This window comes from Onychomys torridus, chromosome 8 (assembly GCF_903995425.1).
Source record: "Onychomys torridus chromosome 8, mOncTor1.1, whole genome shotgun sequence".
NCBI lineage: Eukaryota > Metazoa > Chordata > Mammalia > Rodentia > Cricetidae > Onychomys > Onychomys torridus.
This window is the reverse complement of record NC_050450.1, coordinates 32,847,261-32,917,854: the sequence shown is the minus strand read 5'-3', so window position 1 is coordinate 32,917,854 and position 70,594 is coordinate 32,847,261. Positions and strand designations below refer to the sequence as shown.

Below are 70,594 nucleotides of genomic sequence, written 5' to 3'. Positions count from 1 at the left end.
GCCCCACCTGGCTATAGAGAGGAGTGTCTAAGGGTGGGGGAGAATCCACGTGGCTAGTGTTAGGTCACAATGTCTTCAGGCAGAGGTACTACTTAAATCAAGGCTGTCGTAGCAAGCTCTAGTGTACATCTGCATGTCACCCAAAGGTCCATGTGCTTAAAGACTTAGTCCCCAGCCTGGTACAATTGGAAGAAGGTAGAAACCCTAAGAGGTGGGACCTGGTAGTGGGGAGTCTTCTGATCATTGGGAACACACTCTCAAAGGTAAGAACATGTTTCTTTATTTCCCTTCTTCACTCGGTGATATCATGTGACCCCCCCAAATGATAGGCTGTCACACTAAGGCAAGCACTGGGAGTAGCCATGGGCAGAAACCTCTAAAACAATGAGTCAAAATAGACCTTTTCTCTTTATAAGGTCATGATGACCTTAGACATTTGTTACAGTGCTGGACAGCTGACTGGACAGCATAAGAGGTAATTGCCGACGTGGGAAACTGGGTTCTGTTCCTCAAGGAAGGGGAAATGGCCAAAAACCATGGGAATGTGCCTCACAAAATACATTGGTTCCTTTTCTCGCTGCTCTACTATGTGTGACAACAGTGAGTTAGGATATGAAGGGTTGGTTTTGCCTGAGGGTTCAAGCCTACAGTTCAGCATGGAGAGCATGGTGGCAGGAGCAGAGGTGGCTGGTCACCCGATGTCCACTGTCATGGATCAGAGAGCGATGAATGCTGGTGTTTAGCTTGCCTTCTCACAGCTGCCCCCCTTTCACTCACCCCAGTCCATGGGATAATGCTGCCTGTAGTCAGGGTGGGGTGGAGCATGCTGGGAATATCCACACAGACACATACAGAAGCATGTCTCTTGGGTGAGTCCAAGACCAGTCACATGGACAGTAGAGATGAAGATGAGGTGGGTAACAACTCCGGTGACATGAACTCAGCTCACTAGTCAGGGCTTCTTGACAAGTTCTGATGGTTACAAAGCTATCTCTCCCTGAGGAGAAACTAGCTTCTGCTGTTTTTCATCTGCTGGTTGGTCTTTGCTCTACCTTCCTGAGGGCATTACAAGAGGATCCTTTGGAGGATGTCTGAGGTCAGCTTGCAGATTGCAGTTGCTCCAGGTTCTAATTCGCTGTTTCTCTCACTCAAATCTTTACATATGATGATTTGGGCATCTTGAGAGCAAGCTGGCTAGCCAAACTAGCAGAAACTAGAGCTCTGGGTTCAGAAGGAGACCCTGTCTCAATATACAAAGGGAAAACTATCAAGGAAGACACTATTAGTCTCTGACTTCTATATTTTATATGCCCCCTTATATGTATGAAAAAATTTAAGATAACCCACCTCCACCAAACTCACCCTTTACTTCTCAATCAAGTCTCATCACCTCAGATATGTGCTTTAGCAAACCTAGTTCAAGGTACCAACTGAGACCAGAATTTAGATCCCAAGAACTCACATGAAAACTGGGTGGCAGGTATGGTGGCCCACCCATAATTCCGGCATGTAGGAGGTAGAGACAGCTCAGGCATCTTCAGAGCAGGCTGGCTACTTAGATTAGCAGAAACTAGACCTCTGGATTCAGAACGTGACCTTAACTCAATATACAAAGGGAAAAGCTAGAAGTCTCTGGCCTTTATACCTCCATATGCCCTACACACATCTGAAAAAAATTAAAATAAAATAAAACTATGCTTTTATTGTAGGGTGCTTACTTTTTGGGTATCCCTCCATTAAGCTGTAAGTGAGAATGGAAACCTCTGACTTTTCCTTTCTTTTGACAATTGTCTGAATTGTGAACTTTGCTCTAGGGTCATTCAGTAAACATGTACTAAGAAAACAACTGAGTAGTATGCTTTACACAACATTTTTTTCAAAGATTATTTATTATGTATATAGTGTTCTGCCTGCTTGTATCCTTGCAGGCCAGAAGAGGGCACCAGATCTCATTACAGATGTTGTGAGACACCATGTGGTTGCTGGAAATTGAACTCAGGACCTTTGGAAGAGCAGTCAGTGCTCTTAACCCCTGAGCCATCTCTCCAGCTCTGTTCACATTTTTTTTTTTTTTTTTTTTTTTGCCAGAGCTGAGGACCGAACCCAGGGCCTTGTGCTTGCTAGGCAAGCGCTCTACCACTGAGCTAAATCCCCAACCCCCACATAACATTTTATTGCAATCTACAACATACATGCAGGGACATAAACATGTGTCATTGTTTGGGGAGTTGAGCTAGGGTCTCAGTCTATAGCCCAGATTTGCCTGAGACTCATCATGTAGGAAAGGCTGACTTCAACTTGTGGGTGATTCTCTTCCCTTAGCATCCACATTGCTGGGGTGATAGTCCTGAACCATCATGCCAGACCCAGCGATTGTGTCGTTTTTCTTCTTCAAGAGTCCTGGGGTGAACATTTGCTAATGGCCACCCCAGGCAAGAAATAGGATAGTGATGGAATTCCAGACCCTGACCTTGCCTTTTGTGCACTGGTTTCCAGACGTATCTCTTCCATAGCTGTGAATGCTGTCTTCCATTGTGGACTATTTACTAGCTTATTTGGCTCATATTACCATGGATTTACGCATCCTCAAACCACAGGCCTTAGTCTTTCCTGTTCTTAGAACCAGATACAAATGAGATTGTACAATATGTGTTTTTCTACACCTTAATTTTTTCACTTGAGATTGATTTTGATCAGAGGTTGTTTTTTTTTTTTTTTTTCTGCCAGCATGCTGCAATAAGAACACTGATAAATAATTTCCTCAAAAAGGAACAGACTAGTAAGGCAGGAATGGTGGTGCAGGCCACAGTCCTCATGCTTGGGATGTTGAAACAAGAGGATCATGAGTTCAAAGGTAGCGTGGGCTACACAGTTAAAACCCCTCAGGCTCAGCAACAAACTGCTAACAAACAGTACCACAGTAAAGTAATGAGTAAGTTGGTCAGAACTTGAAAACTAACTGTTTCAGTAGTTTGAAAACTGACTAAACTCATGGTAAAACTGGAAGAAATCTGCACTTCAAGTAAGAGCAACGTTGAGTCTGTGGTTCTTTTGTCTAGGCTCCTCCTACCCCTTCCTGACCACTGGTTTTGGGGTAGCAGTCAAGGAGGTGAGCAACCATTGTTGCTGCTGCCCAGATGAGATCCTTGACTCGGGATGTCACTGGGTAAGTGGAAATCTTGGTGACAAATGGATAGGGACAGCTAACAGTCCACGACCTTGAACTTAAGGTTCTGTTTGGTGGACGCAACAGACTAGCCAAGGGATGTTTGGACGTGAGACAGTGTGTGGCTTTGAACACTCCTTAGCACAGCTTGTGTTGACTGAAGGCTGGGTTCAAGGGCCATGGAGGTGAGATTGATCCTAAACTCCTCACCCATCTCCAGCTAAAGGACCCACGTGGAAGAAACCCAAGAAGTCCAGCAGGAATGGAAGTAGAGGCCAATTATACTGAACTTTGACGGTGGACCTCTGCCTGGTAAAGGGATAGCAACAGTAAACTGAATGGAAATTCTAAAGTTGAAAGAGGAACCAGGAAGACTCAGCAATGGCTTCAAGGTGACAGGAGAAAGAACTAGAAAGTAATGAGTATAAATCACCCAGTCTAAAGGATGAGAAGAAGAAAGATTAAAGAGGAACGGGCCATTCTGAGCAATCCATAGGGTCAAAGGAGAAGGACAAATGGACGTGTGATGGGAGCTGGGCACGAGGAAGTGGGATGGGAACTTCTGAAGAAGTAATGACTCTATCTTCCCCAAGCTTCTCAAAGTACATAATGAGGTCTTACTATCCATCCAGAGAGCTCCAAGGATCCACATCATTTAGATAAACATAACAAAGATCCTCTTATGGGGGTAGAGAGTCCTTGGTGGTTAAGGGCACTTGCTTGTCTTGCCTGATCTTTCAGCTTTAACCCCAATATCTGGCTCCAGGTTTTTTCTATTAATAAGACCATTTAGCAATTCATGTTACACAGGATGCTCAACTTCTATTTGTAACTCTAGCTCGCACTTCTAGCCTAGACACACACACACACACACACACACACACACACACACACACGCACACGCACACGCACACGCACATGCACACACACACACTTGCACGCGCTAGAGACAGAGAAGCACACAATTCAAAAGAAAAATCCACCTTAAAAATAACTTAAAATGTCCTATTTGTTGTATTTTAAAAATGGCACAAAGGAGTCACACTATACAGCAGGGCCAACTAGGAAGTTTATTAAGGGGAGGGGCGAGAAGGGGCAGAGAAGGGACAGAGACTGATCCCTGGGGATGAGAACAAAGGAAAAGGAAAAGGAAAAGGGAAGGAGGGGGAGAGGGGTAGGGGGAGAGAAGGGGAGGGAAGAGAGAGAGATACAAGGCTCGCCTTTTGTACAGAAATGTAGTGAATGCACACACTTAGTGGCTGCAGCTGAGGTATATCCTGTCAGGACCCTAAGGGCAGGCCAGTATAGATGCCTATTGGAACCAAACAACAAAGCAGAGCAGAATTCACCAGTTGATGCTGATCTCAAGTCTGACATGGGGTGTAGAAGCTGAAACCAGTTAAGACCATCAAAAATCATCCATAGAAACAAATTCATCCAGTTGGCGAGCAATAACATACTCTACTTCTAGAACAAGTAGGAAGAGTTTTTGTGCCACATGTTAAGTTCATTTGTTCACTCGGTTGCTTGTGCAGCGCCTAGGCCCTTAGATAATGTTTGACACAGCACATTAAAAATACAGGAAGCTCATGCGTTAATCACTGATGAAGATTTAAAATGCATGGGTAAAAGCTAAATGCTACCTCAGTGACTTTTTTCCTGGCAAGCTGAAGCCCAGAAAAACAAGCGCCAAAGACCACCCAGAGGGAGAGAGGTGAGGCTGGGCTCTTGCCTCTCTGCAGGTGCCTCAACCTGCCAGGGCTGTTCCCCACAGTCTGAGAGCAGTAATCACCATCAAAGGGAATCATTGGGGCTCACTGCCTGCCACTCAGCCCTGGAGCCACCTTCGGCTTGGCAAGTTTTCATCTGGAAAGTAACAGGATCTCGAACCATAACAGGTTCAGTGGGGATTATTTCCAGCTAATATAATCTAAAATATAATTCCAGCCCTCCCTTTTTTTAATCTTACCTGAGAATGTACAAGACAATAAAGAGGGAGGCAGGCATTGCTTCCATTAATTAACAATAGGAAAACAAGTGTATTGAAGGCAATGGGGAGGACAGGGGAGTCATTCCTGTGTTGCTGATTCTCCAAGTCTGACCGACCACAATGTCATGATGGTAGAGAGCAGATCCACAGCCAAAATTATCCCAGGCTATTTGTAGCCCCCTTGGTAGTCCTATTGCCTATTGAGTCTGACCTCGAATCCTTCTATCAGGTAAAATTTCCAGAAAGTCATCTTGGCGGACCACCCTCTTCCACCAACCTAGAAGTTAAGTATATCATCAGTCAATGTCTAAAACCTGTAGCAGGGGTCACCCTGCTTTGTCGAGAGCCACCTGCCTGATGTTCCTACCACTGCAGCTGGAAAATGGCTTGGCTATGCCTTCCCTTTGTTCTGGGTCTATAAAGAGCTCATGTGGCCACTTCCACGGTGGACATGTGACCTGAACCCACATTCCCAGGCTACCCTCTTCCTGTTTGGCTTTGTATAAACTCTGATTTTTAAAATTTTCACTAATGCTTTCAAAATTTTTCAATGTATTTGATCATATTCATATCCCCCCCTGCCCAAATCCACCCCCTACCCTTCTCCCAACTTCATGTCTTAAAAAAAAAAAAAAAAAAAATGAATAGTCCTTTGAATCCAATTTGTGCTGTCCATATATTCCAGGATGTGGGGTCATCTGCTGGAGCATGGTGACCTATTGGGACCACACTTCTAAAGCAAACTGACTCCCTACCATCCCTCAGAAGCTCCCAGCTTCCTGTAACACATTTTAGTTATGGGTCAGGGTTTGGGAACTTCTTCCCCTTCTATGCTGGAATGGTGACTGGCTTGATCTTGTGTATGTCATCACGAGAAGGAACTGTTTCCCTCTAATTCAGAATAAATTCATTTTCTTAGCATAAGAGCAGTGTTTTGCAGCTACACCCCAGGAGGGAAATAAACAGGACTCTGACATGTTGAAGTTAAAAACCTTCCTTTTAAATAGAAAGAAAAGAGGAAATGATGGGTGATGTTGCTCTGTATGCTGTGAATATGTTGCTCTGACTGATTGATAAATAAAATGCTGATTGGCCAGTAGCCAGGCAGGAAGTATATATAGGTGTGATAAGCAGACAAGGAGAATTCTGGGAAGAGGAAGGCTGAGTCAGGAGTTGCCAGCCAGACACAGAGGAAGCAAGATGTTAAGGCAGAACTGAGAAAAGGTACCAAGCCATGGGGCTAAACATAAATAAGAATTATGGGTTAATTTAAGTGTAAGAGCTAATCAGTAATAAGCCTGAGCTAATGGCCATACAGTTCATAAATAATGTAAGCCTCTGTGTGTTTACTTGGGTCCAAGTGGGTGCAGGACCAGTGGGTGAGAGAGATTTGTCCTGACCATGGGCCAGGTGGGACAAGGAAAACTTTAGCTACACTGAAACACTATGGTCACCAAGATCTACTGTCTTCACTAGAAGGCCAACTTCCTAAAACTCACACATTGTATAGCCAAATGCAGAATGTACTGTAGGAGAGAGAGAAAATGATGCTCTGAGTGGCCAGAGGGCTAAAAGTAGTTCCATAATTTACATTAAGTATTTATGGCTACTTCCTAACCAAGTATTACCCATAAACATGTAAACATGTTTTTGAAAGCTGTACCATTCTCTGTCTCCAAAGACAAAGCAGGAAGAAACAGGTTAACCTTAACTGATGCATCACAAAATTGTTTGACATATATTTCAATTCCAGAAGCCCACGACTGGTAGTATACTTTTTTAAAATAAGGATTTATTTATTTATTATGTATACGGCTTTTGTCTGCATGTATGCCTGCAGGTCAGAAGAGGGCGCCAGATCTCATCAGAGATGGTTATAAGCCACCAGGTGGTTGCTGGGAATTGAACTTAGGACCTCTAAAAGAACACCCAGTGTTCTTAACTGCTGAGCCATCTCTCCAGCCCAGTAGTAGACTTCTTAAAACATAGAAGATTACTCTTGGGTGGGGAGGTGCACATGTTGGTAGGATTGGATTCTGTTATCATCAAACATGAAACGGACTTGGAGAAGTCCTAAATGACATTATGTATGAGTTTTACTCTTTAATATGTTACTTTCAAACAATCAGTATGTAAAAGCAGGAAAATGTTTATATGTGTAACACATACTGTATCTTTAGCTTCAGTGGAAGACCACACATCCAACAATATATGAGTGGCACAAATTGATCTTGAAGGAATTTTTTATTTAAGACAAAAAGTTGAGTGGGTAAAGGAGAGTTGGATCTCGGAAGAGTTGGGAAAGAGGTACATATGATCAAAACACATTCTGAAACTGAAACTCTCAAGAGCTTATATGTATCTAAAACCATGTGGTAGGGATGTGGAGAAGAAATCCAAACTCAAACTAGGGACTTCAGAAGCTCCATATTCAGTCCAGTGGTTGGAAGCCAGACCCTAGAGTTTCTGTGCTAACTTTGTGACTTTAAAACAAGTTTTAGAAAATGAAAAATACCATAAAGTAGAAATCAATGCTGTTAACTAGCATAAGAATTTATAACAATGAGCAATGAATTTAAGGTCCAGGTTCATAACTTGATTAAAAAACTAAGTTTTTGAGCACACTGATCACAAGTGACATTTTAAGCACTACTTATAAAACAGAACACTGCATGATCAGGGAGAGTAGAATTCATTACTTTAAGTATAATTGAAGGTAAATTTTATTTTCTCATTTTTCTTTAAGTAGATGGTTAAACTTCAGAAGGTCTTCTTCCTAAGTCAAGTGTGCTGTGCTGTGGAAAGTACTACCAAAACTGATTAGAGGGCTGGCAAGATGGCTGTTGGGGTGGGGGTGGGGAGACACTTGCCGCCAAGTCTGACAACCGGAGATCAATTCCTGAGTCCCACTTGGTAAGAGAGAACTGACTCCGACAGGTTGTCCTCTGAAGCTGCACATTTGTCCTGAGCACGCACACATACACACTTGAAAAATGACAGTAAGATGGCCCCACAGGTGACGTCATTTGCAGCCACGCCTAACAACCTGAGTTCAATCCCCATTACCTATAAGGTGGAGAGAACTGACAGCATTGAGTTGTCCAATACACTATCCCAGTGTATCAGAACAAGGAACATTAGGTCAGAGATTCCCAGTAGTTTGAAAGAGTCAGAAGTAAACACCAAACTTTTGAAAAACCTGTACTAATAAAATTAGTTATTGCCCCACGAGAGTGCTGGCTAGTAAGAGCACCTCTGTCCAGACCTTGGAAGACAACTTCAGGATGTGACAGCCGCTGCAGCCAAGAGATGCTGAGTGGAGGCAATGGTATCTGTTCCTGGTCAGTGTTGTACTGCTGTGAAGAGACACCATGACCCCGGCAACTCTTACGAAGGGAAACATTTCATTGGGGCTGGCTTACAGGTTCAGAGGTTTAGTCCATTACCGCCATGGTGGGGAGCATAGCAGTGTGCAGGCAGACAAGATGCTGGTCGGGCAGGCAGCAGGAAGAGAAAGAGACACTGAACTTGACTTGAGCATTTGCAACCCCCAAGCCCACCCACAGTGACACACTTCCTCCAATAAGGCCACACCTCCCAATCTCATCAAGTGGCACTCCCTAAAGACCAAGCGTTCAAATACATGAGCCTATGGCGGTCATTCCTATTCAAACCACCAGCGCAAGCCTGCCTGGGAAAAGAGTGCAACGGTAAAACCTTTCAGTCCTCCCCTTGGTGGGACCATCAGGAAGGTTCAGGAGTTGCCATTCCAGCCAGCATCCTTGAGCTCTGCCAGTGACACAGATGCATGAGGGATAAGCAGTGTTTTATCCACTGAAATGCTCAAGTTCATCTTCCTGCAACTTGAAGCCAAGGATGCAGTTTTAATTACGTGCTCAAAGGCTGCTGAAAGGCTCATCGGACTTGGTACAGTGTGTTATATAATGTGAGCCTGACACTCAGGCCTTCCTTTAAGCAACAGGTTTCAGCAAGTTGTCATAAAGGTACTCTGTGCGCACAGATAAGCAAGGTAGGCAAGCCAGATAATGACTCCAACGTGGGGCACCAGTATATTCCTGAACATGTACCTTCCACAGCAACACTGAAACTCATTCAATTCCACACCAGCCTACCTACTTCAACAGTAACTTCACCACCACTAGGGGGAGCCATCTGCTTTGCTGTCTAACATGCTCTCTAAAAAGATGGGAGAAACTCTAAATGTAGTCGGATTGAATAACCTGGGAAATCTCCACTGCATCTTACATGCCTCCATGGCTGATTCAGTAGTTCTGAAGCAATTACAGCATTTGGGGGGGGGGGGGCAGAAGTTGTCAGATTGTTTTCTCGTTTTTTTCAAAAACTCCCAAGTGTTTCTGATACAGGTCTGAGTATGCCACCACCAGGGTTCAAGATTCACTGAAGAGGGAGCAGGAAACATGTCCGCAACAGAGGGAGAGGAGTGTGGTGAAATGCAGCCCCTAGACATGACACGGTGGCTGTACTCATGAACTTGGTAAGGGTGTGGTTACCTGCACAAGATGAAGCCAGCAAAACAGCCAACATTCCAACAGGCAGTGCTAACTACGCTCAGTGGGCTACAGGAAAAAATAGAGAACATGAAGGGGTGCGTGCTGGGAGTACCTGGGGGAGGAGGTGGGAGTTGGGATGCATGTGATCAAGATACACTGTTTGAATGTATGGGACTCACAGAATACTTAAAAGATGGGATATTAAAAAGACGAGAAAAAAAAAAAAGAAGATGGGATATTAAAACATGTCTTTAACCCCAGCAGAGGCAGGTGGATCTTTCTGAGTTCAAGGGTAAATAGATGTTCTACATCAAGTTCCAGGCCAGCCAAGGATACATAGCAAAAAGCTGTCTGAAATCAACCAACCAACCAACTGGGCCGGCCTTCTCAAAGGATTCTGCCATCCACAGAGCACTTGTGGTGAGGGAACACGTGAGTCCAGTGAGTTCAGAAGAGGGACCCCACGGAAGGGAATCTCACCAGAATGCTGCTTCACAAACAAACATATCACAGGGACACAGCACAGTTATCTTCAAATCTAAATTTATTAAGACATTCAGCTATGTCTGTCAGTCTACATCCAAATTTGCTACTTTAAAAAAAAAAAAAAAAAAAAAAAAAACAGAAACAAAAAAACCACATCCCACATTAGGAATACCAAGTCTGAAATACATTTTTTTTTTTTTTGAGCCAAGCTTATTGTATAAATAAATGACTAGTTTCTTTTCATATCAAAATCCCATAAAAAAATTACATCCCCCCCTCCCCAGTTCTACCTGTAGCCATGATGAATGTAAAAATTTAAATATGACACATCCTTGTCAAAGAAAGGGTGCAAAGTCTATTAAGAGCTTTAAAAGTGGCATTTGCAGGGTGGGATCATACAGTTCAGTACTCATTCCCAAAGTGCAAATGTTGCCATAATTGAACACTGTTTTTGATTCAGTTTTGAGACTTAAACATCACACAGGATTGAACAGTACACCCAGGCCTTCATCAGTGCCCTAAAGCCCCTCCCACTTTGGCCTCCTTTTTTAAAGTGGACTCCAAAGTGTTCATCAGAGTTTTAGTTTACTTCACACAGCCAACAAAGTATACGATATATTAACAAAAGTTCCATATACATCAAAATATGAAGAAGACTCCAGCATCAAGTTCAAGAGTCTCAGGTGACATGAATGCCCCCAAAAGGCCCAGTGCCCACCCACCCCTTCTCTGAAGCACGTGGTGTCGGATGTGGGCCTCCATCTTGAATACAGTCAATGCTTCTACATCTTTGATTTCATTGCAGTGTCGTAGAAAACGCCAGAATCACTTGGTGGTTCCACTCAACTGGGGGAAAGGGGAGCGGAGGCAGGGCTGCTCATTACCCACACTTGATAATCAGAGTGCTCCTGTCCCACAGGAAAGGAAAAGCCAGTTCCACCTCGGCTGCATCTTCCCACGCTGACCTCCAGATCTTTGTCCTCTTAACCCCTTTCAAACACTCAAGCCTGATTTCATTATACCTCGCAAATCAGGGGCCACTCCTGAAGTTGCTGAGGTTGAATTTTCTTGGCAAACCTCTACAAAACATCAGCATAGAACATATAAATACATTTTGATTAGTGTACATTGCAAAATTTCTCCTACAACACGAAGTGCGGTGGGAAGCAGGTGGTGTCCACTGAGTACCCCTGGAATAGATCCTTGGAATGTCAGGTCCCTGCCTGATCCTCTCCTACATTCACTCCTCAGATCTGAGCATGAACTCCACCTTGGGCTGCCTTCTCCACAGTGCAGAGCGCCAAGCTTGCTTCTTCCCCTCTAGGCAGACTCAACAGGACACATTTCACCTTCTGCACTCTGAGGATCCTCTCTAGGCTCAACAGGACCTTCCTGACTAACCGAGCTCCTGCTGATGTGTTCACTACTGTCCCCAGAACCTTCCTGCGTTCTGGTCCCTGGCGGACGCTCATGGTCAGGGGGTTCACGACCTTCCTGAAGTGCAATGTTCTGCTCAGCCCCTGCAGGAGGCTGTGGAGGCGGTTCTGTCCCCAATCCTGGAAGCTGGGAGGAGTTTTTGAGGTGGCAGTGACATAGAGGGCAGGTATCCTGGACATAGAGCCATTTCTTAAGACATCCTGCATGGAAGAAGTGACTGCAAGGCGTGATCACAGCAGATTTCATGTCCTAAAAGAGAGGTTGAGAGAGGTATCTCAGAAATGGCAACCATTTAACCAATATCTCTTTAATGCAACACAGAAGACCTGCAGCCAAGGTCTTAGAGTCATTGGCTTCACTAATAAAGCTGCAATCAGAGATGCCCTTCTACCGTAATAAGAGCCACTGTGGATACTAAAGCAAAAGGGAGTCAAAAACAAGTGAGGAAGAAACTGTCTTCTAAACAAGAAACACAAAGGTTGCACTATGCAGTAAGAAGATGTGAGCCACTGGTGTAAGACAAGAATAGTTATAACCTCAAAAAACTCTACCACAGACAGGACTTGTTCCACAATGCACCAATGCAGCTAGAGACTAGTCCACGGTGAGACTATATACAAGGAGACAGAGTTCAGCCACAGAACACCAGTGTTGGCAAGGAAGTGGTAATTGTTACCAGGACCAATGTACAGACATTTTTAAATTGCCCTGGGTAAAGTAGCACTCCTCGAGAGTTTCACCCTATTCTTGGGCTGTCCCAGACCTACTCAGTTAGGAACTCTGAACCAGGATCCATAAATCGATACTTAGAATAAGTCCCTCATATGACTTTGAGGTGCTCAAGTTTGAGAATCATAGGAACAGATGGTGACACCCTTTTTTGGTATTAATATTCCCTGGGGAGGGAGGGCCTAAGACAGCAATTTAAAATCTGAGGATTTTTTTTTCACTACTGTTTAATATCCACAAACAAGGAAGTGTGAACATCCCCCAAATTCCTTGCCAAGAACTGGTAACACCCGGGAGTCAACTTAGAAGCAGGGAGCCATCCACACAAAAGCAGCCAGCCAGGAAGCTAAGCATCTCCACTCTCATGTTCTATGTATGAGTGGCAGGTAGTTCCAGCACCTCAAAAAAAGTGATGTGACAACAGAGAATACAAAAAGAGGACTCTTGGACCCCAACACAGGAGCTTCAGACACTGGCTGCAGAAGCTGACTGTGCCAAACTTGGTTTTTCTGTGCTTTGCTCTGAGGACAGTGGGGCTACAAAAAACACAGAGGCCACTTCAGAAACAAAGAATTATAGACCACAACTGGGCTCAGGACCACGCTCCTTCCAGAGCACTCAAGTGCTGGCTAGTATACAAAAAGATGTTCTCAACACACTTTTAAAAAGTTGAAGCTTAACGTTATGATGAGAAAAATTCCTATCATTGGCAGACACACACACACACACACACACACACACACACACACACACACACACACAGACACCTACCCATAGCATCTGAACTATACGGCAGCCCTGGAGGACAATCATTCTGCACACACACTGCCACTATCTACAGCTGTCTGCCACCAGCCTAGACTCCCAGTGATTTTACACTAAGTTTGGCCACAGCTATTGCCAGGTAATTTTGTCCACACCTCCAGCAGTCCAGCTTAATACTAAATGCTGCTACTCAGTCCTCCCACAGGTGACTGGGGACCAAACTCTAGGCTTTATACATTTCCAAGATGACTTAAAATTATTTTTCATTTGTACTAAAGGGCAAGCATCATCTTGATATGAGGTAAGTGCTATGGATAGCAGGCCATCCATCCATCCATCCTCAACCATACTTTGACACTCTGCCTCTAGCAATGCTCCGCAAACCCCACAGGACTGCGATTGTTTGATGGAGAACAACACTCACTCTTGACCAGCATTGCATCCAGACACTTCTTCCCCACCCAGAAGATATTAGGAAAAGTCACAATTTTGGCACACCACTTTTCAGAAGTTGCTGACTCCTGGTTGCTAGAATATATTTAATCATACATATTTGTGAACACTGTCTCTGTGTGTATTCAGTAGTAAATATAAAATACACTTAACCTGTTTTTCCTTTATTTATGGGTGAGCAATAATGTTGAAAACAACAATAATTAGAACTCGGAAGGCTACATTAAAACTGAACTTAGAAGTAAAATGGATACATTTTATCAGGTCTTTAATAATCTAATCTATGAACCCCATTATTTTTTTCCAAATCTAGAAGTTAATTGTGCCTGGACATTTATGTTGAAAGTGGTTCATGCCGTAGTTCCCAATAGTCCCCAAGGGCTACCGACACGATCCACCCAGGCAGATTCCCACTGAGCAGGTCACCTGGTAACAGATGGCACAGATATCATTGTGCTTCTCAAGCTGCTCTTTCGTAGCGATGGGGAGAGACTTAATCTTATTCACAGCGTCCCTGCGGAGTAGGAAGCTCTTCCATCCCAGCTGGGCACGAAGCCACACATTGTAATAGGAATGGATGAAGATGATCATGGAGCCCATCACGGTCCACTCTCCAAAGATGGTCTCTGAGACACCGTAGGCCACCACACAAAGGGCCACAAGAAACTCCAGCAGGCGGTAAGTGCCATTCACATAGTAGATGACATCATCCATGTTTTCCACGGGCTCTTTGCGGAATTCCTCAACCATAAATAAGACATAAATAAAAAGTGTTCCTAGAACCTGGGAAAAAAATGAATGTTCTTGTTAGAATGTGGTCATAAGAAAACAATTCTTCCCAAGTCTTGGTTCTTTTGGGGAACCATATTTAAAATCTCAAGTGTACCCAGGGAAGAGTAAAACATAAAAACACAGTCCAAAGAGACAAAGGTGGTGCGTGTGGGTGATGGGCCTGGCACTGAGACAGCAGTCGGCACAGTCAGAGTGGCGTTCTTGGAATGATTCGAGGAGTAACCATCTCCTCAGGCCCCTCCATCAACCCTCCCTTGACCTTCCTTCCTCGTCTCTCTGCTCCTCTTCTCTCCAAACACTCCCCTTCTACAAGGAACAGCACCAAAAGCATCATTTCCAGGACATTTCCTTTTCCTTCTTACTGACTTGGGCAGCACAGTTCTCCATAAGTCACAATAAACTTGCCATGGCTGGGCAGTGCTGTTCACATGTATGAAATACAGGTCTCTGTATGGTACATATGTTAGCTATGAATGTTTACAGTATATATCATGTGTGTACACATGAGTTGCATAGATATAGATTATAAGGGTATTTTTGAATAGACATTTACTTTGAAAAGCCCATCCTAAACAAGCTCCAAAATCATTTAGTGATATGGTTTCTTATCAATTTAAGATTTGTACAACTCTGTATCACACCATTTTGAAAAGATAAACTGAAAGGCTTAATTACATTGGTTTAAAAAAAAAAAATGCAGTTTTGTCGAAATGGCACCAAAACCAAAGAAGAGACCTCCAGCCCCTCCCAAAGCCAAAAGAAAGGCCTGAAAGTCAAGAAAACAGACAGTGCTGGGCAGCCCCCACACCCTCACCAAGAGCTCACCGCCCAGGAGAAACAGGCTGACCACTGAGTCAGCCATGAGGAAGATGGAAGGCCAGGCATGGTGCACTGTGTTCACTGCGATGTCAAGGCTGCCAAGTGCCAGAGCACACGGGCTAGGTAAAACCTCCATGACTCTGATGTGGCCAAAGGCAACACCCTGCTCAGTCTGGACCGAGAGAAGGCCAGTGTTCAGGTGACTCATGATTATGATGATTTGGATATTGCCAACAAAATTGGGATCACCTAAACTCAGTGCAGATGGCTAATTCTAAAAATAATTTTATTTTCACCATGAAAAAAAGCAAAGCAAAACGTTTGTATCATTACCACAAATGGAAAACCACATGGTTCAGGTAACATGCAATAAAACAAGTATCTTCATGACATGTAAACTTCATGCCAGTAATCATAAAGAAATTTTTACCCCCTCCTCAAAAAAGACCCCAGCAGTATTCAGATGGGTCTATCTAGCATTTTCATAGCCAGCTTTGCCCATAAATGCAAAATGCTCTCATTAAGAGTTCGAGGTGATGGCCACCTGAACCCTCACTCATCTTGGAGAGGTCTGACTCCTTTGCTGGGAAGAGCAGCAGCCAGGTGGTGCAGTCAGTCTGAGTCTCACCTGCAGAGAGGTCAGGATGCTGCTGGAGATGATGATGAGGAGCCAAAAGTCCATGTGGAAGAACTGGCAGATCATGTAGGCCATGTATGCAGGGAACACGAGGAGGAACAGGCAGAGGCTCACAGCACGGAAGTGTTTCCACCAACTCCTGGACAAGACACAGATACTCTTACAGTCAGGGCAGTCACTAGCTGCCTCCTCAGCACAGCGCTGAGGGTACAAAGGGCCGCTCCTTACTTCTGCAGTCATTTCCAGTGTCTTACAGTTTACTCATGACTTTCCCATTCACTCTAGCTGCTGGCGTCCTCTGACTACCATGGAGCACTCTGTGTGTGTGGGGGGGGGGTGGGGGGCAGAGCACTAGGCAGGCTTCTCCTTTGCACTTGGTTCTGGTAGGGGAGGAAACAAGTGCAGGCCTGTGTCTTGAAGGGGACGGAACCACACCGGCTAGTCAGCTCCTGTTGCAGTGCAATTAGGGGTCTTTCATCTTTTCCAAACTTTCTACAGTATTCTAGCATTTCCATCAATATGCAAAATTAATGTAATCTTTAAAAGACACTGCAGAGACAACATAATATTGGCTGTAGTAGCTAAGTCAAAGCACCCTGATTTTTAGCTATGTGCAAAAAAAATTCATTTTAACCAAGCCCGTCCTTCAACACCTGACAGAGCTTTATGGAGAAACCTTGAACTTCAAGATCAAATCTCCAGTAGCTATAATTAACGACAATCACTAAGATGAACTGAGACACAGCTGAGAACTCAACAGTGGCAAAGTGCCTTTTCAGCCACAGTACCTTCTAAGAGAAGTTTACAAAATGTCTGTCTATCAACGATGGAGCGCTTGAACAAAGCTGATACACTGGAATGAAAATGCTAATTTGAATTGTTTTGTAAATCTGCTCTCACAGTTCTACCTCCCAAGAGACTGGTTCCTCCAAGCAATAGATCCAAATGTATGTAGTTCTAGAACCAATCATCAAACATGGATGGAAAAAATAGTGACCCTGAATTTTAACCAGTCTTTTATTATGAAGTTTCTTTGCATGAACCACAAACCATAATAGTATCTATTAGTTTTGTGGTGCCAGATATTGAATTAAAGTCTCCAAACATTCTAAGTGAGTCCTCTACCACTAACCCAGTAATACTCCCAGTATGCAGAATATGTCTTTGAAGAATGAACAGTTTGCGTTTTAGGTTTTAAATGTATTCATTGGCTGCAGCCACCGCTTCATCAGCTCAGTTGTTAGAGTGCTTGGCTAACACCTATGAAAGGGCGTGCTGGGGCCACATGTCTGCAGTCTCCTCGGAAGTGGAGACAAGAGGGGGCTGGACAGGCAGGCGGTCTAGCCAATCAGTGAGCTACAGGTTCAGTAAGAGAGCCTGTCCCAACATCAACCTGTCTCACTCACACACAAGCATACACACACACACACACACACGCACACACGCACGCACGCACACTTGCACGCACGCATGCACGCACATACACATGCAAGAAGAGACTCTGATCCGACATCAACCTCTGGCCTCTATACAAGTGAATGGTACCTGCATATACTCCACACGAGAATAAACAATAATTTTTTAAAAAATAATAAAAATAAATATAATTTAAATTTTTTCTTAATACCAGATATACACAGATCCAGCTACTAATTTTATTTGGTCCCATATGGCATCAAAATTCTCCATTAGACCATCCCTTCATATATTGCAACTTCTTAAAAGACCATCAAAGATGGCTACAATTCTGTAGTGACCTGTGTTTATAAACCTTATCCTTTCTTCTCCACTTGTATTCCCCCCTAATGCTTCGTCTCCTTTAACTAGCATCACATAGGATAAAATCACGTTATACATTTCCTGGGCACTCCTCTACACAGGCTGGGAGATGGTACAGGGGATAAGGCAGCAGCCTTGCAATGAGGACTCCAGTGCTGACTCCCAGAGAGGCAGCTGCCTGTAATCACAGTGCTCAGGAGATGGAGACTGGATTCCCCAAGGCAAGCTGGCTGATTATACTAACTCAATCACCCAACTCTCACTCCATCCTGTCAATTAGGTGGACAAGAACCTAGGAAGACACCCAGCATCCATCTCCGGCCTCAACATGTACAGGTGCACACACAGGCAAATACAACACATGGGAACAACATACAAAGACAGAGCCAAACCCTCCTATCGGGAAGTAAGCACCCAGGTGAACGGCACATTTCCATCCACATTCGCCCTGTAAACACTCCTTTGATCTGCAGGCAGTCTGTGGGAGGAGTATCGCATGGACAGAACCGAAAGGGGACAGGGTGGTCCTTACTTGTCCCTGGATGCTCCCAGCGCCAGAACAATGGGGTCCGCGATCTCCAACATGGACTGCAGGATAGAGGCAACCACGATGAAGAGGATGATGCTGAGCAGGAACGCTCGGTGAACCACCTGAAGTTCTATGAGCCCAGTCTGCACTGCCAGGATCAGCAGAGTAACTCCTTCTGTCATCCCCCTGACAGGCAGACACGTGCACAGGTCAATTCATAGTCCAACCACCATCTAACTCCAAGAAGACACTCGAAAGGCTGACTCCGTATTTTAAAATCTATTCTGACATTTCAGCCTAAAATCTTGTCCATATGCAATGTGACTACATGACCCATTGCATTAATGTGGCAGTACACACTGATGTACACTCATCCTTGCATGTTCAAAAGCATGCTGTGAGTTTACCATACAACAAAAGAAAGAAAAAAGAAATTTCTAAAATAAACAACTCCCAAGCAGACTGCCACTGAGACAGAGCCTTTTGCTACCAAGATAGCCAATGGAGTATGCATATTAACAGCATCAATTATATACTGACCTCTCTGTCTCTCTGTCTCTTACACACACTAAACGTAAAAGTATTTATTTAAAAAAAAAAACATATTTGCTTCTTGGAGAAGAAAATATCCCCTTTAAAAAGACAAGAAGCAGTAGAAAGCATAGATAAAGACTAATCTTTTTGCAATTAATTTTCATCTGGAATAATATATATACACACACACACACACACACACACACACACACACACACACCAAAAGTCTCACGACTTTATAATATTCTATTGTTTGGTTCATGAAAATGAAACAAAACAACCTCCTAGGAGAAATGATAGGCATCATTTTTAAAACTATGTGAGAAAATACTTCAAACTGTGACGGCAGTGCACAGTACAGTGGAATGTGTGGGAAGGCGAGCACACCAATTTTGACAATATACACAGGTAAAATCTTAATGGAGAAAACTTGCTAAGAAATCAATTCTTGAATACTGAAGTACAATATACAAAGCTGCCAACTCAACAATCCTACTGGTAATAATTGACTTTACAGATGGTCTACACAAAAAGGAAAACCTACGATAAAAGCAAACAGTGAACACTGGGATATGTTCTACTTCCACAGGAGCACCCAGCAAAACCAGGACTCTGAACCCATGAGCCAATGACCTGGTGTCTTCAACCAATAAAACATAGCAGGAAAATAACAACATCAGGAATCTAAACAGTAAGGAGGTTTAAAATATGGATCAGACAAGTGTAACATGGGTCTTATTTGGATCTTAACTGAGCAAAATATTAAAAAAAAAAATCCAGTAGAGGAATGTGAATAACTGGATATGATATCAAAGGCTCTCGTACTAGGAATGATGACTGGACCCTAGCCATACCTTTGTGAAGACATTTACAGATGGGGCTGGAGAGATGGCTCAGTGATTAGGAGCACTGGCTGCTCTTCCAGAGGACCTGGGTTCAACTCCCAGGACCCACATGGTAGCTCACAACTATCTATGCTTTTAGACCTAGGGAATCAGACCCTTCTTCTGCCCATTTTAGGGACCGGACATGTACATGGTACAGACATGCATGCAGGCAAAACACACACACCCCAAAAACAGAAAACTCTTGGGATAAAGTATCAAATGGAAATCAGATTTTAACAGGAGGATACATGCTTCAAATGGGAAAAAGCAAGCTTTCTGAATTCTCAAAATCTAAAGAAGTGAAATATCCAATAGTCATAATATACATACAATTAAAATATTTTACATTGGAATTTTGTTACTGTTTTTCATAGCACTCAATCCCAATATTGCAACTAACTAGTCAAGAAAAATAATCCTAAAAACTCTATTTTCTCTAAAACTCAAAAAAGACATTCTTGATTATCACTCCGCCTATGATTAAGATCATACGTCAACAGTTTACCTATTCATGGCAGGGTCGTTCATGAAGGCGCGATATCCCTGCAGGTAGAACTTGCAGAGTGTCAGAACACCCAAGGCGACAAAGGACACTGTGAAGACCAGGCCCAGGAGGGAGTACGGTGTACTGCAGCACTCCGCGATGCTGGAAAACAGGGAAGGGCAGGCTGAGTTCTCTATCTGCAGTACGGTCATCTTAAATCATCAGCAACCATCCAGGACCCAAATCTGAGGTAGTGTCATCCATCACTCCATTAAGAAGTCCGTTTTTTATTTTGCTTTTACTTATTTATTTATTGGGACAGGATCTCACTATGTAACCCTAGCTACCTGGCTGCTTGGAACTCACTATGTAGACAGGGGTGCCCTAAAACTCAGAGATCCACCCACCTCTGCCTACTGAGATTAAAGGAGTGTACCACCACACCTGGCTACCATAAGTAATTTAAGCCCTTTTATCACCTGCCATTCTAAACTATAAGTCTTCTACCTCTTCAGCAAACATCCAGTACACAGTAACAGATCTCAGCAAGGTCTTTACTTCTATTAGCTACCATCATCAAATGCAGTAAACATCAAAGAGTTTAAACTTTGTTCACACCTCCAGAACCATGTAATTCACATGATAGTAGCTATTCCAAAGTAACCTGTGCTACACGCACTTTGTTATGGCAACTGTTGGCTGTTCAAAAGCTCAGACTGTACCCATCACGGGGGTACTTGTCAGAACTCCCTATGTGAGCTCCTTACTACCCAGTAACCTCACCAAGTAAACAGCAGTATCAACCACACTACACTACCACTGCCTCAAATTTTAATTTTACTTGGGTAAATAAAATAATTTAACTTTAAACAGCTACTTTACAACCACACCCAGGAAAAGAGTTCATGATCATTTAAAGACTGTTACAATTTTACAAATTAAAAATCAAACTTTGATTAGCATAAAAAACCTTAAGCTAATTTAATACTGAACCAGTTATTAAAATATATGTTTATTTTATAGTACATGTTTACAGAAGCTACTTATTTTTTTCCTTTTTTTTTAAATTAAGAGATTTTCTATTCATTTTACATACCAACCAGAGATTCCCCTGTCCTCCCTCCTCCCACCCCCGACTTTTCCCCCCCAACCCACTCCCCATTCCCACCTCCTCCAAGGCAAGGTCTCCCTCCCATGGGGAGTCAGCAGAGTCTGGTACATTCAGTTGAGGCAGGTCCAAGCCCCTCCTCCCTGCACCAAGGCTGCACAAAGTCACCATAGGCCCAAGGCTCCAAAAAGCCAGCTCATGCACTAGGGACGGGTCCCAATCCTACTGCTTGGAGGCCCCCTAAACAGTTCAAGCTAAACAATTGTCTCACTTATCCAGAGGCCTAGTCTAGTACCATGGGGGCTTCTCAGCTATTGGTCCACAGTTCATGTGTTTCCACTAGATACCATCTTACACCTGTCAGAATGGCTAAGATCAAAAACACTGAAGAAAGCTTAAGTTGGAGAGGATATGGAGCAAGGGGAACACTCCTACACTGTTGGTGGGAATGCAAACTTGTACAGTCACTTTGGAAATCAGTATGGCAGTTTCTCAGAAAACTGGGAATCAATCTCCCTCAAGACCCAGCTATACCACTCTTGGGCTCAATCATACCACAAGGATATGTGCTCAACTATGTTCATAGCAGTATTATTTGTAATATCCAGAGACTGGAAAAAACCTAGATGCCCCTCAACTGAATAATGGATAAAGAAAATGTGGTACATATACACAATGGACTACTACTCAGCAGAGAAAAACAATGACAACATGAGGTTTGCAGGCAAATGGATGGATCTAGAAAAAATTATCCTGAGTAAAGTAACCCAGACTCAGAAAGACAGAAGCTACTTATAATTAAAACACTTTGTTTTTACAATGTACACCCAAGCACACATGTGAACACACCACACACACAAGAATAAGAGGGTAAACCTGGAACCCGTCCGTATGTATAGAGAGAACTGAGCATTTCAACTTCACTCTCAGTGGAAATGACAATGTGGACCCAGCATAAGCTTACAATAGACAATATAGTGTGAAAGGACTCAAATGACATGCAGGAATCAAAACAGAACAGAAACCCTAATGTAGGGCCAGAGCAAGCTCAGTAGACAGGAGTATTTGCTGCACACACAAGAACCCGAGTTCAGATCCCAGCACCCACCTAAAAAGCTGTGTGGCTGTGTGCACCTGTAACCCCAGCATTGAAGAGGGGGGCAGGCGGAGACAGGAGGATGATCACTACATCTAGCTCTAAGTTCAGCAAGAGATCCTGTCTCAAGGTAATAAGGAAGAGAATGAGACACAGAGAATGAGGCCAGTACCCTCCTCTGCACGTACACACTGGCACACGTGTGCACACACTCCCACACCTATACAAACAACCTTAAACCCTGAAAAACAAGTGTTTGAATTATGTGGGGCTAAACAGAGAAGTGTTAGGATATACCCATTTTACCAATTATTTTCTCAGCACTGAAGCAAACCAGGAAGAACGTGAGGATATGGTCCAAGTACACAGAACAGCCACAGGTACTGAGCTGAGCTCTGATTTGAGTGGCAGCCGTGCCTCTTGTCACAATGTCATCAGGGAGATGCTCTCCCAGATTCTCCCCACTATAAGTAGGAGATGGTGAAAAAGGTCTCTGTCTCTCAAGGTTGCTGGAAAGACTAAATGGGAGGAAGGTGCTTAGCATGTGGCAGGTAGGAGAGACTCAACATGACCATCATTTTAGTACCATATCCACAAATCACTTGCTATACCCTGGTCCCCAGGGCAGCCGACACCACCACAGTGTGCTTCAGTTCACACATCCCTTCACTGCCAGATCGGGCTCCTCCACGGAAAAGCCTAACTGGATTAAGTAGTCCTGTGACACTGCTAAGAGTACCGGGCACACCTGACTTCGCAGAGCCAAGTCCTCTCTTCCGAGGGGGATTACCTTGTCAGGAAGAGGAAGAGCAGCCTCTCTCGGGATGCGGGCTGATCGCGGGTGCTGAAGTACGAGTAGATCTGAAGAGCAAACAGAACAAGCCAGAAGACCATGAAGAGCACGGGGACCACCAGCTGGTTCCACAGGGACATCCCCAAGGCCAGGAGGCCGTACACCTCCACCACCTGCAGAGGAGAGAGAGAAAGCTGCCTCAGACTCAAGGACTTAAAAACTAACCAGGGTTGTTCTCACTAAACTTTGTCAAAGGTGGACAGACACAGTAAGCAGCACATTTTCCCATGTACTGAATTTCACATTCCTATTCACACATGACATGTGTGCACAGGCTGGCAATGGCATGTTGCCCCAGTAGTTCAGAGAGGTTGTATTCAAAACAGTGACCTCAATGGTGCTTTTGAAGACACCTGTTTTACATTCATGTCTAATGAAGACGATCAGAATGAGCCATATTGATTAAGGAAATGGGGGGGGGGCTGGAGAGATGGCTCCGATGTTAAAAGCACTAGCTGCTCTTCCAGAAGAACCAGGTTCAATTCCTGGAACCACATGACAGCTCACAAGTGTGTAACTCCAGTTCTGAGGGTCAGATGCCCTCTTCTGGTCTCCAAGGGCACTGCACAAACAGGCAGTGCAGGACATACATGTAGGCAAACACTCATATTCATAAAATAAAATTATTGGTATTTCGAGACAGGGTGTCTTGGTTGCATTGGAACTCATTCTGTAGGTCAGGATGGCCTCAAACTCACAGAGATCCACCTGCCTCAGCCTTCTGAGTGCTGGGTTTAAAGGCGTGCGCCACCACCTGGAAGTAAAAATCTGAAAAAAGGAATTGCTCATGATTGTCACACTTGCAACAGAGAATTTCATCTCCATTGTCCTCACTACTGAGAAGCAGAGAACTTAGTAGTATGTCTTTCCCACAGACAAAAAGATTTCTCTGGGTTTCCCAACAAGCACCATTCTCAATTTATTTGGGTTGCCAAATGCATTACCGCCAGGCAAAGGGTACACCTTTAAAAGCTACTAACCTCAGAACTCACGAAGTTTCTCAGTTTATAAACACCTCTCATAAACCTCATTAACTAACATGAATGATTAATGATTGATTATTAAATCTGAGATGACACACGTTACCCAGCTTCTAGAGCTCCTAAGTCAGGCACCAGACCCAGGTGGGCCAGCAGCACTCTAACAGGTGGCCTACAAACCCTCCACCTGGCAGCCAGAGGAATCTATCCATGTGAAGGCGGGGCATGAAATACAAATGAAATACAAAGAGCTTGAGGTATGATGTTAAACATTCATTTGCACTTATTCTTTTTTTCAGATTTTTTTTTCCCAAAAAATGTATGTGTATGTGTGAGCTTGCATGAGTAATATGTGCCATGTACATGTAGGTGCCCACAGAGGCCATTAAGAGGGCATCAGATTCCCTGAGCCACCATATGGGTGCTGGATTTGAACCTAGGTATCCTGCAAGGGCAGTAAGCTCTGTTAACCAGAGACATTGCTCCAGCCTCACATCTGTGATTTTTGTAAATTTAAATTTCTCATCAGTATAACAAATGCTTTTTCTACAACCCAGTCAAAATTAATTTCGATTTTTCCCATTTAGAAAATATTTAAGTAAGCTGAGCAGTGGTGGTGCAAGCCTTTGATCCTTTAAACTCAGGAGGCAGAGGCAGGTGGATCTCTCTGAGTTTGAGGCCAGCCAGATCTACAGGGAGAGATCCAGGGCAGAGACATCCTATCTTGAAAAACCGAAACAAAAAACAAAACAAAAAAATTATTTTCTGTTCGTAAGATGCCCTTGGAGACCAGAAGAGGGCGTCGTCGGATCCCCAGAACTGAGGCAGGAGGATCTGTGTTCCAGGCCAGCCTGGTCTACAGAGTGAGTTCCAGGTCAGCCAGGTCTATATAAAGAAATCCTCTTTCAAAAAAACAAAAAAGAAAGAAAGGATTTAAGAAAACTGTTTAACTAGCTGTAACACTACTATTAGAGGCAAACTAGTTATCAAAAGTAGACAGTAAGGTGCCTCTTTTCCACTTAAGGGCAGATGACTTGGACATTTTCCATTTTTTGCTTATGCAATTTTCAAGTCATAAATTTTATAACCTGTAATTTATGCTCACCAATCTCACCCTAGTGACTTGTGAACCACATAGCAACCAATAGGTGACCATGACCTTGAGAAAGAGACGCTGTCTTCCGGCCATTAAATATTTAATGTACTTAAACGTTTCCAAAATGGCCACCGTCTGATATAAATTAGAATTGCTCCACACCACAAAGATCCAAAGATAAAATGCAAGTCTTGAGTTGAACTCGCCCTTTTCATCCTGACTACAAACACAGCCTTTTCCCATGAGGCAGCTCTACACTGAGTGTGTGCAAATCTCTCTTTAAGTTCTACTTCTGGGAGACCACTCAGGTTAATCACTGTATGAGGAGAGAAGGCAGAATCAAGTTAAGGTCCCGTGCTTAGGGAATAGCACTCAAAGTTCTGATGGCAGAGCACAACACAGCACCTCTCCAGCCAGGGCAGGAATCAGGTCCATCTGAGGGTTTCCTGGACGTCTAAGTGACACACAAAGTCAAGAGGTAGAAGAGAGAACAGACCAACACTGTTTGTGTACAATGAAGCTGATTAATTAGATCAAACAGAGGCCCTTCTCTGCCAAATGTCTAACCTGGGAATCATCAGTCCTAGAGCAAGGGCCAAGAGAGAGAGACAACTACAAGCAGCAGGCTTTGTGTGCCAGCCTCCAGCACTACTTCCAAATGAGACCCATCACACTGTAACCCCAGGTTAGGGAACAAAGGGAAGCAACTGTAGACACAGTAGGACTAGAGTCAGAAGGAAGGTCAAGGATGGCCAGCTACTACTTGCTTTTCCTTATCTCTGTCTTTGGAAAGGCACAGAGCTCACCTGAATCTCACCGCTACCCTATGAGGTGAGTCCAGTGTTAACAATGGTATCAACTCCATTTTACAGAAAAGGGAGAGAGGTGATTACACCAAGGTCACTTAGGTGTTCAAGAGCAGCCTCGGGGTACGAACCCCAACACTCTCCACCCAGAGAGCCACTCCTCCACAGAAGAACTTCCTAGGACACACTGGATGCTCCTAACATGACTGAAGAGGGGCTTCTTCTAAGCCGTGAGGCAGTGTCACCATGGTCAGAGCTTGAAAGACAATGAACTAATCTTCACACAGAAACGTATCAAGCTGTATGTGCCCAGCAGTCTTACCTGAACTAACTCCCTGTATGCAGACTTAGCGAGGTTATATGGTACTAAGAGATTAGATCCGAGAAAATACAGGACTTCCAAGCCTGTAAAAATCATAGCGAATTTGTTGATGATGACGATGGTCTCCAGAGGAACGAGGCAGAGGCGTGCCAGCAGAGGAAGCATGTGCGCCGAGAAGAGCCAGATCTGCTTCGTTTTCATGACACAAGAGCATAAGGTGCACACCACTAGCTGACCTGAAATGGGAACAGATGGCATTAACCCTGAGCATGTGGATCCACAAAAAACAGAAACATGATGATGATGTTGATGACGACGACGACGATGATACTATAGGACCAGCCTTGTTGTCAAGCTTGATGACCTAAGTTAGCTGGACCATCATGGTAGAATGAAAGAATTCCCAACGCAAATCGTCCTTTGACATCAATGTACCCACATATATTATTACACACACACACACACACACACACACACACACACAGAAAAAAGAAAATTAAGTGATGCTTTTGAAGAAGTCTAAAGACTCTTGAACAATATTTTTGTTGTTCAGGACAGGATTTCTCTGCGTAGCCTTGGGTGTCTAGGAACTTGATCTGTAGACCAGGCTGACCTTCAGGCTAGCCTTGAACTCACAGAGATCCACCCGCCTCTACCTACTGAGTACTGGGATTAAAGGCATGCGCCACCGCCACCACCAACCACCCACCACCACCACCCAGCTCTTGAATAGTATTTTAAATCAGATTTTAATTTCATCTGGATATAATCACATATTTGAACATCCAGTGAATTTGGAATACTTATCCCCTAAGGCTAATTTGGGGAAAAAAATAACTCTTTACAGTTCTCGGTCACATTTGTGATGGCTTGAGCAACAAAGAAAAGACTTTTTTTTTTTTCTTTTGGCTATTTGAGACAGGATTCTTCTGTGTAGCCCTGGCTGTCCTGGAACTCACTCTGTAGACCAGACTGGCCTTGAACTCAGAGATCCACCTGCCTCTGCCTCTGGAATGCTGGGATTAAAGGCATGTGTCACCAGTGCCCTCGAGATAAAGCATTTTTAAATATCTATTTTAGAGTCACAATAATTCATCCACTGCTATTTACACTGTTTCTTTTCCAAAGGTATTCAATACTGAGACGCCTGCACCATACACAAAGCCCAAGATAATGGCTGCCTGCCCATCCCTGGACTGTGCCAAGACGCCATCTCTTCTGAGGCTCTTAATCTCTAGCTGAACTATGTGAACCTCCCAAGTGACTCAATCCTGAGAGTAAAGGCTGAGAAGTGTACCCTTTATTCTCAAAGAGGGCTAACGGTCACCACAATCAGAGAGAAAGAAGTGCAGAGAAACAGATGAGAGCCTTCAGTCTCTTCCGCTCCCCAGCCACAAACGGAAGTGGCATGTGAAGGCCACTGTGTGACAGCTGCTTGCGGTGCTCATTACCCATCCAGACTCATTCTGTATATGAGTAGATGTTAATATATGGGGGTTTGTTTTTAAAATACTTTTATTATACTTTATTATTTATGTGTGTGATGCATGTCTGCATGTGAACATAACATGTGTGTGCCTGAGAGGGCAAGAGAAAAGAGTCAGAACCCCTAAAGATGGAGCTGGACTCAAGAGTAGATGTGGGTGCTGGGAATTGAGCCTGGGTCCTCTGCAAGAGCAGAAGCACTCCTAACCACCGAGCCATCATCTCTCCAGCCCTGACTATACAACATTTATATAATGATCAGAGTGTACAAATGGTTTTCCAATCAACTTTCTCCACTCCGTACAATGTTAGCACTCTTCTACATTATTGCAATTATTATTTGTGAGGTACATTATATTGAATGTATCTGGCAAACCATTAGCATTTAGCCTTTTCCTAGTGTCACATAATTATAAAGTACTTGCAGAAATACACATATACATTTGTGACAACCTTGTACTTTTATCATATACTTAAGCAAGCTTTAACTGAGAATGTTTCCTAATATTTGCTTACTCTATATTCTCAAAGTGAATCAGACAACCCCACTGTCACCCAGGCTGGCTTCAAATTTAGGATCCTCCTGCCTCCATTCCTGCCCCCTCACCCCTGCTCTAGGTCTACAGTTGTACGCTAAAAGCCTGGTGTAAAAAAAAATTAGGGACTTTGACATACACCTTCAGATAAACCTTTAGAAACCAAGCCTTCCTCCAAAGAGAGAGATGATGCATCTGAGAAACAAACAGAAAAAAGGTAAGGAGAGAACCAGCCAATGAAAACAAGTCTCAGACTGGAAGAACACAGAACAAAAATTAAAATGCAAAACAGGCTGGAGACAGAGCTGATGAAACAGAAAGTTAAACAAAAGCTCAGCTCTCTTCAAAGCCAAGAATGAGAAGACAGGGGGGGGGGGCTGGAAAGGAGAAGACACGGGGGGGGGGGGGGGGGCTGGAAAGGAGAAGACACAGAGGGGGGGCTGGAAAGGAGAAGACACGGAGAGGGGGGCTGGAAAGGAGAAGACAAAAGGTGAAAAGCTGGACTTCTGGAAGGCAGAGCACTCAGCAGGGAAGGAAGGGGTCAGCAGGAACTGAAAGAGGCCTGGGGATGACAGGGCATCCGGGAGTGGATGCGGGAGGAAGTTCATCCTCATCATAAAATTAGCCTATCTGATGATGGGAATAGTGTGCTTCTTTTACTAAAATACTCAAAATCATCAGGTGAGAGCAGAAAAACAAAGACCAGGAGGAAGTGCCTGGTGGCAAGGATGACATGACACTGTCACTGTTCACCTGATGTCTACAGTTCCCTGGTCAGCGTGACGTGAACTCCCCCTCACCCCCAGCTCTGAAATTCCCCTAAGTCCAGGCCAACACAGGCAGAGAGCATTGTAGATACTTCCTCTATCTTGAGAGAGACCATGACTCAGAAGGCATTTTCTCTTTGAGACTATTTATCCAGCTTCTGTGAGGAAGTCACAGTGGGAACCTCCTGCAGCTCCGGGGTGAGCTGTTTGCTCTGTGAGATGCCTACTCCAATGGGTAAGGCTGAGTAAAGCAAAATCACCTTGTACTCTATAAACTCTCTGGATACAGGGATCCCCAATTAGAAATGACTCCAGGAAGGTTGCAGCCTCTATAAAATCATGTCACATTTAAATGGCCTTGTTTCCCTTTAAAAGCACACCACTGCAGCTTGTGGCTCTGGGAACGGAGTTCTACCAGAGCTCAATCTCCAACCCAAACGCTTATTATTATGAAACAGGAGTGGGAATTTACTTTAAAATCAACGTGAGAAGAAAAATACGCTTTAATATACCATGGACATCATTTTATTCCCTTAGCAACCAGACCTCAGGTAGGCTACCAACAATAAGACTAGAACCAGGCCAGCCTGGACCAGTAGAGTCTGCTTCACATAAGCCAACAAATGAAACAGAAAAAGAGGAAGAGGAGGAGGGAGGAAGAGAAGGGATAAGAAGATGAGAAAGTGGGGTAAGGAGGAGAGGAGGAGGAGTCAGGAGGGTAGTACAGAAGGGAGGAGGGGAGGGGAGCACAGATGAGGCCACCCCTCTTTTGCTAAGACAGATAACCTACAATGGCAGAGCAGGGCTGGGTGGCTTCTCCCTCCTTGACTCAGCAGCATGGTGGGGAAGTGGGTCAACTCCTGTTTGGCTGAGCTCATGATGCTGTGTTTTGGTGCCCTTTGACCTGAACAAGCCAAACTGGTCTTCCTCTTGGGGACAGATATGTGTGCCTCCAAGACTGCCCATCTCTGGGAGCCCCCAAGCACCCTGCTGCCGGACAAGGACAAGTGGCCACTTTTGACACTGAAAATCTCAAGTTCCAGAGAAACCCTACAGGTGTTTGACACCCTTCCTCAGGCTTCAGCAAACTCATCCTTTGTCTTCATATTTCAGAAGATGCAGAGGAAACCCTGTAAGAAATTATCACTGCACACTCCAAAGTTCAACAGACCCATTGCTGGCCTCGGATGTTACATCAGAACAAGTTTTGTCAAAAGGAGTCTTTTTTCCCTAGGAGTCTCATTTCAAAAAGCAAAGGGAAGGATGGGAAATCAGGTAACAGTACACTTTTGTGGTGATAGTTTAATTGTGCTGAAATGTGATTTTATGTGTATGCTAATAAAGTTTGCCTGGAGATCAGCAGTCATAGCGAGTCAGGAACAGAAGTCAGGCGATGGTAGCGCATGCCCTTAAACCAATCACATGGCAGGCAGAGTCTCTGTGTGGTCAAGGACACAGCCAAGTGTGTTGATACGCCCCTTTAATCCCAGTACCAACCATAGAGACCTAGAGGTCTGTATAGACAGGCAGTGACAAGGAAGTCATGTGGCTGGACTTAGAACCAATGAGAAGGCAGAACAGGAGAGCAATAAAAGCGCAGGTTAAGCAGGAAGAAGCTTTCTCTCTGTGGGAAACTACAGCTTGGTGGTAAGCTAAAGGGTAGTCAGTGGTTCTTTGCTAATTCTCTGATCTCTTCGGCTATGACCCCTGTATTTGGCTCTGTGTTTCTTATTTACTAAGACTATTTAGAATTTTGTCTACACACTTTATATAGCCAAATATACCCCAAGTCCTACCAGTACGCATTGGAGATTAAAAAGACATTTTACACCCTTCTGCACAAAGCAAAACTGTTTTAGAGTGTGTTCTGCGCACACTACACATTATGATGGGGAAGAGAGACATTTCAAGTGCTTGACAGCCACATGTGGCTAAGTGCTGGACAACACAGCTTTCATTTGTGCAGCCTCGATCAGTCCCCAGACACACAGCTCTCCTCATGGTCCCCCAGTCTTCTCTGTGTAAAGGTCTGGGCAATTGGCTCAGAAGCCAGCTGCTCTGAAGGCCTTTTCCTTCTCCTTAAGGCTGTCTTAGGAGGCTGGGCTGCAGTGGGCTCCCTCACTTTCCGTCAAGGATCTCTGGCAGGGCGAGTGGCCCACTGTCGACTCTGTTTGCTTCGAAGCCAGTACTCTTTGTTTTTAGCATTCTGCTTCAGTCAAGTGCAGGACTTATTTCTGACAATAGGATGCTCACTTTCAACAGCCGTAAGTAAACCTGAGTCATTATCTAATTCACTTTAGCCTTTCAAGTAATGACTAGCTGTTTAAAAATTAATCTTCCTGGATATTTAAAAACCCTTTAAGAACCACAAGTCTCTATAAACTATTTTTGATATGATTATCAATTCAAAACATAGGAAACATCTATGTGAAAAACTTGATGACCTGTGTTGGAGGCCCAAGACCCACACGATGGAAGGAGAAACCAACTCCTGCAAGCTGTCCTCTGATACACACACACACACACACACACACACACACACACACACACACACACACACAGAGGCAGGAAAGCACAACACGCATGCATGTACACAAATACAATAAACGTAGGAAGGAAGGAGGACAGAGGGAGGGTTTGAGGAAGGAAGGGGGAGGTAGAGGAAGGGAGAGGAGGAAGTGGGAGGAAGGAAAGGAAGGAAGTGGAGGAAGGAAGGGAACGTGTAGGCTGAAGAAGGAAAGGTGGGCTGAGGAAGGAAAGGTTAGTTGGTAGAGCGCTCACTACTGTAAGAGAGAGGTGAGGGGTCAGTTTTTGTTTTCTATAAAGGTAGTCTGCCCAGTAAGGCCTTAAATTCCATGAATGTCCATCCTATTATGCTAACCTTTTCATCCCTCCTCGTGACAGGACTTGTTTACTGAAAAGGCCTGGCTGCATTCCCTGAACCCTGACCCCTCACCCTTTCCTACACTTCCTCCGCGCTGATTCTTTAAAAGCAATGATTTCGAAAGACTGTGAGTCAGACCCCAGCCAATGGGGAAAAGACAGTCACCACCTGAGTTAGAGTAAAATCCAAGTGAACTTTCTGCCCCAGTGTGCTCAGGCTTGCTAGCCAGGTTTGGTTTCTGCCCCACCCTTCTTCAAAAAGAACTGCTTGTCCAGCTCCTTTTATTTATTCACATGTTCCTTGGTGCACCACAATTATTCTTTGTTTCTTTCATAACATAAATCTCCGGGTTCAATCCCCAGCACTGCATAAAACCTCGGTCCTCAGGAGGAGCAGCAGCAGTTCAAGGTCATCCTTGGCTACACGGTGAGTTCAAAGCTAGCCTGGGCCACAGAAGGTGCTGTCAGAAATAAAGGAGGGAGAGGGAGGAGAAAGGAGAGGGAAGGAGGGAGGGAGGGAAGGAGGGAAGGAGGGAAGGAGAGAGGACAAAGGTGAGATCAAATTGGGGGGTAGCACCACTTGCTTATGAAAACAGAATCAGGGAAGCAGGAGGAGGAGGTCAGGAGTCTGAGGGAAGTGGAGGGAGAAGTTTGAAGGCCCCTGGGTTACACAGCAAGACTGGGTCTCAAACAACCAAACCAAAGCAAAACAAGTGAGCCAAACCTCTTCAATACCAACAAACAAAACAGGAGAGCAATAAACAAATTTGAATTTTTAAATTTTTTTAAATGACTATGAATCAATGTTTTCTCATAAGATGGTAAAACCAATCAGTTCCTGTCTATACCCTTAATCCTTAACAATACTTACCTATTAAGGCTGTGGTAAAGCGATTCAGGGAGAGAGGTTCTAAATACATTGGTCCTTCATAGGCAGACTCCAGCTCACTCCTGACGTAGTCCCTGAGGAAAAACAGTAAGAAGGTACTGACTGCACGAGGGAGAGGCAGCTCAAGTCACCAGCTCTCGTAAAAGCTCAGGTTACCACTTCTCTTTCAACACACAAGAACGACTTCAACATAAAGAATTATATCCACGCGTACCCTTTATCTCATCTTTCATGCAGTGGGAACAGACTCTGCAGAGGTGAATGAATCTAACTCTACAGAGATGGCTCCTGAAGATGTATTTTGCAGGGGTTTTCTTTTTCCTGTCACCTTACTCAATATTTGATACCCAGTTTAAAAAAAATAACAAACCAGTGGAGACACCCTCTCTCAAAACTAAGAAACAGAAAGTCTAATGACAGACAGCACAGGCAATTCCACATCGGCACCTCAGTCTTAATTCCTCCAAGGTCTGTCCCCAACTATTCCATTAGCTATACAGAAAACAACAAACTAGCTAGCTAGAAAGCTGCTTCCCAGAAGGAAAATCCTTCACAGCCTTTCTTTCAAATCTACAGCGGACCTATGATAAGAATTGTAACACCCAAGAAAATTATCTAAGAAAAGAAAAATGTAATACCTACGTTTTAAAGGGTTTTCTTTTTAGTCTATTAGTCTATGTGTACATCTATGTATGGGTTTGTGCACACTGAGTGCAGTGCCTGTGGAGGCCAGAAGATGGCATCAGACCCTCTGGAGCTGGAGTTAAGGCAGGAGTGAGATACCCAATGTGGGTCCTCAGCAAGAGTGCCCAATCTTAACGGCTGAGCCATCTCTCCAATCCCAGCACCTACATTTCTAAAGAAGTACCACATCGTATCAAACAGACCTGTCCAAATATAATCCTTCAGTATGGGACAAATAACAAGCTTTACACACTCATGTAAGAACTGTTTACATTTGGAACACACAAGCTGGAAACACAAAAGGGGGGCATCTGAACTATCTGGTAAGCCAAGTGGGACTGTAACAAGACAGACAGCCAGAATTTTTATATTGAAGAAGGGAAGTCTGTGGGAAAATAATTCTCCCCTGTTTTCCCAACTGTTGAGTAACTTATTCACTGTACTTTAAAATACTTTCAATGTTTTTAATATTTTTGAACAAACTCAAATTCTGTATTTACTTTTTCTATGAAATTACTTGTTAGGCACTCGAGTTGAATTCCTTCAGCATAGCATAGTCAGCTCAGAATGAGCTTTACATAACCACGCAGTACAGGGCTGCCAAAAACTCAAAATTTAAAACTTTTTTTTTTTTTTTTTAAAGAATAGGAACAGTTTAGGGAATATTTAAAAAGACATCACCTAAATGTGTAGGCCATGAAGCAACTGACCCTTCTCGTCTTTTGATGACTCCTCACATTTACAGAAGAAAGCCAGAGTCTCAAGAGAAAAGCTCTTAGCCAGTGTTTGTCAACGTGTCTAAGGGGACAGTTTGTCATGCTGACTTTCCCAGCTGGGGAGGAGAGAGCATGCCTGGTGGGTAAAGACTAAGTAGCATTCTACAGTGTGAGTGAGCATCCGTTTTGATGTAAAAAGGCACAGGTGTGATCTTTGCAAATAACACATAAAGTTCTGACTGCTGTGGCTAACCATCTGGGTAACAACTTTATATGGTTCAACAACACTCATAGCGCCGCCTCTGAAATGGCACTAAAGCAACCATTCCATCTAAAAGAGAGATGACTGAGGCTTGGCACTGCCAGGTCCTCTGAAGCCCAACTCTTTCTTTGTGGCCACAGCACAGTCTGTACACAGGTACAGTTTAAATTTAAACAGGGGTCAGGGAAAACCCATAGACAGAAAGCAGACAAGTTACAAAGGCCTGGGGAAGTGGGGAAGGGCAGGGATGAGTACACGGATATGAACATAACTGCCCGTAGTTTTAAAGGTCAATTTGTCACAGCCTAGAATCACCTAAACCAGCAGTCTCAATTAAGGACCTGTCGAGAACAGACTGGCCTGTGGACATGTCTGTGGGAGACTGATCCTGGACGAGGCGGCAGCATTTCAGGGGTGGCTGGGACTCAGGAAGGAGGCAAGCAAGGGTCCGTGAGCTTGTCCCCCCTGCGCGAGCGGGGACACTGACTTCCCCACAACAGGACTGGAGGCTGGCAAAACAACCTTCCCTCCCAAGGTGCTTCTTCTCAGGGTATTGTAACACAGCAAGAAAAATGGAAGTAGGGCCCTGCCTGAGGAATCCTGGGTTTTATATTGAGGTAATGAAAATGTTTGGGGACTGCGTAAGGTAATGAGGCACATGAATACATTCTGCCACGTGACTGTCACATCAACTGAAAGGCAGCGTCAGCACACAAGGCTCCCAGGGCCTGGGTCCCAGGAGCTCAAATCCAAGAGGCTATGGAGACTGCAGAGCGGACAGCCCTGTTGTCTGTCACTGTTATGACCCACATTTTATAGTACAACTGCAGACTCAACATTATCTTCCAGAACATCTTTAGAACATCTGACTGCGCTGTCCTGGAATGTCAGGGGCTCAGCACTACTGGAAAGCTTTCCTTTAGTTCGCCTTCTTAAAAGCTTCGCTTTGTCTTTGACTTTTTCATCTTAAATTCTAATATTGTCTAACAAAACTTCTAAAGAGATGCTAGGGGCATAACTCAGTAGTAGAATGTTGGTCTAACCAGGTCGGAAAAACTGTAACAAGAACAGAACTATTGTATCCGTATGCTTCCAGAACCCTGCTGGGCTGTAAGCAACACCACTCTCACAAGTAGTTATCATGACTGTACAAAATGCTGTAATGACAATACAAATGCTGTGACCATTTCAAACTTTGGGAAGCTGAATTCTGAAGTCCGTGGTGCTACACAAATGGCCTCTTCCACCCTCGCCACCACCACGTTGTTCTTCTTCTCAGCGATTCTGTCTGCCCTTTACTTGGGCATAAGTAACACTTGTTTCCCCCCTCTTTACAAGGTATTACACAAGCCAACTCCACACTGCACACCTTGCATCTTAAAGCCTTTTCTTCTAGACCTTCTCATTACTTTCCTTCTTTTTCATGCTCTGCATATGCATTACTCCACACAGCTAAGGCCATGAAGGGAGGTCTATAGCCCAGCAGATAATCAGCCTTAGGGTCATCACAACACCCCCAGTGAGTCCCCCTGCTGGTGTCCACACTGCCATCTTCTAGGACCCTGGGTTGCCATCTTCGCTGTTGCAACCTCACCCCTGCCTGTCGGCCACCCTACTCCAGGAACCAGCCTCCTTCCTCGTCCCTCTACCTCCCTTCACCTTCATCTGCCTGCCTTCTGAGGACAGGCCTTCAGCATCCATCTGGCAGGCCAGTAAGTCCACCTCAGTAAGACAGCCAGGCCCAGAAGCAGGTAGACTCCTTTGGAGGACCAGCTGAGCTAAGCTGAGCTTGTCAAAAGTGAAACTGACTGGTGAGAGGCCTCAACTCATAGGGAAACCACTATGCAGATTAGCACTACACCCCAAGTGCAGGACTAAAATAAGGATTCGGGCTAACAAACTCTCCAAGGCCAACTCACAAGCACCATCAGTGCATCTCAGACTGATGACAAGAAGGCTCCTGCTTCAGTGAGTTCTAATTTACAACATAAAGAAGGAGATGAGGGGAATGAGGGAGACTGGGAATGAGGGAGAAGGGGGATGGAAGAGGGGACGAGAGCTGGGGAAATAGCTGAGTGCATGAAGCAGGCCATGCAAGCCTGAGGAATGGGGTTCACAGAAGAGCTCGACAGTCAGGGACCAACTCTAACCCCAGGCAGAGAGGGTGCGGAACACAGGCGAACCAGAATGGCCATAAATGGAGAGTTCTGTGTTCAGCCCAAGCCTCTGACGTGGTGAATAAAAGCAAAGAGCAATGGAGGAAGACACCTGGTGTCAACAAACTTGCCTGCATGTACATACAACCACACACATGTGAACAGGCAGCATGCATACCGCACACATATAAAACCCAAAGCATAAGTCACAGCAGGACAAGAGCAAATTCACAGTACAAGCCCACGAGTTTTAATTTACACTCTGAAGTGACCATCTGAAGATGCTCAGAGGGGCTGGTTCCAATATGGAAAGTGTAAGAGGACAATGCACTAAGCCAGCCAGATGCCAGCACATCCTTCCGGGAACCCATTGACCTTTTAGATTTCTGTAATGTGTGGAATGCTGACAGTGAACCTAAGAACTACAAAACCAAACCCTGGGACAATGTTCTCTAGTCCTCTGTGCGACCTCTTCACTTTCAACCGTAACTTTTGGAGTGGGGGGGGAGACAAAGAATGTGTGAGATGCACAAGGAAGCCCTCAAAGACACCTTGAAATTGGGAAAAAAATCTTGCTATAAAGAAGTATGTAAGCCATTAAAAATAAATGAACAGCAACAACAAAACTAACAAATCCAGGGAGCTTAGCACACCGGCTAGCGACTGAATCCTTTGTGCTACAGCCTCTTAAGCAGTCTGACGTGGTCCTTGAACATCGCAGGAACAATCTGTACACTCTGGCCACTTAACAGGAAGCTTTCAAAAGATGCTCATTTCAGAGAACAAGGAAGGGAGCTCCAAGTCCTTGTGATACGAACAAATAAAAAGTTCCCATACCAGAGCCCCCACTCAGGTATTCAAGCACCTGCATTTAAGCACTTAATGTACACATGTACATACACGTGCGCGTGCGCGCGCACGCGCACGCGCGCACACACACACACAGTTGGGGTCCCAGGGGGCTCACAGTGGTGTCTAGGGACTCATTTTGGCTGTGAGAGTACTTGGGAGGAGGTGCTACTTGTATCTAGTGGGTAGAACCCAGGACAATCTCCACAACAGAGATTGAACATGTCTAAAATGCTACTGTTCCCAGGACAGACACGCCCTGACCTACCGTTCGAATTAGAGAGCTCTGTGTAGAATATCTGTGTTTTACATATAGTTGTTTGTATCTTACATATATATTCTTGGGACTGTTTTATATTTGAAAGCAAACTTCTATACCTATGCAGCCAGGATGGAAATCGTATATTTTCCCTCTTTTGAAAACCCTTTCTAGTGGGGACTTAATTAAGGTCACATATAAAATCAGTGTGTTAATTCATAAACCTAACAATAAACCTGAAATTAAGAATACTAAAGTTTAACTTTTTTTTAGAAAAGCACGTAATTATAGATGTGAATCATGACCACAAGTTTACAGGAACATGCATGGTTTAGTTCTGGATTATCTCTATTTTAAAGTGGTAATGATTCTGGGATATATATTAACTAAATCATTGCACGTGAAAAGCAGAGTTCAACAATTTTTAACATCAAGGAAGATGGTATTTTAAATTTTTAAATAGACTATTACTAAGAAATATTTTTTATTACACTCAGGACTGCTGAGATGGCTCAGTGGTAAAGGTACTTGCCACCAAGCTTGACGATCTGAATTCAAATCCAGATGGTGAAAAGAATCAATTCCCAAAGTTATCCTCTGACTTCTACGTGTATATCATGGTGAATCTCACACACACACACACACACACACACACACACACGCGCGCGCGCGCGCGCGCAGACAGAGAGAGAGAGAGTAAATAAATGGCAAGATTTTTAATTATTTGTATTGTACTGAGTGATGTGATGGAGTTTTGAATATTTAATTCTTCTATACTACAAACTGTGTCTACAGTCAAATTTCAAACAAGTTTCTACTCACAGATAATCATCAGCACAATATAATTAAAATAAACAGAAACCCAGCTTTCCAAGTGTTTATAAAATTTTCAAGTTAGAAAATTAATATTGATAAATATCTTCTACAGCTCGTTTCTGAAGTAGCAATTTAATTATCGAGATTAAGGACACTGTGTCATGTCCTTCTGGGTGGGAGCCTTAACCTTGAATGGCTAAGCCATCTCTCCAGCCCAGATACTGTGTCTTATGTAGCAGTGAAGGAGATAAATTATCTAAAAAAATGTCTGGTAAGGAACCTGTACCCAGAATATATACAGAGTTCCCATAACTCAGTAACAATAAAGACAATCCAATCAAACAATTGGCAAAGGACCTGAGTAAATATTTTTCCAGATAAGATTTATAAATGGTAAATGAAAAGACTCTCAACATCATTAGCCGAGGCTCCACAATGAAGTGTTTGCTGGCAAGGGTGTGGGGAAACTGAGACTCTGCTGCTGGCAGAAATGCAGGATAATGCAGTCACTTGAAAAACCCAGCCCTGCAGATCTCAAAAAGGCAAAATCAGGAGACTATACAGCCTAGCAATCCTACTCCGAGCTATGTGCCTAAGAGAAATAAAAACCAGCACACAGATAGAGATGTTCACAGTATAAGAGGCCCCAAGTAGAATGACGTAGTGCCCATGCATGGGTAGTGACAGAACTGGGGCTACAGCCCATTGGTAGAGGGTGCATCCAAGGTCCTGAGTTAGATGCTCATCATTTGCAGCCCCCCAAAAAAGGATGGGAAGCGGGGAGAGACAGGCAAGGAGGAGGAAGAGGAGGTGCCGAAATACTGCAATATGAACCAACTTGCTAAAATCAAAGAAAATTTGGCACCAAAGACCATGCTTGTACAGTTCAGGATAAATGAATCAATAGACAAAATAAGGGCTAAGGAGATAAGATCACTTGCAGCGAAAGCCTGGGGATCAGAATTGGAATCTCCAGCACCCACATAAAAATGAAGATATGGCCATGAATGTCCTGTAATCCTCGAATGGCAGGGATGGAGACAAGCTGTTCCCAGCTCACCAGCCAGCCAACCTAGATGAGCCCATGTCAAGGCAGAGTGGTAGACCAGGACACCTAATGCCTGGTCTCTGCTCATACATGTGTGTACACATACACGAGAGGGGGGGGGCAGGGGGGAGGAGGGGGGGAGGGAGAGAGCTCGAGCAAGCGCGAAAGTGAGAGCTCTGTATAAGAAGGCCTAGGGATGAAGGTCCAGGGGCTTGTGGGAAATGAGGAGTACCAAGAAGGCCTAGGGATGAAGGTCCAGGGGCTTGTGGGAAATGAGGAGTACCGAGATCTCTTAGGGGGACAGGAAAAGTCTAACAGCCATTGTGGCCATAGTTTGCACAACTCTGCAAAAGCATCCTGAGCTACTGAAGAGCTGCAAACCTTAAAGGGATGTGTGAACGCTGTGTGAAGCCACAGGTGAACCAAAATGTAAAACCATTTTTTTAATTTGGTTATTAAGATGACATTGTAATATTGCAATTTTAATGTGTCACTATTTTTAAAGTGGAGACATGAACACTGTATCTTAAAATACAGTATGTTCAGACATTTATTAAATGTGACATGTCACAGGCAGTTCGAGGGAGGCATATCTTTGCTAACCTTTTATGAGGAAGGAGCAGACAGTGAATTACACTGAAGGAAAACACTGGAATATGTTCTATCTTCAAAGTCACTCGACAGAAAAAAAAAACAAAAGACAAAAAGCCCTCTAGGACAGGCACTGTCTGTTGCTTAAAGCATTAGATTGCCACAGCAGCATACTCACTGAGCCCACGAACTTGAACACTAAAGTTCTCTTCCTATTAATCATGTGCCTCCCTACAAGAAGCAAGGCAAGTCTGGACCACCCCTCCCTGAGGTCTGTGGGCCCAAGATTCCATCTGCAGGTCCCCAAGTGACCCAGGAAGAAAAACTGCTCTTGCCCACTATAAAATGTTCAAAATTCTTTTAGTATTTGGAATGTTTTAACTTTCTAATGATGAAAACAAACATTAAACATTGAAAATAAAAAATCCTTTATGCTAAAACTAAATATTTGCCATTGTCACACCCTAAAAGGGCTTTTTCCTATACCCTCGAATCTGTTCTGCGTCGTCGTCATCCCCGCTTTATGTAACAGGATTTTGCCCCATTTAGAAATGGGTGGATTGGTAATACTGAAGATAAAAATAGAATTACATGTTTTGGGCCATTACTACACCATTAAACCATGTACAAATACTCATGATTTTTACCCAGGATTATAACTATAATAAAAACAATAGTTTTGATAGGTCTACTGTGAATCTTGAAATCCTCTGGAATTGCCCTCTCTAAAAGGCCAGAATGTACCACAGAATGCACTACCATTTAAAAAGTAACTTTAAAAGACTAATAGCACAAGAAAACCCTCACAAAACACAACAGGGCCATCTTAAAAGAATGGTAGTTGAACTCTGGTGAGCCTTTGCTGTCTGCCAGAATTGTGCTAAGAAATCCAGACGCTTCACTTGACTCTTATCACTGTGCTTTAAGATTGTCATCACACTTCCTTAGGTGTAGAAACTAAGGCTTATCTTTCCAGTGACACACCAGTTTCAAAATAGTGAATTAGGTAAGCTGCAATTTAAATGTATCTCTGCACCTAGCCACCCAGCCTGCCACCTAAGAATGAACTACATGCCTCCTAGGTGTCAAGGCACATTTGTACACTGAAATGGTGACGCCAGAGCCCTGGTCCTAAGTGGACAGTGTATTCCATGGATGAGACTTTTGTTTACTAAAATTCTTTGCTTATTATTTTATTATTTAGAATGAGTAGTGAAGTATCTCCACCCTGAGCATGAACCAATGCCATCAACAGGATGTAGCTTGAGGCTGACAGTGCTGTGTGAGGTCATCATGTCGCTCCCCCTGCTACAGGAAATAACTGTTTCCACAGAATGCCTGGGAACATGATGCAGGACCCAAAGTAACCACGGTGACTCTATCCACTTGAGGAACCAAGCTGGGACCAGACTTCAAGTTCCAGACTGTATTGGCCGCCACAGGGCAGTAAGAGTGACAGAGTCAGATGTGTGCGACCCTCCAGGGAGCACTCTGTCTACGCTGGGAGGGACAGGGAAGACAACGGGCAGAGGAGGGTGAAGAAAACCACCTGCGGGACGGGAGGAGCAGATCCCGCTGACGAGGGCGAGGAGGCTGCATTCTCCAGGAGGGCAGAAGCAAGCGGCAGCTCAGCTGTTTACTACTCTGACTCCTACATATCCAGAGAACCACAGGGAAAGCTGGGCAACTAACTGACAGCTACGTGATTTCAGGTAACTGTCACTGCCTGATACTTCCTGCATTTCCATAAAATCTGTCAACAGTGAACACTGCAATTTTATAACCAGACAAAAATAACTTTTATTATTTATAAAAATCAATTCAGTTTCAGCCATTTAACATGAGATTTCTAGATTCAACTTCAAGCCTAAATTAAAATGTATAGGGCCTGCACTATACTGAAGGCCACTGCCAAATCTCCTTAGAATTCAGAGTATAAGTAAGTACATGTCAACCAAAGTTGTGAAACTTAAGTTTCAAAAGAAATTATACATCAAAATATGCTTCAGGTTCAACTACTTTTTAACATTTTTATCCAAACGCAGGAAGCTTATATAATATGGCAGACTTCAGCTTTAACATTTTAGTCTCAGACACAATTAGTCCCACCAAGTCACTGATGGATTCTACACTTCAGCAGCTTAACACTGATTCTCAATGAAGACAGGGCTGGCCAAGAAGTGGAGAATTAAACTGCTTATCACTGTCTGCAGAAATCCTGTTCTTGGGTAATATAGAGAAGTTCATCTTTAAATATAACCGGAAGGCCTATTTCCTGTTGTTGTTTCTTTTCAAAACCAGAATCCCAATATAATTCCAGCTATTAATCTTGAATGATAATATCTATAGAAAAAACAACTATCAAAAGACCTGATTTTGAAACCAACTGGGATGGTTATCTTGGCTGTCCACTGCTTTCTTGATCAGATTATTTGAGGTGGAAAGAGCCACCCTAAAAATGGCCATACCTTCTGAAAACCCAGATACAAGGACATGGAAGAAGAAATGTTGCTTTTTGCCCATTTCCCCGCATGCTCACAAGTCCATCTGTCCTGCTGCTCCAGCATCCTCCACAGATATTAGAGCCAACTTTTTTGGGCTTTCAATGTAGACTGAAAATCAGCAGCCATTGTTGGACTACCTCGCTGCATCCTGTGTAAGCCATCTAACAAATTCCCTTTATTACAAAAATTCATTCTATCAGCTCTGTTGCTTGGGCAGGTCTTGACTAGTAATCTACTAAAGCCATAGCTTTGTAACAGTATTTATGAGAAACACTGTATTGACATTTGACAACAGAAAAACAACTTCAACTCAATCTCACATTCCAAAACTGGGGTTGCAGCCTTACCTGGATATCTGATGTCCAGCATAGAGGAGCAGGGCAGTCAAAAAATATAAATAAAGCTGAACCAGATGCTGCCTGGGCAAAGTGAGTAGCACGACACTTAAGACGTAACCTGCAGCAGAGACATGAATACAAATCATTGCACTTTGGTCTCCCAGTTAGTTATACTAGAGATAAGTTGAAATAAATTATTTTCCAAGTAGCTGTCAACAAATGGGGTTTTCTTTTTTAATTTCACTACCAAGGTTCATTCAGTTCAAAAATATCACTGTAGATTTTTACAACTGGAAATAGCATCTGTCACCTCTTACGTCACCTTTCTACTAATAATTAGATGCAACACACAAGGGTACAACGTGACCCCTCACTGCCCCTTCCCTCAACGCCTCCTTCCCTGTTTTACATTAACTCTCTCATCACTGGAACTGCCCCCTTCAGACTTCTCCATCTTCAGAAGCCCCGTCTCTCCACCATCTTCCCATCCATCATTTCACCTACTGAACAAAGGTCCTCAAAACACATTCAAGGGCTCCTCCCCATCCCAAAGGGAAACACATGGTTCTCTTCACAGCAATCCCTGTTGTAGAATATTCCTTCACATTGTGTGAAAATGTGTCCCTATGATTGGTTTAATAAAGAGCTGAATGGCCAATAGCTATTGGTTAGGAAGAGGTTAGGTGAAACTTCTGGGGACAGAGAGGTCTTGGGGAAGAAAGGTGGAGTTGCCGACCAGACACAGAGGAAGCAGGACATGCAGGAGGAGAGGTAAAAGACGTGACAGCACATAGATTAATAGAAATGGGTTAATTTAAGTTATAAGAGCTCGTTAAAAACAAGCCTAAGCTAAGGCCAAGCTTTCATAATAAATCTCTATGTCATGATTTGGGGGCTGGTGGTTCAAATTTCCCCTTGTCGATTAACTTTTCATTCCATTTGTACCCAATGCTTTTATTTTCTAATCATCTATTTAACCCTTTCTCTGCTATAGAACCGTTTTTACCTTTCTCCTCCATAACCCAGAAGCCAACCAGCATCCAAGACAGAACCTTTGGCTATCCTGTCATGCTTTAATCTGAGATACTGATCTCTTGACCTCTCATTTCCTCTTCCGTTTTTTCTTTCACCTTCCTCAGTGAATGTTGGAAATGTGGTCCCTAAACAACCATTCTCTCTATGGAGCTATAAAGAATCTGGCACAGAGCAGTCACTTTTACTTTGAATATTGATACCCCTTTCCAGATAAAATACCCACAAATAATTCCCCGAGTCCTCCTGTGTATGAAAACAAACAACAACCAAAAACCCACTTCTTATTCCAAATGGACATCCAACATCACAGGGAGCTTGAGATGGGGCCCATTTATGTGTTCACATAATCCACTCTTCGCCTGCTCCTGACCAGGTAGCACAACCTCTTCCAATTTGGAAACCCCAGTCACTCAACTTACAACTTGGTTTTGAGTAAACATGCTTCAGAACTATTCATTCTGTGAAATTAACCAAACAACCTTAACTAAGGTTGATAATTTATAATTAAACAAACTGGCAGCATTTAAAAATGATGACCCACTTAAAACATTACTGACGGGGGCTGGAGAGATGGCTCGGCAGTTAGGAGCACCCGTTCTTGCAGGGGACCCAGGTTTGACTCCCAGCACACCACTGCCTGTAATTTCAATCCCAGGAGATCAGATGCCCTCTTCTGGCCTCCATGGGCACCAGGCATGCACAGCATGCACAGACATCCATGCAGACAAAATATGCATATACATAAAATAGAATTAAAAACCATGTTACTGATGAACCTACTAATTTATTATAGAGAGACAGTAGGACTGGGGAAGAACTGGGGGCCTGATCAAAGCAGTGACTTGGGGTACTGAGTTGCAGCGAGATCCGTATTTAAACAGAGCTAAGTGCTGCTCTCTGCCTGAGTGGGTGAAAACAAGGAAATGGAAGTGGTTGTGAACTTTCTGGCTTGGGTAATCAAGAAGATGGTTCTGCTATTGAAACAGTAAACACAAGAGGAAACGGAAGTTGGCCATGACGTCAAGGGGCTGAGTGCAGTGACTGGTGGTGGCAAGGCAGGTGTCCAGGATGTTCAAGTGAAGACATCTAGCAGGTGGTTAGGGATGCTTTCCCGGAAGATTACATACCAGCTAGAATACAGAGATAACAGACAGCCCCATGTGACCGAAAGGTACTCAGGATCTCTGGAACAGAGATCTAACCTTCACAAGGCAGCACAGCAACACAGGAGAGTGTGAACAGAGGATCCTGGCTCACAGTGGAAGAACACTAACCCCACACAAAGGAGGCAAAGGCAGTGGACAACGGTTACAGGTTTGCAGGTGAAACCATGAGAGATCACCCAAATAACCAAAGGCAAAAACGGACACAGATTCTGAGCAATATCAACACCAAAGGAGTCTGAATTCTGAGCACGGTGGTGCAAGACTATAAAGCTGAGGATTGAGAGGTCAAGGCCAACCTGGGCTACATAGCCAAGTAGCTACCTGTATATATCAAGATCCTGCCTGATGCAAAGAGAGGGAGGGAGGGGAGAGGGAAGGAGGGAAAGGAAAGAAAGAAGAGGAGGAGTTACAAGGTACAAAGGAGTAAGTTAGACAAAGAGGGGGTAGGGGGACACACTTGTCAGTTTTTACTGTCAACCTGACATAACTTAGATGGAACCTCAACTGAGGAACTGCCTGGATCCAGTTAGCCTGGGGCCAGGTCTGCGAGATAATCTTGACTGAAGGTTGATGTGGAAGGCCCAGCCCACTATGAGTGACACTGCCCCTGGGCAGGTGAGCCTGGGCTGTATGAGAAAGCTAGCTGAGCATAAGCCAGTGGGGCAAGGCAGCAGCAAGTGGTGCTCCTCCATGGTCTGAACTTCAGTTCCAGCCCTGACTAGCCTCAATGATAGACTGTGACTCAATGATGGACTGTGACCTGAAGAATAAGCCAAAATAAACATTTTCATCTCTCACATTGTTTTTGGTCAATGTTCTATCAGAGCATCAGAAAGCAAACCAGGGCAAAAAGGAAACACTTGCCCTGCGAGTAGGAGGACCTGATTCTCAAATCCCCCGACCAAGGGCAAAACAAAGAGCTGGGCACGGTGCATGCTTACAATAGCAGTTTGGGGAGACAGCAACAAGGAGACCCCAGGGTTCAGTGACCAGCCAGTCTATCCAATTACCCAGTCTGAGGCCACTGAGACCAAAAAACTTGAATATAGACAAGCTGCCTAGGGTTTCACAGAAAAGAACATCCTTATGTTACCATTTCACACTAACAATACAATGGCAGTAAAATTCCACAGGGTGTTGTAGTGGGTATGCCTCTGCCCATGACTTTGGGCTATCTGGCCTGACAGAGGCGGTGCTTCTTGCCTGCCTACTGACCTCTTAAAAGGGAGGGAGGAGGGGTTTGTGAGCTCTCTCTTGGATATGGAAGGTTTCCCGACACACACACAGTTTGGCAACCTGGTCAGGAGCTTTCCCCATCTTTCCCTGGGAGATGAAGAGGCGACAGCGTTGCTTCATTGTGTATCAGTGAGTCTGTTTTCCCCACAGAACCCCTTAATAAATTGATATATACAGACCATTGAGGCTCTCATGACAGGGTGTTTTGTCTGAGGAATGAAACTAGGTAATTAAACGCTCATAGAAAACCAACAAAAGCTATATAATTTTGAATCTTGATGAGAACAGGATTGATGATTATTTCAAATTGTGTCCTGCCTTTTGGGAAAAATGATTTTATAAAATTTTTGAAAGACTTCCTCTCCTCAGAAAGGAAGGAAGGAAGGAAAGAAGGGAGAGAGGGAGGGCAGGGAAAGTAATAAAAGCACTAACTAAGAAAGAAGGAACTAACTGTCTTGGGCAATAAACTATCTAAGCCCTGAGTAAACAGAAGACAGCGTGCTAACAGGACACAGGCCCACAGACTAGAAGAACAGGACGATGCTGGAATGGACCAGAGCAAACACAAAATTCACCACGGATAAGAGAGCTAAATTAACACACTGGCACTAGAGTTGTCTAGGAGAAATTATTCAACAACACACCGTGATCTGCATATGCAGGTAAAATCCAAACACAGCGAAGAGTTCAATGTAATAAAGAAACCACAACACAACTCCTTTTTTTTTCTTTCAGTTTTTCTGAGATGGGGGTCTCCTTAAGTAGCTTGGGCTGGCATCAAACTTGGGCTCCCCCTTCCTCAGTCCACCAAGTACTGGGATGCTGGGCATGTACCATCACACTCCGCTCCAAACGCTTAAGAGTGAAACTGACCCAAAACAGTCCTAACACCTGGGGGGGGGGGGGGCATTTAAGTAGAATCTTACAACTTGGCAGTCTAGAGAATGTGCCAACATTTAAAAAAAAAAAAGCATAAAACTATATTCCTGGGTGTGGCAGACACCTGTGTATCTGGTAAGGAGATCATTTGGGAGGTTGAGGGCAGACTGAGAAAGAGCTTTGACAGTGAAGCTAGGGATAGCCTGGACTAGATAGTATAACTATGTCTCAACCAAAAAATAAACATGAGCATGTGAGTACAGTAGTGAGGTTTCCACATAAACAATGAAGGCCAAGGCTTCTGAGCCTGGCCCACTATGCGGCATCTATCACAGAGAAAAGGGAAACGTTAAGTATTCATAGTGACTTCACCACAGACAATACCTAGAATTCTACAGGAGAAAATGAGAGCTACTCTGACTGTAACAAAGAACAGATGGGGGAACACTTTAACATACACCTTTTAATGTTCTGACTGCTGAACATAAATGCAACACATTTGAGAATTTTTACCATGTATTCGGTAAACGGAAGCACTAGATTACATAAGACTCTGACAACACTCTCCCCGCCACCAAACAATCAACAAAACACTGTGGCTGTGCTCACTCTACCATGGATGTACCTAATCGCAGTATTTGAGAAAGCTCAACTAAGCTGGGCAGTAGTGGCGCACACCTGTAATCCCAGCACTCAGGAGGCAGAGGCATGCAGATCTGAGTTAGAGGCCAGCCTGATCTACAAGGCAAGTTCCAGGACAGCCAAAGCTGTTATACAGAGAAAACCTGTCTTGAAAAACAACAACAAAAACACAAAGAAAGCTCAACTGAGCTGCTGAAGGTATAAACCAGAGTAGATTTCAATTGTATCAGAACCTATTCAATTTCTGAAATTAATGCTTCTATTTTTTTTTTGTTTGTTTAAAGATTTATTTATTTATTATGTATACAGAAGAGGGCGCCAGATCTCATTACAGATGGTTGTGAGCCACCATGTGGTGCTGGGAATTGAACTCAGGACCTCTGGAAGAGCAGTCAGTGCTCTTAACCTCTGAGCCATCTCTCCAGCCCAATGCTTCTATTTATTAGACAACTGTTTCACAATAACTTTCAAACATTTTAGAAATAATATATGATAAAAGCATTTTTTTAAAGCCACAGTGTGAAATACCAGATTAAGCTAAAAAAATCTAAGCCTAGTCTCTGTTCAACAGCTGACTGGCACCACTTTCCATAAACTGGTTAACATAGAAAGTCTAAGGCTGAACATTCATTCTAGTGTCTGCAACATAAAGGAAGCCCTCAGGTCACACATTTTCTCAGGGTAGTGTCATATGGGAAAGATGAGTTCACCAAACCTACCCTGCCTCACTTCTTCCCACAATGGCAGACATGATACACTCTCACAGGCTTCTAAGGGCTAAGTGTTGGAGCTCAGAAAACCCTTCTACAGATAAAATGTCATAAAGACAGGACAGCTGTCCACAATTTTATAAAAGATATACTTTGTTGCTTTAAAAATTTAATAACAAATTGTTTTGAAGTATAATAATGCACCGTTTAATCTATGTTTGGAGTCAGACAATAGAGATGGTAACTAAAAGCATGTCATTTGTTCCTAAGCTAAATGTTATTTTGAGTAAATTTCGTTTCATGCCTGAGTATCTTGACTTCCTTTAGCCTCAAAGCACACTAAGTGTAATTCTAGGATCTTTTTCCAAGGAAGAAAATACTACACTATAAAATTTCAGTTAATTGAGCCGGGCGGTAGTGCTGCACGCCTTTAATCCCAGCACTCGGGAGGCAGAGCCAGGCGGATCTCTGTGAGTTCGAGGCCAATCTGGTCTACAGAGTGAGTTCCAGAAAAGGCACAAAGCTACACAGGGAAACCCTGTCTCAAAAAATAATAATAATAATAATAATAATAATTCAGTTAATTGAAAGAAGTATTATATTTGCAAGTGATACAATGTTTTGACTCAAAAATAGTAAGAAAGGCTGAGGAGATGGCTCCCCAGTTAAAAGAACTGTCTCGGGATTGGGGATTGAGCTCAGTGGTAGAGCGCTTGCCTAGCAAGCGCAGGCCCTGGTTTTGATCCTCAGCTCAAAAAAAAAAAGAACCATCTCCTCTTCCAGGGGACCCTGGCTTGGTTCCCAGAACCTATATGGTTGCTTATAACCATCTGCAACTCCAGTTCCAAGAGATTCAACGCCCTCTTCTGGCCTGTGTTACACTTACATATAGGCAAACCTTTATACACATATATAAAAGAAAAAAAATTAATAAGAAATACTGCATTTTATAAAACTTACGTTGGCAATTACTATTTAACTCCAAATTAGAAGAGGCCAAATTCCAGGAAAAATATCTCTCATTATTTACATTTCATCATATTAAAAGCAAAAATGTTTACCCATGCCTTCCAATTTTATTCTAGAAAAAAATAAATCTTGCTCCCCTCTAGTTCTAGCAATTCCTATACCATGCTAAAACAAAAATATAAACAGTACATGGGAGGGTTTGGAGAGAGGAAGAAGAAAGGAGGAAATGATATCATTCCAGTATAATCAGAAGAAGTAATTTTTAACATATAAATGGATACGAACTCATCATAAAGCCAGAAAATGCATGCAGACACTTACCTACATAATGCATATTAAGAGCCAAATATTTATACTGGAAAAGAGGGTTGTTGTTGAGGCTACTTCTTTGGATCTGCTGGAAAAAGGAGCTAACATCCCATCTGTACAGGACATCCAGCAGCATGATGCTTGGTACCCTCAAGGCCACGTTCAACACTGCCTCCAGTTTCTCCTTTGCAGCCATGGTTTTGTTTTTGTTTTCTTGGGGCAGACCTAAAAGTCAGAAGCCACAATATGTAAAGAAAAGTCAACACAGACCACCTTTCGAGAGCCTCTCAAGAATCTAATGGGTTGTCCCAGAAAAATCTCTACTGTTTCCATATTTAAATTACATCAAAATGCTCTCACTTTCAGATATACCCCAACATGATTCAGACTAAACATTCACACTTCAAAACTTCAAGAAGCCACTACCTCCAAATTGCCTAACGTAGCAGCAAAAGCACTCCATGAGAATGCTCTAATTGGAAGAAAATACCCTCCCTATGTCTCAAAGAGGAAGGAAGATGTTAACATCTAAATGAAAAAGCCCAAAATACTAATGAAAGTGTGGCAGGTTCATTCAGTTCTCTGCATCTTACCCTTAGTGGTTCAGTCAAAACAGAAGCACTAAGTATTCCCTTTGTTCCTTTTCACAGTGCTGGAGAGCAAACCTATGGCCTTGTATCTGTGAGGCAAACCTATACCAAGTACCTATCCCAGCGGAATGGAGAACAGAAGATGTGGAGAACACTCAGGGAAGACACAAAAAAAAACACAACTGGCAACACTGTTTCCTTTTTCCACACTTATTTTGAATTCTCAGTCTCTCCTCGGAAAAGGCAAATGAGGCACACCCATTCATTGAGTGGCAGCAGACTTGCATGGCCGGGGGAGATGCCAAGCACTGAGTCGGTAAGGTCTTTGCTTACACAATGAGAAGCACAGAGAGAATGGAGATAAAAAAGAGGACAGGAAGGAACTGGAAAGCAGTTATCAGGATCTCAAAAGTCGATGAAACAGCTACAAAGTGATCCAAGGAATGTACACATGGCAACCCAAGTGGAGAACGGGGAGCTCAAGAGTAAGGAGAATTCTGGACTCTTGGCTCTGACGATATCCTTTTAAGAATTCTGCTGAGAAAGCTAAACACATTTCTAGCTTTGGCAGTAACTTCAGACATTACAGGAGAAATGAAAACATTTATTTTTTAAGGAGATTATAGTGACAGCTTGCTGTGCTACAGTTAAGTGTTTGTCAGTGTCCCATCGTCCCCTGAAACTGCTGTGAACTCCTAGCCCTGACACTTTGAACTCAAAGGAACTAGGCTTAGCACATCAGTCAGAGGTTTCTAATGAGCCTATGTCAATCATTCCCATAATGACAATGTTGTCACACATATACATTATGCTGCCGATAATGTTACCATTTGCTTAATAAATAAACTGTAATTCTGATTACTTTAAATGAGTAAGAGCTTTTAATCACGTTCCTAGACACAAAAATATACCGTGGGACTCAGACGTATCTCTGTCCTAAGAAGAAAACTATAAGGAAAAATAAAATCTCTATAACCAGCCATAACTGCAAACCACACTGTAGTTCTCAATCTCCCCCTAATGCTGTGACCCTTTAATACAGTTCCTCATGTTGTGGTGAGCCCATAACGACAAAATTATTTTGTTGCTACTTCATTAACTATAATTTTGCTATGTATACTGTTATGAATTGTAGTACAAATATCTGACATGCAGGACAGCATATCCAAGGGGGTCACGACCCACATGCTGAGAACCACTGACCTAAGGGAAGCTCTTGCTCCTACAGTCAACCCTGCATATCCACAGGTTCTGTATCTGTGCAGTCAGTAATCTCAGCTTGAAAATACTGAAATGTTCATTCTGAATATGGTCAGACCTTTTCTCAGCACTGTTCCCTAAGGGATATGGTATAAAAACTACCTGCCTAGTTCACAGACTGGAGATGGTCTGAACATGGCATGGGTGGAGTTGAGTAGGCTCAGCAAGCAGAGTGCTTGCTGCCAAGGCTGACAACCTGAGTTCAAGCCCCGGAAGCTACATGATCAAAGGAAAGCACCAACCCCCACAAGCTGTCCTAGGACCCACCCCAAGACCACTCCCCAAAGAAGAGGAACACAACTTAATAAAAGCATACAAGAGACTGTTCATAAGCTGTATGCCATTTATGAAAGGGAACTGAGCTCATGCGGGTTTGGGTACCTACAACCTAGAAGGGAACGGAAGAAGCACTATATAATGACATTATACTGGAAAAGTACCATTCCTGTAGTCTAGAATCCAGTGTAAACCATTACTGCCGTCTGTGTAACAAACAGAAGAGGGTATTTATGGTCAGTACTCATCTAATCTGGTGCCTTCCTCTGTGTTTAATGTTACTTATAAATTGATCGTATTTCCCATTTATTATAACTCTAAAAGAGAAAATTTAAACACATACTCCTATTGTGGAAATCTAGATCTGAATGTGGATTTAAAAAAAAAAAAGTGAGCCGGGCGGTGGTGGCGCATGCCTTTAGGCAGGCGAATATCTGTGAGTTCGAGGCCAGCCTGGGCTACCAAGTGAGTCCCAGGAAAAGCGCAAAAAGCTACACAGAGAAACCCTGTCTCGAAAAACAAAAACACAAAAAACAAACAAAAAAGTGCTGCCTAATGCTTCAGGGATAATCTATAAAACAAAAGAAATCCATTGGCCGAAAGGTCCACATTCCCTAAAAATTCCCACCTATAGCTCCTTTCTTACAAATATAACAACAAAGAAACTAACAAAAACAAACCTTGGGTCCCTACAGCTATCCGTTTAGAAGAATATCCAAGAAACAAAGATCAGCACAATTAACTCAAGAGCAAACATCTAAAGAAACTTCGAGTAGATAAAGTCAGCCCGCGTAAGAAGAAACCTATTACTTATTCAATGTTTCCTTCATTTCTGGACCTGTTGTAAGTCAGTAGTAAGATGTCACATAGAAGTACATGGGAAAAACATGTAAAACATGGAAGACCAACCCCATGTCTCAGAACTATATAATTCTGAACTTTTCTGAAGTGGGCATACATAGCAACATATGGGAACCATCATAAATAAAAATCAATGCTCTGCAGTCTAGCCCGACACACTAAACCAGTGGTTCCCAACCTTCCTAATGCTGCAACCCTTTATTACAGTACTCATGTTGTGGTGACCTCCAACCATAAAATTATTTTCGGCACTGTTTCATAGCTAATTTTGCTACTGTTATAAATCATAATGTAAATATTTTTGGGAAATAGAAGGCTGCCCAAGGGGCCGCACCCCACAGGTTGAGAAACACTCACTAAACCAACATCTAGCTAAAACTCAGAGATATTTGCCATGTTTCTAGAAACTTGAGATTATTTACACCTTCCAAACTGCTAGATTATAAGGACACAAGGCAAAAATACAGCCTCCTGGGCCAGCAAGATGGTTCAGAGTTTCAGACATTTTCAAACAAGCCTGAGGACCTGAGTTCAATCCCTGGGACTGGGCTGAAGGTGAGAACTGACTCTCAAGTTGTCCTCTGACCTCCATACTACCAGCACAGAGATATGCACACCTGCCCACACAGAGACACTAAATAAATAAAAGAAATTATATATCCTTAATGATTGGTTCAAACCTAATATATTTTCCTGGGTCTAGTGTCAAACAGGGCTAATGAGCATTTACAAAATTGGAGCTCACGATTCTCTTAAAACAGAAACACCACCAGCTGAGTGTGGTAGCACATACCTTTAATCCCAACACTTAGGAGGAAGAGGCAGGCAGATCTCCTTGAGTTCAAGGCCAGCCTAGTCTACAGAGTGAGTTTCAGGATAGCAAGAGATACAGAAAAACCAAAAAATAAAAAATAAAATAAAATAAAATAAAATAAAATAAAAAAAACAGGAACACCAAAACCAAACGGTTGGAAACACCCAAATACAAAAATATAAACTTTCTGCACTCTCTTCATACCTTTCCTGCAAGAGCCTAAAACTTTCTTGGGCTATGGAAAGAACTGGAAATGAATTCTCCTTCATGTTTCTGCAAGCATCATAACTAACAATGACTCAACCCTACTTTACACAGCACAGCAGCTAAAAAATGGAAATTTTCTTCCCAGAAACCAAAAACTTTTCTTCCCAGAAACAAAAAGGATGGTTCAATAAATGCTCACCCAAAACCAAACCCTAGCAGTTTCAAGAAATGCCTTTCCAACGCTTGGAAACAGCAACATCTTGTGTAAATTTATCATTGGATTTGTGGGTTAGGAAACACAGGGCATTCTTCATCTTCCTAAAACTGCCATATTTAGTTTTGAATAGGAAGAAATCAAATAAAGCGTCCTTAATATGTAATGGCTGAGCTCTGCTGAAAAACCATCTTAAATTTAAAAAAAAAAAAAGAAAGTGTGGTATTACAAAAAAAAATAAAATAAAGGAATCCCACAACTCCTTAACTCCCCTTTTAAAAAGACAACGCAAAAATAATAATACATAACTCAATGTAAAATTACTGATGATTTAAATTGATAATATAGGTAATTTAGGGCCGAAAGTTACACCTCTTTCCTCACCTGAAACCATCACCATTAACCTTCTTTCTTTGCCCTCAGCAATTACAGAAAAACTCTAAATCAACTAACACTGACGGTAAGCAGATGGGGGGGGGGGGAAGGCTGTCCATCTGTCGGGATGCTAAGACCTTAAAAAAAAAAAAAAAAAGCGAGAGGGCGAAGCCGGACCCTAAAATCCCAAGTAACGCCACCCAGAAAAGAGAACCAGGAAAGAGAAAGAACTTCCTTACATAAGCGTTGGCACACGTTTTAAATATAGCTAGTCCTCCCCACTCCCACTGTGCTGCTAGCTAACTTTGTATGTACTTGGTTTCCACAGAAACTACTAGCAATCCTGTGATTCCACATCATCTCCGAAACCACCTCGATGAGAGTCCACACTCAAGCGCAAGAGCGGTAGTCTAACGTAGGGGGTGAACAGAGGAAAAGAAAACAATGCTACCTCTGCCATTGGGCGCTCAGCCTGGGTCACGACTGCAGCACCGACAGCTCATCCTTTTGGGCCTGGTTCAAGATTCACAGAACTGCACACTCGGTATTTTAGAAAATACAGACACACACAGTCCCCTCCTTTCCTTTCAGACTAGTTTCCTGTTTACTGCAGACAGCGATGCAAAGCCATCCATTAATCTTTGATGCCTTCCCACTGCAAAGGCCCCTTCCCCCGCCCCAGCTCTCTCTCTCCCCCCCCCCCCCCCCCACGCATGCTTCTCTCAGATACATTTGAACTGTAGTAACCCCAAGCGAGCTCGCGGCAAGCAGGCAGCACAGCACAGCAGAAGCAGCAGCAGCCCCAAGGCTAAGGGATTACGTGGAGCAGAAACTCTGCCAGAGAGAGGCCCGGGTGCTCCCCTGTCTCGCCAAGGGTGCTGGCTCTGCCGCGCCACACACCGAAAGGCGTGCTTAGAAGAGTCAAGCCAAGTTCCTAACCCCCAGATAGAATGGGGAGCCCATTCCACAAGAGAGAGCACGAGTCCTAAGGTGGGAAAGCAGAGCTGGAGAGGGGGAACCCAGGGATGGCAAGCGGGAAAAGGAACCAGGACACAGTAAGGGAGGGATGAGCAGCTCGTGACAGTGAAGAGTCTGACACACTGCCCGCTGAGCCAGGGGTCCCCCTACTCAATGGACTTATGTAGCACGTATTTCTGAACCCCGCAACCACACACCGCCTGCACACGGTTAGGCTGAGTTTAGGGACTGCGAGCAGGGGAGACGCCAGGAAAGAGGGAGGGAAGCTCGGAAGCAAAGTGGACCAAAAAAAAGCAAAAGAAGGGAAGTTGGAAACGCAAACCTGAGCAAAGGAGCCCGGACTGGGCACCTCTGCGAGAGAGACCGGGAAAGGCCTTGCAACCGGGGTACTGGATGGAAAGAAGAGAGGAGTGAGCCCGAGTGAGGGCATCTCAGGAATGTGAGGGTTCTCTCCCTCTCCGGGCGCGGGAGAGGAGGGATGATGGGGAGGAGGCAGCCGAGGCCCCGAGACCTAGTACCGGGCTCTACGAGGAGGTAACAGGAGACCGATCGCTGCTCGCGGGTGGGCGGGAGGGCGCGGTGCGGAGGGGGACCAGGCCCCGGCCAAGATCCGGAGGAGGAGGAGGAGGAGGAGGAGGGGGGCGCGGCGGGAGGAGCGAGGAGGGGGGGGGGGAAGCGCAGTGGGCGGCAGGCCTGCGGGATGCTCTGAGCTGACCGCAGTCACCTGGAGCCGCAGCCTCCCTGCCTGCGGGGCGGCACTGGGGATGGCGGTGTCCGCTGCTGCCCGGTTCCGTCGCCCGCCCCTCCGGTGAGATCTTCGGCTGCGACGGCGGGGGGCCCGGTATGCGCGGCTCACAGCGGCGGCTCTCCCGCGTCCGGCCTCGGCTGCGGCGTCTCGGGAGGCGGAGGCGGCGGCAGCGGCCCGAGCCGAGAGGTCACCATCCTCCGCGGCGACAAAGGCGCTCCCGGGCCGAGCGCCAGCACCAGCGCCCGGCGGCCGCCATGGCCTGGTCCCCGCGCTCCGGCTCCGCCCCCCGCGCTCTGCGGCGACCGCCGGCTCGCGCGCTCTGCGCCTGCGCGCGAGCTTGCCATCGCCCGGCCCCCGTGCGCCCACGCTCACTCACAATCGCTCGCGGCGGGATCTTCTGGCACCGCCTCCGGTGAGTGGGCCCCAGACGCCGGCTTCTCTCCGGTGCCGGCCGGGGAGACTATGCCGAGGCCGGGTGAGGCTACACCCGGACCAGCACTGTGACCCCAGCCATTCTGACACGTGTTCGCGCTCACACCGCCGACACCACGAGCCGCACGCGCCCGCGCCCGCGCCCACACCCACACTCACCCGCTGGGACCACGTGGGACAATGTGAAAGGCTGGTCCTCGTCGCGTGCAAACGCTAGAGCAATTTTTAACTCCCTCCTTGACTGGACTGAGGCTGTCGCCTCCAGGGCATCAGGGACTACATACCGTAAAAGGTTGGAAGCTGGATGAGTGAATGATTTGGAGTTGCTCCCAAAGACTATTCTGACTACTTGGTTTGGTGCAAATAATTAACTACCGCATGAAAATGATGTTAATGGGTTTGTTGTTCCTTTTGGTTCAAAGTTCAAAACACTTTACTGTGCACACACCCTCTTCCCGACCTCCAGGAGTCCCCTTTGTTCTGCTCTAGTACTGTGACACATTCCTACCTTATTTTAAATGTCAAAGCTTTTAGTGCAGGAACTGCTCCCATAGCGTAAGGCCCCAGGCTTGCTGTATTACTCACCCCAGGACTGTAGCTGGACTTTGCAGGGCTCTATTACTACGTTCATCTATATTACCTTGCCTCGCCATTAACCTGCAATTTGCTCTGCTTTTTCTTGCGTTTGATTTAGTCCCTAGAGAACCAGTTGCCACTAGAAACTAGTGTGGCCCTTCATTAGGCAATGCCTAGGTAACAGAAGATGAACACCTCGTAATTTGTAAGGTGCTGTCACCATGCCGGCTCATTCTGAACTTGCCAACAGGCTCCACCTTATGCCTGTACAAGACAAAATAAGTATTCTTGATGTTTGTGTCCACTGCTTAAGACACACACACACACACACACACACACACACACACACACACACGATTCTGAACCTCTGGGTCTCCCTTGCTACAAATGTAAACAGAACCTCTACATTTAAGCATCTCAGAGCTGGAGAGATGGCTCAGCTGTTAAGAGCACTTTCTGTTCTCCAGAGAACAACACCCACTTACTCACCCCCACCAGTGGGTTCATTTCCCAGCATCCAGGTGGCAGCCCTGGGTATAACAACAGTCCCAGGGGATCTGATGCCCTCTTCTGGTCTCCATGGGCACTGCAAACACGTGTTGCACAGACACACAGGCAGATAAAACATCCATAACATAAGTAATATGTAAACAATGCCATCTTGGGAGACATCAGTAAACTTCACAGGAACATATCTTCCCTTCTGTTGTGTCTTAGCTTATTCTCCTGTGGCTGTGATAAAACCCAGGCAGAATTCATGGGAGAATGGATTCATTTCAGCTTGCTGTTTAGTGTACAGTCCATTATGGAGGAAGTTAAGGCAGCAGGAACTTGCAACATTTTGTCACTTTGCATTTCTGGTCAAGAAGCAGAGAGGGATGCATGCTAGTTAGTGCTCAGTGTCTGGCTTTCCTCGCTCTTATGCGGTCCAGGATACCTTACTCAAGGAATGGTATCCCAATAATCAAGATAACGCCATCCACAGGCATGTTCCCATGTGACTCTAGTTTTGTCAAATCAATAATTAACAGTAACTGTCACATATACTGATGTCATGGCATGGTTTAGACATTTCTGGGAATTCTGTTCATAACTCCTTATAACCACTTTTGTTCAGGTTCCTTACACCACTCTGGAATAAACATTAAACCTGTCACATCACAGAGCAGTGAGTGGGTTCGTGAGTCTTTGCCTATATCCTACTAAGTAAGAAACTGCACTGGCTAATGGTTGCAATAGGAAGCTGCCTATGCTTTCACTCTCAAAGTTCTACTACTGGCTGAGTCAAGAAAACATGAGGCCAAAAACACGTAACAAAGAAGTCAAAATGCATAGAACATTAATTTGGATCAGTTGCCTTGATTCTCCTCAGATAAACTGCAGAATCTTGACAATACTGTTTCATTAGATTTGGGCTTTGCCTAAGTGGAAGGGAGGCCTGCCTCAACCCTTGCCTTTCTTTGTCTTTTTAAAGAGAAAGGAAATGGCTTCAAGGCTTACGAACCTCACATGACTTCGCTGGACGTGTAAAGGCAAGGACAAGTCACATGTCCTTTTACCTTTGAGTTTTACAGGAGTGGCCTGTAAATGCTGAAGTTCAAAAGAGCTCGTGAAGAAAATTACTCTGGTAATGAAAGGGTTACTGCAGGAACCTTGCTGCTAATCCAGTTTGGGGAGGCTCCAGAAGCTGGTAAGTAAATCAAACTGAAAAGAAAAGCCCAAAGGAAAAAAAAAGAACCCAACTGGGATTGAAGAGAAGGTCACAAGTAAAAGAGAAGGGTCACAATGTAAGTACTTCCTGGAAAGAGACACTCAGCCACCCAAAGCAGGAAAAACCAGGAACTACATTTACTGGAACAGACTTAAGGAAATGCTAGAATGCTACAGCTTCATCATAAAACGAACAAGCCTGGGAGCTGAAAGGGAAAAGGTGATGGATTATGACTGGAGACTGACAAAACATGCAGGGATCTAAAGTTATCTTCCTTTCTTCATAAATACATCCCACGGCCAGGCGAAAGTCAGTGCAGTGTTCCAAGCTGGGCATGTTTGCTGCAGGTCTAGTCATTCTGAATGACTACCTCCCAAATTCCTTATAAAGCCAACTGTCGCCAACAACCAAATCGAAGTAGGCTCCTGTGGTAAATCTGCATGTAACTGATGGCCAGTTCAGTAGGCCCTGCCTTCTCAGGCCAGAGTTGTGATTCCAGCATAGATTTCACATGATTAAATCAAGCTCCAAAGACCTTGAGTAGCCAACACTGAGAAATTAAGGGGGAGGAGAATTTTCACATGTTCATTTATTTTATGCTATTTTTTCTGAGTATCCAGAAATTTTTTTCTATCCAGTTAAAAATATTAGACAGTCAACATTGAGAATTTGAGGGGGCCGGGAAGACAGTTCAGTGAGTAAGAGGCTTGTTCTGCAAGCATAAGGATCTGAATTTGAATTCTCCAGCACCCACATAAAAAGCCAGGCCTAGCTGAACATGGATACCTGTATCCTAGCATTGAGGGGCCGAGAGAGGTAAATCCCAAGAGCTTGCTGCTCACCCAACCTGTACAAATGGCTAGCTTCTAATTAAATGAAAGACCCTGTCTCAGCAATAAGGCTGAGAGATAGAGGAGGAACTCCTGACAACCTTCTTTGATGTCTGCGTGCTCACTCCCATGTACTCAGACAAGCATACTCACATGAACACACATATTATACACACACACACACACACACACACACACACAGAGTCACTCAATAATCAACTGTCTAAATGAGAAGAGTCTACAGGAATTCCATTCCACCTAACTATCCTCATGGCTTCATTCTGAAAGTTAATTCTATAAAGAAAATGATATGTCATTAGGCAATGTAGTCCACTAACAGGAGTGTGGTGGTGTGAATGAGAGCACCCTCCCCCAGTAGGCTCATAGACTTGAATGCTTGGTCACCAGGGAGTGGCACTATTTGAAAGGGTCAGGAGGTGTGGCCCTGTTGAAAAAAGTGTGTCAGTGGGGTTGGGCTTTAGGATTTCAAAAGCCTATATGAGGCCCAGTGTCTTCTCTCTGCCCAAGAATCAAAATATAAAACTCTCAGCTACTGCTCCAGGATCTGCCTGTGTGCCGCCATGCTCCCTGCCATAATGCAAATGGACTAACCCTCTAAAACTATAAGCCAGCCCCAAGTTAAATGTTTCATTTCTAGAGTTGCCTTGGTCATGGTGTCTCTTTACAGCAAGAGAACACTGACTAAGACAGGGAGATTATTTTCTTCTTTCTTATATATGTAACAGCTGGATTCACTCACAATTGAATCTACGTAAATGCTCTCATTCAGTGCTTTTTAAAAAATTATTCTGAGTTGTACAGCCATCACCACAATCAGTTTTAGATTAGTTGTAACCTCGGGAGGTGCATCATTAATAGTCACTCTAAGGCCTTCTCCCCAGCTCTGAGCAATCACGGATTCTCTGTCATCACCTATTCTCTGCATCACCCAGCAGTGGTATCATGTGCTACATAATGGGAGAAGTATTTGGTGGGGACACAGGTCTGGCTTATTTCATTTAGCACAGTATTTTCAAAGGAACGAGGGGGGCAGAAATTGTCCTCTCCAAATATGAGCCCCCTAGTTAATTATCCAATACCAAGTGGTCGGCCCTGAAGACATATACATACAAACAACACTACATGGAATCATCAGGTTGCATTTATATCTTAATGCACTAGTGTGTATGTAACAATAACAAAAAAGAAGCCATGAATTTGAGGGAGAGGGGACATGAGTGGAGTTGGAAGGAAGAAAGGGAAGTAGGTAAACGATGGTCAGTGAATCTAGCCTACTTGGAAGATTCTATGCCAAATAGGTAAATAGGGATTGCACATGAGGAATAGCACCTGGGATTTTTCACTGGCCCAGACATGTGTGCTCGTGTATACCTGAACACACAACTAAATCCACGCATGCACAGACACACACAAAATGAAATTATAACACCCCATTAACAGAGATGTAGACACATAGTTGGTAGTATGTAAGTGTATTTCATATTTAATTGGGAAAGCAATAAATCTTGCATTATTTTAATACCAAAACAAGCTTAAGTCTCTTTTATGGAACTAATCTGAGACTCCAGAAGAAAACAGCAGAAAAATAAGGTAAGTTTGATGGTTGCTAGTGTGTGTGTGTGTGTGTGTGTGTGTGTGTGTGTGTGTGTTGATTTTGTTGTTTATTTTGGATTTGACAGAGTTTCCTGAAAATTTCCCACCAACATTTCATTTGTGGAAGATTTGAGAGAATATTCTGATGACTACCTGTATACACATTGTCTAGACTCAGTAATTGTCAATATCATAGTATGTACCTGATCTCTCTCTGTGTGCCACTGATCTATATGAGGGTAGGCTGCAGATATCAACACCACCACCCTTAAGTACTCTAAGCCTGCCACTACTACTTTATTCAAAATTACTGATTGCCATTGGCTCAGCTAAGAAAAGGAAAGATACGCTAGGCAGTGGTGGCTCATGCCTTTAATCCCAGCACTTGGGAGGCAGGGGCAGGCGGATCTCTGTGAGTTCAAGGCCAGCCTGGGCTACAGAGTGAGTGCCAGGAGAGGCTCCAAAGCTACACAGAGAAACCTTGTGTCAAAAATAGATAGATGATAGATAGATAGTTAAAGAAAGAAAAGGAAAGGTACTTCTAATTCTACTATCCAGCCAATAGATTGCCCCAATTATCTCCAAAATGTCAGCACTTTTTCCAGTGAGGGTCCCATCAAGTTGAACCCACTATTTTTGGTTCTTCCAAAAGACAAGCTGGATTTACTTTTTCCTTCCTTTTTTTTTTTTTTTTTTTTTTTTTTTTTTTTTTTTTTTTTTCACTTTTCCTGGAACTCACTTGGTAGCCCAGGCTGGCCCTCGAATTCACAAAGATCCACCTGGCTCTGCCTCCCGAGTGCTGGGATTAAAGGCATGAGCCACCACCGCCCAGCTACTTTTTCCTTCTTAACAAAGCTATTGACTTACTTACTTTTTTTGTTGTTTGTTTGTTTTGAGACAGGGTTTATCTGTGTACTTTTGGTGCCTGTCCTGGATCTCACTCTATAGACCAGGCTGGCCTCGAACTCACAGAGATCCACTTGGCTCTACCTCCCGAGTGCTGGGCTTAAAGGCATGTGCCACCACCGCCTGGCTTGACTTACTGTGCTGGAGATAAAATATAAAATAAAATAAAATAACCATAACCTTGTACATGCTAAGCAGGTAGTCCACCACCGAGCTGAATTCCAACTCCTTGACTCTCAGCCTGGCTTTTAATCAACCTGAACATTTGTGACAATCTTAAATTTCTAATGGCAGTAGAAAAAAATGTTTTTATTGTTGCTTTCTAACCTAAACTTAGCTGGTGTACCCCTATCTGCCCAGCTGTTCTCTCTGTGTTTGTTCTGATTCCATCTGCAGTAGGGGGTGGTACGAACTTGTGTGTCACTTTCCAGGCATGATTAACCAGACAGGATGGAGACGGATGGTCCTGGTCATGTGTTAGATGCTTCCCTACTTGTATCCTTCTTTCTCTTATTCCAGTACCACCTTAAACTAGACTAGCTGTGTGGCCTGCTGGCCATTTGCCATGGATAGAAGGATTGAGATAATATTTATCTTTGTTCTTAATGAACAATTCAAGGATCATGACCCATGAGGATAATCAGAGTGGAGGTAATAAACATTAGGGCTTTTGATTGATTGAACTGTTGGGAGGGAAAACTTCCTATTGAGCTTGAGAAAGGAAGCCTGGACAGATGTTCCTCTTCTTCCAATGGGGTTGTGTCCTGATACACTCTGAATTGAAAATGTTGTAGTTCAAAGTCTGTTTAATACACTTGACCTGCCAATCACCCTAGCCTAGCAACACAGTGCACTGCAGTGTTGGTTGTTCAAGCTAGAGAGGGTGGGGCTGAGCAGGTGCCCAGCTACATGAAAGCATCATGTGACACACTACTAGCTCAAGAAAAAATAAAAGTTAAAAACTAGCCCGGCATGGTGGTGCACAACTTTAATCCCAGCACTCTGGAGGTAGACGTAGAGGCAGGAGCATCTCTGTAATTTGAGGCCAGTCTGGTCTACATAGCGAGTTCCAGGACAGACAGGGATACATAGACCATGTCCCAAACAAAGTTAAAAACTAGAGCCATGGTTTCTATTTATAACTGCTACCACACCCTTGTAAAGTAAAATTTTAAAGAGCTAGCCATGGTGATGCATGCATGCCAGCCCTGTACCTAGACGGTAGAGGCAGGAGGATTAGGAGTTCAAAATCATACTCAGCTATAAGGCAAATTCTAATTCAGGCTGAACTACATGAAACCCTGCCTCAAATGAAAGTACCCTGACAGGGAACTGGAGATATGGCTTGGTGGTAAAGAGCACATAAGGCTCTTGTAGATGACTCCAGTTCGGTTCCCAGGACCCACTTTAGACAGCTCACAACTTTCTTCATGGAGACTCAACACCTCTGGCCTCTGGGATTACCTGCACACATGAGCACATACCCACAAAGATGCACAGGCATGTGTGTGCACACATACGCACATTAAAATAAATGAGTAAAAATCTTAACACAAAACAACCACACACATGACACCATTGTAACTCAGAGATTGCCTCTAATACTGAGACATAAAATTAACCAAGACCAAGTCTCAGGGTATGAGACCTAGCTAAGCCTGTGTAACAACATGCCTATACCCGACTCTCCTACTGAATTTGCCAATAAAGTACCCTGTATGCTTATGCCAATCTAGGTAGGACCCCCTGTTTTATGCAGCTAAGAGTCCTGAGCTGTTTGACCTTCCAATTTGACACTCACTTTTGAATATGATGTGTGTTAAGACAAAGGAGCAACACCATACCACATAGGAAAGAGTAATAGCTTCTGGTGTCTGGGGGCCTGTACAATAGAGGTAAATAGACTGGCAGAGGGACCCAGCAGTAAGAAACTGGAGGTAAAAATCTAGGTGACATGTGGCGATTTTCGACAGCTGAATCCTCCCACATCACAGCTACTAGTGTTAAGAATCATCAGACAATCCACAGAGAGCCTCCCACTTCTTGCCACGGTTGATTAGTTATTTTTTTAAAAAAGACACCCATTGAGCTGTCAAGAACAGTTCCAATTTTATGAAATATCTACTGTGTATTATGTGTCCTACAGTGTAGAGGTAAGCTGAGGGCCTGGCCTCTCTCAATCAATGCATGGAAATTGACAAAACAATGAGAGATTCAGTGACCTTATGGGCTCTCTTTTACCAAGGAGGTGACTTTAAGCTGTGTATCTACATATCCTTTTCAATCAATTGCTATTTTTTAAAAAAAATGATGTTAACCAAGAAAGAGCCAAGGTTAGCTACTTGCTGGATTTAAAGAGCTTGAAAGCCGCTCATTCCATGGAGTCTGATACATAAACTGATATGCATACAAAGAGATATGCAGATAGAGAGGGAGCAGAAACCAGCTAGGGATCTTCACAGACAGAAATAACTTTTGCCTTTTATTTCCCCTTTTGAGAGAGGGTCTTACTGTTTATCCCTGGTTGGCCTGGAAACCAATAGAGGTTGGTTTTGGAATAGAGATTGAGGCATTTAATTAACATTTCAACTTATGCAATATATTCTAATTACCAAACCAAGACTGGGTTTATATCTTAAAGTCTATCTAGGCTTTGGTCCCTTTCCGTTTCCTTTGCCTTGTCCCAATAATTAAATAACCCCAAACCAGTGTCTAATAGTTATTCATGGGAGTCTAGGGTCCTGTAGCTGACTGCTGGGTAACAAAATAGGTTCCCAGGGCAATCCATCCATCAGGAGGACTAGGGTTGATGGTCGAATACTGTCTTTTATATTACCTTTGCATCTGTGTGACCAATAAAGCTGAGGATGGCTTAAAGGAAAGCCTTACTTATTTTGGTTCATCATCTCAAAGGTGTTGATGCATCAGAGGTGAGGAGGTATAGAAGAACACAGTGATGTCATTCACTGTGAGCCAGAAAACACAGAGGAAAAAAAAAAAATAAAGGCATGCAACAAGAAGCCAAGGAAAGTTATAGCCACTAAGTACATGTCCCTTCCCAATGCCCACCTCGTACCTTGTACCATCTTGAAATAATGCTGTTAATAATGATGAATCTATCAAGGGATTAACAAGCTCATTACAGCAATGTCCTCAAGACTTAGATGTCTGTAAGGTACCCTCATAGACACGCCCAGAACTGTCTCCTAGACAGTTCTTAAATGAGCTACCACACCATCTCTGGAAGCATGCTAAGCTTTTCTCAGACCCTGCTATAACCTTCTAGATGTTGTCATAGTTGACATGCAATCCAACACACCATTTTATGCCTTCTAAGAAACAGGTTATCATGTAGTCTCCCTGGTCCACTTCTCTGATAATGACAGGCAGGCTGCTGGGTGGGGCACAGCAGCTGGGGACATTGATTAGACTGCCAAACTGCCTAACGGTTGGCAAAGGCTTCAGCCTCAGTCCCAATAATGGTGCTTTTCTTCTTGGGTATAGTAAGTGAATAGAATCATGTGACATACAGCCTGGGTGACATCTCATGAGAGCTGCATTTCTGGAGTTCCAATTTGCAGGCGGCTCCACCAGTGGAGAGTCTTCTCCCCACCGAGCAGCTGTCTGCTGCCGTCATAACCCTGTGGGTGGAGCTTGTGACTCTTGGAACCGTCCGACCTTCCTGACCCTTGTGAATTGCGTGAGCTTCTTCAGCTTCCTTCCCTCTTTCTTCCCTCAACAGTTATCCACTATGATAAGTTCACTCACATCTCAGAGACCGGAAAGGAGAAGGGAAATAAATAAAGCAATTATTAAAGAAATAAATAAAGAACAGTGGCAATGGTAAGTGCCTATTAAGGCCTTCAGAACGAGAGGGCATTTTTATTTTGGGGGCATGGGCAGTGAGCTTTGAGCAGTGAACAGCTATGAAGTGCTTTGTAGTGGGGTGATGAAGACCTCTAGAGAAGGCATCAGAAAAGAAGCAGAAGCAAAATGGCTCCTGTTTCGCCCCTTGACACAGACTGAAGAGAGAAGAATTGACTGAGCAAGAAGGAACTTGAAGACTTTTTGCCCAGAGACAGATAGAATGAGCAGGTGAATCCATTGCAGAGGAAGGATATCAGAGTGTGGAATGTCAAGCTGGACAGATAGCTCAGTAGTTAAGAGCACTTGCTGCACAATCGTTAGGACCAGAGTTCAGATCCCAGTACTCGTGTGCAAGCCAAGTGACTCATATACACCTGTGACTGCTCAGAGAGATTCATTGCCGTTTTGGGGGTTCCACATGTGTGTGCAGATATTCACTCAGACACACACACATGAAATAAATATTTTTAAATAATTACCTTCATGCAAGACTTCTCTGAACCCTAAAATGATGGAGAAGTTGCTGCAAGACAGAAGTTGTAGTAAAGTAGGCACCCCAAGCAGGTTGCTAATGAGTGAGGGTGTGGGCAGTGTCTGTAAAGGTGAAAGAAGAGTTGGGGGTACATGAGACCCTGCCTCCATTCCCAGCGACTGGGAATAAACTTAAGCATCCCAAGCTCCCGCTGCTTGTAAGGGTCTCTGGCCACAGCTCAGGAACTGCTGCAGTACTTGGCATTCTTGGGACCCTGTTTCTGAACTTTGGCCAAAGAGTACTGTCTCTGACCCATCGGGACTGAGTACAGCTGCCAGCAATCTGCCTTCCACCTTGACTATCTTATCAGCTGCTGTGGTCCCTAAGAGGCATCTGTGATGGTATGGAACAGTCAAGGCACAGCCAACTGGACAAAGCCAGCATCTTTCTCCCTGGGCTCACAGAGGGGTCCAACCAAGTATCAGACACAGGAAAGGGGGTGGTGTGTATGTCGGGGGGGGGGAGTTCATTAGAGGCTCACTGGGCCATCCAGGCTGTTGCTCTCTGTGAACACCATGACTGATGCTGTCTGAGAGCATAGCCCACACATTTGCAGGGTCCACAGTCCAGACAGGGTGGGGTCAGATGGTAGATGGTAGAGTCAGAGAATGGCTCTATACATTGGGAAGGAAATATAATAATTTTTTTTTTTTTTAAGATCAGCTAATGGGTAAAATGGAGATTTGGGACTAGAACCATACATTTAAGCACAATGAGAGAAGTCACAGTCACAAGGATGGAGTATGGTCGTTTTGCCCTGCACCTATGTTGTTGGATGGAATTTTTCCTGTAGTCAGCAGAAGGACCTAAGGCCACACTCTTTTTTTTTTTTTTTTATACTGGTGAGAATTTATTATCTGTTAGTAGCACATAGACCAGGTATTAATCACTCAGAATTACATCTCTACAGAAGTGGGGAATGATACAGGCCGTTCTGTGGGGGCCATATGTATTTAATGATGGTGTTCCAGGTTTTTAATCTTCTTCTTGTGCCGATCAATCTGTTTCTGCCATCGCTCAATCTCCTCCACGTGGTGCTTAATCTCTTCTTCATGGTGTTTTCTGAGGGCTGCCAGCTGTTCTTTAGTCTTCTCTCGGAAGTGCCGATCCTCTTCGGCCTTCTCTCTCCTTCCAAAGGCCCCACCGGCTTCCCAGATGGAGCCAGCGTCGGAGTGACGAGCCCGAGATGTAGCCTCTGGTTTGCAGGACCCTCATAGCCCAGATGCCTGCTCGACCCCGAATCCTAAGGCCACTCTTTGCTGCTGTACTTGCTGTTTGGAGGGAATCTTAAGGGGTGATAGAGCACCATAATCTCATTTCACTGCTCCACCCCATGTCCACAGCACATTGACTCCAATTTGAGAAAGAACAGACATGCAGCCATAAGACAACTGATCAATTCCTTGTAACTTCCTGGCTAGGTTGCCAAGGATGTTGCCAACCAGTGAGGAGCTGCAGAGGACTTAGGGATAAACAGAGACTTCACATTGAACATTCCCAGCTTTGTGTCAGCCCCAGAGCAAGAATTTGAAAACAAGATAAGGAAAAGAATTAGGAGAAAACTTTTCTTATAAAACCAAAGTAGGCACTGAGGGGTTCTCATAGTTGACCTCTGGGTGAGTCCCATATGCACAGATTAGACTATATTCATGGGAAAATCTAATAGGTGGGGAAAATAGTTAGTGCACTAAGGCAGGGGAAGGGTCGGGGAATTCCCAGAATGGAAGGAATTTTCCAGAACATGGAGCTTACTGACCCTTTCTGTCATATGGGATTTCCGATGTGGTATGGTATCACATGCATAATGAGATCAAAGTTATGATGCTAGAAATATGGAAATGCTATTGCAGAGCAGTGGAAGGCCTTTGGCACCCTCTTGATGGGCCATATGGTCTGCAGTGTATGCTGATGAGGTCTTATGTTTTCACTGAGTGCTCACATGACATCTTGCTATCCAAAGCTGCTTTGCTATTGTGTACCTTAGCTACCATGCAAACTGCCTTCTTTGGGCTCCACAGGTTGGTGCTGTTCTTAGTCTTCATTGGAGAAACTTCTTTTTTTCTGTAGGTGGTATTAACACAGAGACCCATACCTGGTCAAAGTGCAGAGAATAAGTGAGTGTGGAGTGCTCAAGCCCTAAACTAGACGTTATATCACCCCACCCCTGAGTCAGCTCAGGGGACACAGTGGAAAGAATGTGAGAGCCAAAGGTTGGAGAGAAGTTCTGTGACACAGTGTCTTCTGAACACAATAAAACCATTGCATTCTGTACTCATGAATTCACAGCAGCTATCCTTGCCTGTAAAACAAAACAAAACATGTCTTCACATGATTGGCCCCATCAACAATTCAGTAGACAGGGGATGGGGGTGGGGCTTACCAGGCTCCACCTCTCACTGAGGGTTTATGGGTAAAACAAAAAGTTATCGCTGGGCTGTGGTGGCGCACGCCTATAATCCCAGCACTGGGGAGGCAGAGGCAGGTGGATCTCTTGTGAGTTTAAGGCCAGCCTGGTCTACAAAGCGAGTTCTAGGACAGCCTCCAAAGCTACAGAGAAATCCTGTCTCAAAAAACCAAAAAAAAAAAAAAAAAAAAAAAAAGAAAAAGAAAAACAAAAAGTTATCAAAGTAACAGGAGGATAGTTGGGAAGAAAAAGGGTTTCAGTGGGGCCAGGGTGTGCACATTTCTCAAATTCAGTATATACACGTATGAAAAGTCAAGAAATAAAATAAAAATAGATAAATAAATCTTTCCCCAGACAGGAGGTTTTGGAACATTTACCAGTACATCAGTACATCCAGCTCTTTTTGAAATTTCAACATATGAATACTATTTAAAGAAACACTTGGTATGATGGGGTGGAACACTCACAAGACTGTTAAAATTAACATGAGCAGAGAGGGACAGTTGTGAGAAGCCCTGGAAGAAAGTATCTGTAAGACTTGGTAGTGCTTTCAAAAATGGTGGTAATAGGCACAGAGGAGCAGACTGTGTTTTCTCCCTGGGAACAGGAGTCCATTTACAGCACACCTCTAATGATCACAGAGAACATTTCAATCTGAGTCCCTGTCACATGGATTTCAGATGTCCCAGCTTCAGCTGTCAAGAACTTCAAGTGCCTTCAGAATTTTTTCCATATCAGTGTAGCTCAGATTTCTGAATTCTGTCACCACTATTTACTAGTGAAGCTACATGAATGAAATAATCGTTGAATCCTTGACTCTGTCACTATCTCGATGGGAGATTTGTACAGACATGACTTAGACCTCAGAGATGTCTTCTGACCTGTGAATGTTGCAGGACATTGGTCTCAATGTGGAAACCAATGCAGCATTAAAAGACATGTAGAAAGTTCACAGGAGGGCCCCAGGAAAGACATGGAAAGAGACACTAAGGGCACACTCCAAATACTTCTTCATGCAACTGAGTGTTTTGTGAAATTTAAAGCTTATGCCCCACACAATACAACTCTTGTCACCAGCTTATACTGTTGGGACAAATACAGATGTTCTCTGGCTTAAGAGAACTGGTCTTCATAATGGTGCAACATGACACACATTCAACAGAAATGGCATTTTGGTTTTTGAACTTCAGTTCTTTGCTGGGCTAGGGATATATGTTGAGGTTCTCACTTGTGACACCGGGCAGTGACAGTGAGCTGCGATTTCCAACTAGTGTCAGCAGCATTCTATGAGGTTCTGTGGCTAACACCGGATGTTCAGTAGGTTAAATGTGTTAGACACATTTTGGACCTACTGTTTTTAACTTCAATAGTGCTTACAGGATGTTAATTC

General features: G+C 44.0%; 1 protein-coding gene and 1 pseudogene across 2 annotated transcripts; both read right to left on the bottom strand.

Annotated features, from left to right (window-relative positions):
* Positions 1 to 10,329: 10,329 nt before the first annotated feature.
* Positions 10,330 to 56,657, bottom strand: Rnf145 (ring finger protein 145). Of its 2 annotated transcripts, none has more exons than XM_036196726.1 (11): positions 56,309 to 56,657; positions 50,022 to 50,234; positions 43,073 to 43,181; positions 32,823 to 32,914; positions 26,281 to 26,516; positions 23,014 to 23,189; positions 20,041 to 20,181; positions 18,118 to 18,300; positions 15,798 to 15,945; positions 13,985 to 14,341; positions 10,330 to 11,860 (listed from the first exon to the last, which is right to left on the bottom strand). In XM_036196726.1, exons 2-11 carry the CDS (start codon positions 50,203 to 50,205, stop codon positions 11,495 to 11,497), a joined length of 1,992 nt encoding a protein of 663 aa, XP_036052619.1. In that variant the 5' UTR covers positions 50,206 to 50,234; positions 56,309 to 56,657; the 3' UTR covers positions 10,330 to 11,494. The 2 variants fall into 2 exon arrangements, with proteins under 2 accessions (XP_036052619.1, XP_036052620.1); XM_036196727.1 differs by lacking the exon at positions 56,309 to 56,657 and adding an exon at positions 55,907 to 56,124.
* An 11,096-nt stretch (positions 56,658 to 67,753) lies between these two features.
* The window catches only part of LOC118588629, a 10,511-nt pseudogene continuing 7,670 nt past the window's right edge, over positions 67,754 to 70,594 (bottom strand).

Bases quoted from the DNA above. Each gene is read 5' to 3' on its own strand.
- Rnf145 (XM_036196726.1), bottom strand. From the start codon at position 50,205: ATGGCTGCAAAGGAGAAACTGGAGGCAGTGTTGAACGTGGCCTTGAGG. The intron at 18,301-20,040 runs GTAAACTGTTGA...TCTGCCTGTCAG, and splicing joins AACGACCCTGCCATGAATAG to GGGGATGACAGAAGGAGTTA. The intron at 11,861-13,984 runs GTGACCTGCTCA...CCTCTCTTTTAG, and splicing joins TCTGTGCCATCTGTTACCAG to GACATGAAATCTGCTGTGAT.